The sequence below is a fragment of the Coptis chinensis genome, chromosome 7 (assembly GCF_015680905.1).
Source record: "Coptis chinensis isolate HL-2020 chromosome 7, ASM1568090v1, whole genome shotgun sequence".
Classification (NCBI taxonomy): Eukaryota; Viridiplantae; Streptophyta; class Magnoliopsida; order Ranunculales; family Ranunculaceae; genus Coptis; species Coptis chinensis.
The window spans coordinates 60,591,431-60,663,519 of record NC_141462.1 but is presented as its reverse complement, the minus strand read 5'-3'; the positions used below and the strand labels follow the sequence as shown (position 1 = coordinate 60,663,519).

Below are 72,089 nucleotides of genomic sequence, written 5' to 3'. Positions count from 1 at the left end.
TCTTAAACCATCTCCTAATCCCCGCAAACACGTAATAAAGACATCTAGCTCAATTAGGAATAGGTTAGTGTGATAGTAAGTGGCAGATGTGTTTGATCGACTCCGGCTTCCTTGTGTGTCATTGAGTTTGTAAGGTAAAGTGTGCCCACTGCACAATGAAGTAGCGAAACTTGAGCGGGAAAAATCAGAATGGTTTTTGTCTAGACATTTATGTGAGGACCTACTTAAGGATGTTATTCCGAGTTTTCATAAACGGACCTACTAGTTCATCTCATAGTATTACTCATTGTAAATATGTTTATTCGTAGATGATAGATTATTATGCATATATTAGCTTAGGTTTTGAGTTGATTATTCTGTATTCATTGCTAGTGAGATGTATGAATAATTAAGACATAGATAAGGAAACAATAGTTATTTCTGAGTCGTTGTAGTATATATGAAGTTTGTGAGTACCTTCATTGGAAAACTCTCATGAGGCTATAACTCGTCCACTAGGGAATTCCTAGTGGTTTAAGGCCTTGTTGCATATGGTCAATGCAATCGCTTCTAAACGAGATTAGTTAGAACTCTATTTTTGGTCACTTATGCTAATTTCTCATATTTGCTTGAGGACAAGCAAAATGCTGTTTGGGGGTGGTTTGATAAGAGCTCAAAACTGTAGTTTTAACCCCTTAATAATACTACTTTTAGGCCAATTATGCGAGTAATAAATAAGAGTTAATGTTAATTACGTGTTTTTATGTATTTCAGACATGGAACTCAATTATGTGCAGAAATGTGCCACTTTGGCGATATAAAGGAGCAAAAGGTTGGTTGCTAAGAAGTTCTGTGATAAAGGCCAAGATTCAAGGAGACAAGGCCTTTATGAAGCCCGGTCAAAAGCTAAAAAGTCAACACGGGCGTAAACAATTACAAGACAAGTCGTGAGAACTTCCGAAGACCATATCTTTGGACTCAGGCCTCGAATTTGGGCCTACCTTACGTCAAAACGACTGGCTCGGAAAGAGATTTCCAATGGTCCAAGCCTTAACCCAATCATAGGAGCAAAAGTGGATGAAAAGTCTACTGAAGTCAAAGCCAGCTGAAACAAGCTCTGTGGACTGAAGAAAATGGGCTTTGGGCTCGATTTTCCGGCCCAAAACATGGCTCCTCATCCCATACATGAAATTGTGAATCTGGTCTCTTGCTTTACATAAAACAAGACTTAGCTCTTAAGAAAGATATAGTTAGATAACTTAGAATAGAAAGTAGCCATTAGAATAGCTTGTAGATCTAGTTTTTGAATTGGAATTAGTTAATTAATTAGTTTCATTCCTTGTTTTAGATTAATTATTTGAATCATTATCCTTCATTAGATAAATAAAATAGTTTATTCTTGATCATTTCGATTTTGTCATTTACATTTATTTAGATCTCATTTCAATTCTTAATTGTTATTCATTCCTTAGTTGTTTAATTTCAAATTGAATTCTTGAGTAGTTAAATTAGTAAAGTTCACATCGTTATATTATGTCTAGTTTTAATTCAATTGGAAATAATAGTTTGATGAATTAAGGCTAAACCTCCATTAGAGGGGTTTGATGAAGCCTTGATGAAAACTTAATTTTGTAGTATAAAATTGTTATAAGAATATATTCCACTCTAGAAGGTCGTTAATTCGCCATGAGAATGGGTGGACGACATCACATGCTAGTTATGAATTGGTAGAAATGTCATGTATAATTAGGGATTAGAACGACCAATTCTTACGTTAAGTTGGATTCAAGGGTTTACAACAAATCTATGCTAGTTTATTAAGTTGGATTCAAGGTGGAATCAAATTCCCCTAATTCTTTATCTAAATTCAACTCTTAGCATTTTGTCATTCTGTTATTTGTATCTTGTTATTTGAATTCATATTGTAGTATAAATTCCCTTCATAAATCTCTCATTGAACTTGGAAAAACCATCAATTATAGAAAACTTGAATGCTAAAGGACGAGTGGAACGAATCTTCTATTCCAACTCTATGTCAATAGATTCGAGAGTAGAAAACAAATATCTTTGATAAGTCTAGTATAAGCAATAGTTTATAGTTTTACTTTCATTTAGAGTTCATCGCTTTATTCATTAGTAAAACTATCTTTTTTACAATTATCAAATTTCATAAATGGGCCTATCTTAGAATGAGTGATCTCTTCTTCGGATGAGGGCTGGAAATCTGTGAGGTTGTTGACATTTTCATACTGGTAGGCGGGCCTGTCCAGGATGTCAATGTAGGTTGTGCTAGGACATGCTTCTTGGGTTTTCGAGGCTAAGAAAGTCAGACTGTCTACATGTATGTTATCTTCCCGAGGAATATGTTCCAAGGAGAATGTTTTGAACGAGCTGATGATGTTGTTGATGAGCTGAACGTACTTAGCTAAGTTTGTTCCGTTTGTCACATACTCTTTGGTGATCTACTTGACGATTAGCTGCAAATCACTGTAAGTTTTGAGCTTTTAGACTTATAGTTGTTGTGCCATGCGAAGGCCTGTAATTAATGCTTCATATTCCGCTTCATTGTTTGATGTTGTGAAATCGATCTCGATTGACTTTTGTAGCTGTGTTCCTTCTGGTGAAGTTAACACAGCCCCCAGTCCACTACAGCTGTTATTGCACGCTCCATCTACGTAGAGGTGTCATGTGTCTGGGGTGGTTGGTTGATGAAGTGAAGTGATGGGCTCGGGTTCCCAGTTGACATCTTCGACGGGGAAGTCTGCCAGGAAATCAGCAACGACCTGACCTTTCTGAGACGTTTTAGGAACAAATTCAATGTGGTGTTCTTCGAGTTCTTCAGCCCATTTGGCCATGTGGACTGTTTTGTTGTTAGAACTCAAGACCTGCTTGATAGGTACATCTGTTATGACCTTGATGCTGTGAGCTTGAAAGTAAGGTCGGAACTTTCGAGCGGAGTACAACAGAGACAGCATTGTTTTCTCCATTGCTGAGTAATGCTTTTCTGCATCTGCCAATGTTTTGCTGGTGAAGTAGATTGGCTTCTCGATTCCCTTGCTTTCAAGAAAGAGGACCGAGTTGATGGCAAAGTCGGTAGTTGCAAGATAAAGCCCAAGTGTTTCTCCTTTAGTTGGTTTGGACCGGATGGGCGGAGTTGATAAGTAAGCTTTCAGGTCGATGAAAGCTTTGTGACACTCGTCTGTCCATGTGAATGTTGCGCCTTTCTTAAGTATTTGGAAGAATGGTCTGCATTTGTCAGATGCCCGTGAGATGAATCTGTTGAGGGCTGAAACCATGCCAGACAACTTGTGGATTTGTTACTTTGTAGTTGGTCTGGCATTTCAAGGAGAGCTCGTATTTGTTCTGGATTTGCTTTAATGCGTCTTTATGAAATGAGGTATCCTAGGAATTTTCCTGAGGCTACTCCAAATTCGCACTTAGCTGGGTTGAGCTTCATCTTATTTTGGCACAACCTTTCAAAAGGTTCTTGTAGGTGAGATATGTGATCTCCAGCCTTTTCACTTTTGACTACCATGTCGTCTATGTAGACTTCTATAGTGTCTCCTAGCAAGTCTTTGAACATCTTTGTGACTAGTCTTTGGTAGGTCGCATCGGCGTTCTTCAAGCAGAATGGTAGGACGTTGTAGCAAAACGTTCCTTGTTTGGTTATGAAGAACGTATTTTCCTGATCTTCTTCTACAAGGGGTATTTGATTGTACCCGCTGTATGCGTCCATAAACGATAGAAGTTCATGTCCGCAAGTTTGATCTACCAGAATATCAATCCTTGGTAGGGGGAAGTTATCCTTTGGGCAGTGTTTGTTGACGTTTGTGAAGTCTATGCAGAGTCGTACCTGTCCGTTCTTCTTAGGAACGGCTACGATGTTAGCTAGCCAGGTTAGGTACTCGACTTCTCTGATGAATCCAATATTTTTAAGCTTTTCTATCTCTTCATTTATGGCTTTTTGAAATTTAAGTGCCAATTTGCGAGGTCGTTGTTTGATAGGCTTTACAGTCGGATCTACATTTAATTTGTGGCAAGCGACCTGTGGGTCGATTTCAGACATATCGATATACGACCAAACAAAAACATCTTTATTAAGAGATAGAAATTTGACAAGTTGCTCCTTGAGCTTGGGGTCTAAATCAGACCCTACATAAACAAACTTTGGGTCATCATTTGTGCCCAAATTGACTTTTTCTCCAGGCTCGATTAGTGCTTGCTTCTCTTTGAGCTTGCCTGTAGCTGGTGCTTGTGAGCTGGATGCTTGAGGATCTTGCAGCTTTGGGACGTCTTTGTCTTGGACGACCTGAGTTTTAGCCATGGCTATTGCGCTGACTTGATTGCATCAATGAGCTTCTAGTTGGTTGCTCCTGAGTTCCATGATGCCTCGGGTCTGGGGAATCGCAGCACTTGGTGTAAAGTGGACGGGACTGCATGGATCTTGTGAATCCATCTACGTCCTAGGATGGCAGTGTAAGATGACTTGACATCAATTACGCTGAAACGTGTTTAGGTATTGACCATGTCCTCTTTTCTCCAATGGAACTAGTAATATGACGTCTCCAATAGCATCTGTGCGGTCTTTGTTGAATACATAGAGTGGTGCATTTGATTCTATCATCACTGAGTCTGGCAGGTGCATATCCTTGTAGGTTTGATAGAATAGGATGTCACAGGAGCTGCCGGGATCGATGAGGACCCTTTTGATTGTCCATCTGTTGATTTTGATGTGCACTACCAGGGCATCATTGTGGGGCAGGCACACCTTGTTGAGATCTTCCTCCGTAAATGCTATGGAGGTTGTTGATTGAGAGCTGGTAGGAGTGATGACTTCAGCTTTGTGGGATAGGTGGTAGATTTCTTGCAGCGCTCCTACACGTCTGTGCTTTTCACGGCCTGAGGTGTCGTTGTTGGAGGTGTCTGTAATCATGTTGATTACCTTTTCCTCGTCGTGATCTAAAGAGTGTTGTCTCCTATTGTGCCTCGACGGACCTAGAGATTTAGATCGTTGGGTTGTTCTGTTTCTGCTCCTTCTGTGAGCAAGTCGTTCATGGCTTTGGCTCCTGCTTCTGTGGCGATTAGCATTCAGCTTATGCCTGAGGTCGCTTTCTGGTAGGAACTCTTTCAGTTTTCCCTCTTCGACTAAGTCTTGGAGGTAGTGCTTGAGGCTCCAACACTCATATGTGTTTTGGTGTTGGAGTTTGTGGAAGTGGCAGTATGGACGTCCTTGGATTGCTATGACTTTGTTGATGTTGGGCTTGAAGTATAGTTTTGTATATATCTTCTTCAGGATATGGCTTGGCATCTTGGAGAAGTTGGAGAATTCATTTTTGGTGTATGAGGGCTTTTGGGAGCTGGAGCCCTTGTTATTGTTGTTGTTGTTGTTGTTGTTGTTGTTGCCTGAGTAGTGATTGTTTTCTTTGGGTCCTCGCTTGTCGCTTACTGCGAGGACTTCTTTGCCCTTTCGCTGGGCCATCCATTCTTTGTACTTGATGTACTTGTCGATTCTATGGTATAGGTCGTCTAAGCGTTCTGACTTATTGCGCATCAGAGACCCTACTAGGTCGGAGTCTTCCGAAAGGACGTTGGTGAATGCAGAAGTTGCAAAGCTGTCCTTGAGGCCTAGCTCCATTGATAGGAGTTCCTTCTTGAAACGTCCTAGGAAAGCACAGATTGTCTCACCATGTGCTTGCTTAAGTTGAAACAAGGAGTCTAGGTCGGCTTGTTTCTTCCTGTTGTGGACGAACTCTGCTGCAAATGACTCAGAGAGTTTGTCGAAGTTGTTGATTGAATCTGGGATGAGCATGTAGAACCAGTCTAGTGCTCCGTCCTTCAAGTTGGTTGGAAAGAGTTTGCACTTCAGGTTATCATAGTCTGGAGCACTGTAGAGTGCGAGAATCTGGCTGAAACGAGCTACGTGTTGTCCTAGACACGAGTTACCGTCATACAGCGGAAACTTTGGAGATATGAATTCTGAGGGGGGTTGTTTGTCCCTGATTTCAATGGTGAAAGGTGATGCCTTGTACGACTGGAGCATCTTCTGAGCAATCTGGATTGCGCTCGCTTTGTCGTTTGACTTCTCCAATCTCTGGGCGAAGTCTTCAACGTGAGGGCTGTGACGCCGTTGTTCTCCACTGCGTCTGGAGTGTCGTTGTTAGTGTTGGAGTTTGCTTGGTCGCGCATAGTTTGATTTTCCTGCTAGAGAGCTACAAAAGAATCTTGTAGCGTCTTCATTTGATCTGCTAAGGCTTGTAGTTGTGCTTCCATGGTGGTTTTTCTAACCAGCTTCGTGGGCTTGAGAAAATAGGTTGTGTGTGTTTTCTCAATGGAACGAACCGGCAGACGGCGCCAATGTAAAGATTTGGTATTTTGGGTCTACGACCTGATGATTTGTTTGATAGGGAATGGTTGCACTCTTTCTTGGGACAAGAGTTGCCTACGTATCAAGTTTCTTGGGGTTAAACTTGAATCAAGCCTTACGTAGTTCATCTCTCTCTACTTATATATGTTTGAGCTGACCTTCCTTATTTACTCCAGGCCGTTGTCAAGGGTAGATCCACATTGTGTGCTATCTTGATGATTCGTCATTACTCCTGATGTTACAAAGTAAATATCTCATTGATTGGTGTGTTGACTGAACTCCCGGATTGCACTAGATGATTTGCTTCTATATATGGCTGTAACTGAGAATCGGGACGACCTGAGTTTGGGTCGTTATGACGTGCTGGTAAAGTGGTAGGAGTTGGTAGAGATACGACCTGGTGTGGACACGTGTGTTGTAGTAACATGAAAGCAGAACGGAAGTTACTTACAGCAATCTTGAAAGATTTTCAGCAACTTTATTTAACAGTATCACAAGGTATTTATATGTTAGTTAATATGACTAGATTAATTATTGCATATATACTTTAAGATTATCAGATAAAAAAAAATACACATAGTTTAAAGGCCACTGTAACTTAACATAGTGGATTACTTATCTGGTGCCGACAAGAATCAACAAAGTCAGTCTCCCACCTCTAGGGGATTGCTTCAAGGACTGAGGGACTGTCCTCGAGAGCATAGTAGTAGCCTTTAGTAATAAAGTCAGATTCTATTTCTAATTTATACTCAATTATGACTTATTTTAAGACGCAATTATCAGTTATAATAACCTTCTAGGTGCTGATACAATAACACTAGCTTTCAAATGCTCTGCATTTCTTAAATTGAAAAGAAGACTTGGCGACTTGTTTGGTTTGTTTGGCTTGTAAAGCCAAATAAACACTTTATTTGAGATGACACTGCCTTACTGGTTCAATTTTTTGCACAATTTATATGGCGTGCTAAGAGATTCTGCTTCTTTATACTCTAGTGGACATAAGATACCTTTCTTTAGTTTTTGCTTAGACTAAAGCATTAAGCTGGGTTTGATACTTTTCAGGGCTCCTTTTTACTAGTTTTGAACTAGAGTGGTATCAATTTGTTGACACTTCAAAAAGTTCCCTTTGGACGAATCAATTAAGGAGAGTTTATCCTTTTTGACACTGAACCAATGTAAAGAGTGGCCTGCAACAAAAATTTTACACCACATGACTAAACAGATTCACAGTCAGTATTAGTTTCGAAGGAGAATGTTTTCAATGTTTTTTGTATGAACCTCATCATTTTAACCGAGTTCAAATTAGTAATAATTGGTCAGCAGTCAAGTTAGAAGATTTGGATCAATGAGGAATTAGAAGCATTATTGTGGATGCTTCTTGAACATTAAATGATTGCAATGCAAGCACTTTATTAATAAAAAATAATTCGTGCTTCTTATTCATGAAACACACTCCTTTTAATTATAACGACTGGATTGATCCGAATCTTGTAATGACTTGCGGAATGCACTTGAAGGGATTAAGGTGAGGCCCTGCCACTTTTGTATGTTCTTGACTCGATGTGGCCACTCTAATTTGGCCAAGTGCATTATGATCATCTTGGAAAATTGCAAATAACCAGAAACTTGGGGACTCCTTGTGAGGGGCCAGAAATTCCGTAACATAGAAAACGTTTACCATTCAAGCATTCACACAACTTGGATGTGGACAAAGACTCGCAGAGGCTTGTGCCTTTCTCAAGTGTGAAAATCAATCTATAAGTGCCCTCTCTATCTCATCGTGGCCGTCATTTTCGTGATTTAAGTCTCTAACACTACACAGTGATATTTTGTAGACATGTTTTGCGAAAGATGAAATCTACTCGAAAAATGATAATGATAGTTGGTTGATAGAACTAATACGAATTAATTACAGAAAGTAACAACAGACACATTTCGAAAGTTATTATCAAAAAATAAAAAAAGACAAATTTCAAAACTTGGGGCCATCAGTCCATGTCCATCACACAGTTTTTATTAATAACGGAACGCAATGACTAAAAGAGTTAACTGTATTTACATTTACATGAAAAAGAATCTAACCTTATTGGTGCTTAATTAGTTGTGCTGCAACGTTACAATTAGCAACCAACATAGTAATAGTACATGCAATTGCAAAATGCAACAATTGCAGGGTAAAGGCCCAAAAGTTAGAGGCCATTTTTGGGCATCTACTGATGAGGAATTAAGTTCACAGAAAATGCATCAAATAAATTGAACCATATATCATCATCCTCTTCAGTTTCCTCTCTCTCCAATTGATTCCATTGACCTTGAGAACTTTCACCCACTTCATCATTCCTTGCGAATCGTCCTCTAATACGTGGACGACTGTCAGCTAATGTCTTCCTACATGCATACTGAATTAAAAAAGAACATAAATATATTAATTAAAAGACAAAAAGAGTCTAAAGTGCGGTTGATTGACATTAAACATTAATTAACCTTAATTTTCTTATTGAAGTTCCTCTGGTTTCTTTTGCTCCTATATCTCTCAATTCTTTCTTTTCGCTCTTCAGCGCTGTAACGTCCAATCTTGTTCATAGCCTCAATGGCACAAGCCTCATGCGACAACGGGCTTTCAGAATGCCCACTGTTATGTTGCACCGTATTAATACCCTGATATATCAAATAAAACAAAACTATTTGCATTAAGATACACGTTGCCACATTAAATGTACCCACGACAATTTTTTTTTTTTTTTTTTTTTCTTCTAACTATGAGAAAATTAGTAGCCACGTGTGCAAAAAGTAACTACTATTAGAAATATATAATATAAATAATGGTCAATTGGATTAAAATGAAAAATATTTTTACATTAACTGAATAGGATTAATTAAACAGAAGACATCGAGTTGCATTACAAGTTTGCAACCCTACCTCTATAAAGAACAAGAGAATGCTAAGATAGCACGCACCTATAGCTATCCATATGGCAGCACAATGCACGCACGTCTATAACTGTATTATACAATTTGCACGTGTGTATTGCGCTGCCATATTAGAAAAAAAAAATAAAGTGGCTGCAGGCGTCACATAGTGGTAATTATTATAACAATTATGTTCAAGATTATAAATAAATAAAAGTTATCAGAACAGAGTGGTATGAACAAGGGCAAATTTGTCATTTTGAGTGAGAGCTTGTAGCCTTGAACTAACAATGCATGTTGCTTTTTGTTACCTGCAAATCCCCAGCACTAAAGACTTTCCTCATGGAACCAACAGCATCCAAGTCGAATATCTCTGGACAAGATTCGTCAAGAGAAGTAAAAATGGGGTGGTAATATCCTTCCTTCGTCTGAAGTGAATGACTACTCATACTCCTTTGCACCATACTTGGACGTTGCACATAGTTACAACTCGGTAACGAACTTGGTGAACCATAACTACTACTACTACTATAACCAAACTCCGACTTAAGAACCGGAAACGCAGTGTCAAACTCATTTGTAGGGAGTACAATAGGAGGTGGAACAGAATAAGGAGCAGCATAAAGCGGTGGCGGGGAATTTACGGCTATTTGAGACGTGTCGTACGCGTGGAAATCGGAGCCGGCCGTATTAGAAGCGCAGCTGATGGCAAATAATTCGTTAAATTGGTACATGTTTTTTATTTGAGTGTTTTCTGAACACTGACTATGAGAGTGAACGTTTAGAATGCAGGCTTTTAAGCACGAAAAACAAAGGCTGTGTAGTGACGTGGACAATGACGTCGTATTTTGTTAGAGAAAAAGGGTTGACTCGTTTATCACAACAGAGTTGAAAAGAATATGGAAATATCGACCGAAAGTTTTTTGGTTTGGTGAAGTTGAAATTGTGAGAGAGACCCAGGGTCCTGTTTGAGCAAATTCATAAACCTAAATAAATGGTCCGTGTCCATGTGTCATGCTTTCAGAGATTGGTACAAATCAGCTGCTTTGTCCAAATTTACGTTTTTTAACCTTTTGGCAACTTGCAGGATGTCACCTACTCATCACATAGGGACGTTGCACCTTTTGTGTTGCAACAGATTGCAAACAAACGAAAGCCTCAACAGATTCTTGCTGCTAGTGTTGTTCTTCCAAAGTAATGTGAGTGTTAAGCACTGAAGTTACCTATGAAGGTGGGTTTTCCTTCAAACATGAGTAGTTTCTGATAAAAAAAATTGGCCCGTCCATTTATCACCATCGCAAACGAAATTCGCAGTCAAGAAAAAGAATCCAACTTTTGACCTCCAAGAATATGTTTGTACTAATACATATATTACAACAATAATAATGATTAGTTTGGTCTGGTTAATTTTGATTATTCGGTCAAACAACAAAGCAGTTAAAGGGAAGCACTTTTCCACGTGGTCCTGTGTGTTTCTTCTCTTTGCGGCTATTACTTAAAAATGTCTCAATTAACATCATTAATCCCAACTTGAATTACACTCTATAATACCCAATATTAAAGGTGGAATTCGAGCTAAACAAGCTGAGCTTTACCATGCTCAAGCTCAGCTCGCTAATTACACGAGCTTTAAATTGAGCTCGAGCTCGGCTCATATAGTAAACGAGCGATCTCGAGCCGAGCTTAAACGAGCCAAGCCTAAGCCGAACTCCGAGCCCTCAGTTATTTTACACTATAAATATACTATTTGAACTAAACGAGCCGAGTTTCATCAAGCTCATTTGTTACACGAGCTTTTATTTGAGCTCGAGCTTTCATATAAGAACGAAATGGCCCGAGCTCGAGCCGAGCTTAAACGAGCCGAGCCCAAGCCGAGCTCCGAGCCCTCGGCTCAAATTCCACCCTTACCCACTATATGTCCTACTATGAAGAAAGAGAGGGAGTTAGCTACCTTGGCAAATTGAGAGTTGCGGAGGCTTTTGGCAATATCATAAAGTTTTGATCACACGTTCAATGCTTTGGCATATTTTATTTCCAATCATGTGCAGACCATTGTAATCCCAATCATTTTAAGTTAATAAATGGGTGAATACTTTAGACCTATATTAGTATGGGTAACAAACATAAAGAGAAATAACCATCATAACTCGGTCAATTCTGATTGTGTCACAGTGTTGGTCTAGCTAGGAATGTTTGAATGAATTTATGAATGACATAACTAAGTTCTACACATGCTAGCTAGTAAGCTACGTCACTTAGTTCCAGTAGCGGTGGGGGGCAATATTAATGGTGGCACCATTCAACAATGAAATTATTTAGTATGATAATCTACTTATATAACTTATAAAGTTTAGTTTCTGTCTTTCATGATGATTAGTTTTATATAATGTTCATAACTTTTTTGACTTACGCACTCTTAATATAGGCATTTAGCATGTTGGAACATGCATCTTCTAATTATCAAATCTCATATATGCACCTTCGATAATTAATTTTTACCCAATTTTTTTCATTTTACATAAGTAATTCTGCAATTGTTCTTCGAAATTTTGCACAAAGTAACCACTCCAAACATAGTCTTCGATTAATACTTAAAACGAATGGCGCATAGCTTTTCAATTTGCTAATTAGCTATATTTGAATATCTGATCGGGGTAGAAATATTGGATTTTTTTTTTTTTTGTGAAAATGTTTTATGAAGTGAGAGCACTCGTATCTACAAGAATTAGTCTAATAATCTAAAACGTCTAAAGGCACTTACGATGATGAATCTGTTTATTCGCTAAATTCATATTTACATGTCCCTGAAACCCGTCCACTTTGATTTTTGAGGTTTTATTTGCTTTTGCTTTTTATCAAGCTGCTTTTAAAACTAATTTAAAATGGCGTTGCCATAGCGCCAACACTTCGTAGCTCGATGTACATGAACATTAAAGGCTTTTCGTGCCCTCAGTTGTTTGTGGTAGCTGGTTTCAAACCAAACAGGTGAAACCAATGTGGTTCGGATTAAGAGGCAATTCTTAACCAAATGTTTCGCAAGCTAGAAACCCCTTTTGGCGTATGAAAACAAAAATATGATGATCAGGAAACCTCTTGAAATAACCTCAAAAGCTCAAACATACTTATTTATAGAGTTTTGTAAGTGGGATCGTGGGTCCATAAATATCTTTCCTATCGATTCAAACGGAATCCATATTATCCCCATAAAAGCTACTCGAGTGCAAGACATTATGGTATATATACATATGCACCCTGTACAAAGAAACTAGCAAGTCCACGAAGTTAATCATGAAAGCATCTATAGGATGTTATTGTGGCTATAGTTCGTTTGTTTGATAAGTAGTCCATCCCCAAACGAGAAACCACACATAGATGACCACCCACTTTCGCAATGTTGTAAACTTGTAAATTTGTAATAGTACCACATTGATGTAACACACGCCGATTGATGTGTCAACCCAAACCCAGCAAGAAGGTTCACATACTACCCAGGAACACAATCTATTCTAGTACTCGCCCCACAGGGCCCATTAAGGATCATAAACCATTTCACTTCTCATGCAACGAAATGAATCACCATCATATATTCCCTCTAGAACCAGTTGACTTGTCACTATAGAACCACATTGCAAGAGGGTGGTGTGAATTGATGTTTTGATAAGAATTCTTGAATGGAAAGCACTACAGTTATCCCTTGAGATAAGAAACCCTTTTAAGTTCGGTAAAGCTTCAATTAAGGTATAGTCATACTGAAACGAAAGTTAGTAAAGTGCTGCTCAAACGGCACAATGATCAATCGGAGTCTGACTTACCAATCATGATCATTACATTCCTTTTTATTCAAAAGAGTGAACATACTTATATTGCAACAAAATGATAAAATGGATATGGCTGGAGCACTTTGCCCCTCCTTCCCCCCCAAAAAACATAAAAATAAGTATGTTCACTCTTTTGAATAAAAATGGATATGACTTCAAAATAAAAATGGATATGACTTCAAAATGTTTTAATCTTTTATATCAACATTAACGTTTTTTTTTTGGATGATCAACATTAATGTCAGTAAATACCTTGATCATCGAAGAACTAATGTGCATATGCGTCCTAGTAGTCTTTTTTTTTCTGATAAAATGCGTCCTAGTACTCTATAAGGCGGGTACAATTTCTTTTAATATTAAAAGGTAAACTCGTCAGACAATGAAACTGCTTGTGGCCCAATACACGATATATAGGCTTGTGGTCATGTAAACAAGGTCAACTAGCCAAACAGTGTCACCACTAAGGGTGGGTGATTTAAGTGGGCATCAATATTATATCAGTCAAGAAGCAAGTCATAGATGTGAATTGAAACAAGAAATTCGTAAGGTAGGTTTTAAGGACTTCCTATAACTAGTTATGAAGATTATACATCGAAATCCTTTTAGATTCCCCTTCATTTGGTTAGTCAATGAGGGGTATGTTAAGACGTGATAGGGGTAAAGAGCCTTTTAAAGGCGGTAGTGTGGTACTACTAGTACCTAAAAGAAATGACCAGTACTAGGAGTATAAGCTTTCTACGAAGTTCCTATCTTTTTCATCTAGTGGCCTTTGGTTGATTGGTACATCCACTGATCCACCAAAGTGATGGAAAAAGCACAAAAGGGGCATTGCCGTGCCCTTAAGAAGATAGATCAACAGCATATGGCCCTGCGCTGCCTTGGCTACATTTCTATTGTTTTAGTCGCCTTTCAAATCTTTGTACCTTGGAGTAGGACTCCTAGGCAGCAACTTCGCCGAATCAACATCTCTCGAAGTAAATTAGCGACCAACACCCTAACTGTCTCCTAGCCATTTAAAACCAAGAACAAGCCTTGCCCATATATGTAACCTTATAACCTTGAATTTGCTTTACACGGGCCCAGCGAGCATAGCCTGAGACGACGCCATGCAGATGTTTTATACAATTACAGAAACACCAACACCAAAACCAACGAATGACAAACAAAAGCTAGTCATCATTTAAACCATTTAACTGAAAGAACTTGAGTAAAGGAAATTGACATCTTCAATACGCTCAGACCCAAAGCTCATCTAGCAATCGCGGGGCAACAGGGAAGATAAAATTGTCACCTTAAGTCCTAAACTAATCTGACCACATCAGAACAGAAGTTCATCAATCGAGGGGTATATACGATAGTCACCTAAATTAATCTGACCACACTGATACACACATGCGCACCTTTAGCAAAAAAAAACATGTACTGTGGAAAAACAGAGACTCTTATACATTGACGAAAAAACCAGACGGCCCATAATACAGTAATACACTGTGGAACTGCTAATGACAATTAGACAACACAGAGAGTGCAGTCCATGATTGCATTTCTAATTCTCCAAAATGTAGTTTTCTTAAATATAGCCTCTAAAAATAAAAAAAACAAGTTTTGAAGATTCAACAAGATCTGAAGCTGTTATTATGAACTTACTGAGAAAACCTAAGTATTTATATAAAGTTACTTCTTTACTTCTTCATACTCTGCTTCTGGTGGTTGATCACCACCTTGAGATGGACCTCCTGACCCAGATCCACCTGAAACTCCTGACATGTGCTCCCCAATCATGGATACAGCCTTATTGGCAGCATCAAGTTTTGCCTTAATCTAATCAGCGTTGTCACCCGCCATAGCCTTCCTGAGGTCTGAAACTGCAGTTTCAATTTCAGTTGCAACTTCAGCAGGGATCTTGTCCCTGTACTCATTCAAGCTTTTCTCAATGCTGTAGGTGGTTGTGTCAGCTGTGTTCCTGATGTCAATGAGTGTTTTCCTTTCTTGGTCCTTCTGAGCATGCAACTCAGCTTCCCTTGCCACTTTCTCAATCTCATCCTCAGACAGCCCTCCCGATGACTTGATTGTAATCTGCGGCACCTTTCCTGTAGCTTTGTCCTTGGCAGAAACGGTCACAATACCATCGGCATCAATGTCAAACGTGACCTCAATCTGGGGTATGCCTCTAGGAGCAGGTGGGATACCCATAAGCTCAAACTCCCCAAAGGGCTTATTGTCAGACGCCATTTCCCGCTCACCTTGCAGGACTTTAACACCAACCTGAGTCTGGTTATCAGCTGCTGTGGAGAATACCTGCACAGCTCAAGCATCATATTAAAAGTCGGAAATCATATAGTAAACACCAAAACATGCAAGATAAACGCCAAGTGATCTGCCAAGTGCCAACAGCAAACTACTTCAACCTGAAAATTCTAGTACGCCACACAGAGGTGGTCTCGAATCACAACATTAGGTAATGGAATGTGTCTTCAAGCATACTGACTACACGAGTGTAGAAGACTCCCTGGCTATAATGTAGGTTAAAAGATGCATTTTCACTTGGTGAAGAACAAAACAACAAAGTCAAACCAAGAACTCCCAATCACTAGATGTGCTACTATGCTTATTAAATGAATGGACTACAAGTACAGCCCAAAAGAACATTTTGGGCCCAGAACGTTCTCTCGATCGTCTCTGCTACGAATTCATCCTTCTCTCCAAACTCTCGTCTCTGCTCTCGATATCTCTCAATTAATCGCGGTCTCTCAGGTAACAACTTCGGTTTCTCCGTTTATTTTTTCATATTTTTCAGTATTGATCTCGCACACATGTAACATGACTAACACTGCAAACCAATCAATTTAAGGCTTAGTGTCTTCTTGGGGTGATTTATTTCAATAAGAAGCCAAGCCAAGGAAATAAAACTAAGGAGTGACATATTGGAAGTTAAAGGCAAAAAGGAGAAGCTTAAAATTTGCAAGCCACGTGATAAAGTAAGTTGTCAAACCTTCTAGGTGTATGTATGGAAGAGAAGGTCAAATTAAGTATAGTGAAGATAGAGATAATAGGCAAGGAGAGAGAGAAGTCTGAACTTGCCTATTTGAAAAACTTTGAGTGGGCTAGAGATGCTACAGCTGTACTCCTACATACCCTGATGAAGCTCTGGAATTCATCCCCCATGGTCTCCTCTCTTACATTTTAAACACCACCACTGTCATTAAGAACAACTACTTCAAGGGATGAGTCTTTCTGTCCACTGTTTGGCCATAGTCTTGTGTGCCTTAAGGATACAAAATGAAATTACCTAACTGCTCATTTTTCAATCCCTTTGTCTCGCTTGACTGAAACTTATAGTGGTAGTGGCCATAAAGCCTGTAATATAGTTTACCTCTATTTAGTAGGTCCTAGGTAGATACTTCCTATAAAACTGTCAACTGTAACTCTGTAAGTAGCAGTCTGTTTTCTCTTTCCGAGTGACTGAGGGATACTTGCACTGGCAGAAAAATCATCTGATGGCAGAGGTTAATTGCTTGCCACCCATGACCTGCCTAACATAATCTATCATAATGAGATTATGACAGATCTCTGCCTTAGCGCCTTTAGAAAGTGTTTGAAATTGTCTATTTTTAACATATAACTAAAAAACATGACAACGTACTGGTTTAAGAAGAACCAGGAAGATCTAATGGATCATGGGCTGAGTTTCAGTTGGGCGAGTGTTTATTTGTGAGAAATGGTGACAATGGGTGACGTATGATGGGTTGGGTCTCCGATGTGTAGTCAATTTGGAGGAGAATACTTGAGTTTTCTGTTGAAACGAAGCTTCATCCACTATTTAAATAGACTGCCAACATCCCATGTCTATGCACGCCTCTAGGGCACCTGTTATGAAATGGTTTCGGTGACTCTGTGAGTTTCACCCAAAAACTCTAATAAGGTTTGAAGAAGAAATAAAGTGAACTGACAGTATCCCTTTTTTGAGTGCTTTTATAGAAATAGTGCTAACTATGTATAGAATGCTAAATAGAGTCAACTTTTCATTATTTAATCATATATTATTATATAATTATACAATTATTTGGCTTAAAATTAAAATATGAATAGCCAAATCGGTAAAAAAAAAAATTGAGACCCTTTCGACTTTTTTTACAACAAATTAAATAAAACATTGAAGAAAACAAACACTGCTCACAAAATGTGAAAAATAAACAAAGTCATGAAGATAGACTTTTTATCTCTAAACAAAAGAATAACACCGGCTCATGCAATATACTAGTTTATAAACCCAATTCACAAGGGCTTATGGTTTTTCTTCTTCAATGAATCATGGGCTATATCTTCTCTATCCCCATTAACTTGTCCATTGGCTAGCTGTTGGATTTCAATTTCCAGCTTTATGTTTTTTTTTATTATATAATATATATAAATCATACAAGTATGTTTTTTGCCGAGAAATCGGTGTTCTCGGTCGATATCCCCCGTCATTATTCATATCGCCCACCCCCGATTCGCGAAAATCATAAATAAAACTTAATGCCAAAGCGGTACTTTTCGACTTTTCTTGAAGAAATGCCTCTGCTCAATCAATGCAATATACTAGTATAAACAATTGGGCTTAAATGTTTTGCGGGATAATTCTTTTTACCCATTTTGGCTTTGATTGGTTTTATGCAATTGAATCATATGTCAGTGTCCTTTTAGTAACTAGAAGGGTACAACAGTAATTAATTATTTCTTTCGACTTAAGTTAGTTAGTTTAATAGATTTACGGTTACCTTGTGGAAATCGCTCACGGAGATCAGACCACACTTTGGCAGCAGTGTTGGAATATATGATGCTATTGCAAAGATCTTTTGAAATAGCATTCAACAACCAAGATAGATCATCAACAAACCCGAGTTTGTTTTTCGCTGTAAGTACCATGCACATTGCCCTACTCCAAGTCTGATAATTGTCACCATCAAGGAGCACATTCCCTGGATTATCAGATGGATGGAGAAAAAAAGGATTGTTGTAATTGTCGATGGAGATGGGGCAATCGGAGTTGTTTGAGTTGGATGAAGGGTTGTTCGTATGAGGGTATGTAACGTCCTATATATGCACATACAACTATCTTGTATACTAGGCATCTAGACCACTCTGTCATTATCTGCGAGATGATTGATAGTTGTAGTCTTAATACCATCCCGTGCTAATGTAACTTAGTCTAAAAGACTAAAACCCATCTTGAGAGAAAGGTATAAAGGTAAGGTTGATAGTTGTTTAGTTATCTGATGATTTTAAATGTTGAGTTGTGTTCTATTTTTTATTGTTTATATATTTTTATTCCACTTCTGATTTTTGTGATTGATCTCTGTTTCTGTGTTCTGGAGATATCATCATACCACAAATCATTTGTTCAGGTTGGATATAATGAGGGCCTATTCATATTTTTTAAATGGGGATGGTTATATGAACTCCACCTTATAGCGACTCCAAAGTTACTCCACTCATAAAAATGAACTTACAAAATGAACTAAGGACTAATTTTTTGTGGATGTGTACATCTCATGATGGAGAACACCCCCACCAAAAATCAGCTCAATTGAATATGTCTAACCTTGTCAAAAATTGTATCGAAATTAAAAAAATTTGGACCGTTGGATAATTTCATAACTTTCTAAATGATTTTTGATGAGGTTGTACATCTTCAAATGAGCTGATTTTTTGTGAGGATGATCTCTATTATGTTGAAAACATCTCCACCAAAAATCAGCTTCTAGTTCATTGAGTTAAGTGGTGGAGTTTATTTGGAGTTCGTTTTAGTGGAGTTCATATAACCATCCCCTTTTTAAATATCACAATTACTGTCAATATGATTTGTTCAGTACAAGTGATGGTTGGAGTTGGACCGTTGGACCCTCTCTCGTCATGTGTTATTGTTGTTGTTTTGACTTGTTGTTGTTGTTGTTGTCGTCGTCGTCGTTGCATGCATGAATGTAATAACACTTTTAATATCAATATCAATAATACTTAGCTTTGCTGCATGCGGTTTCCACAAGTTTTAAAGAAGCATATATTGCTGCAATGGAGTTCTGTCCAACGTGTGGGAACATGTTGCAGTTCGATGCACAAAACACGGGCGAGAAAGCCGGGTTATTCTCGCCTAACCCGTCCATACATTTGCGTGATAGAAAATAAAATAAAGCGTAGACAACCCCTTGTAAAGAAAACTATTGAGCCCATCTTCAATAGCAAAGACGAAATGAAGACCGCCAAAAAACTTTAGTAAAGCTGCCCAGATCGCAACTCCATCGAAGCCTACTTTATTGAGTTTCGGACTCGGTCGCAGATGAACCAATGTCACGCTTTTACAGGTGCTGCAATGATTTAATGCAATCGAAAGTGGCGAGAAAGAGTAGTTGTGACTCACAAGGAACCATATTTGTTCCTACCTCTATTGCTGTAATATTGTGCAATGAAGCATTTAGCATTTAGTAGATGGGAGCAGAATGCTTTATACATTTCGTTGATGTAACAAAAAGATATTCATTGTCAAGTGTATGAAATTGTCTGCATCGGATGGCCTGCTTTGAGTGATTTTTAGACGAGGTGATCTCTGCTGTTGCTATTAGACTTCATTGATGTGTTACTGTTATTCGTACTATACTTGCTGCGTTGCTTCTTGAACATATTTAACTAAACTAGTTTTTGAGCCCGTTCAACAAACGGGGATTGTTTTCATGGAATATTTTGTACAAAAAAGTTGTAACTATAGAATATTATAGCGAGTTAAATTTGGTGGCTAAGGCCAAAAAGTATGATCAATGATTTTTTAATAATGGTAGCGTATTTTTTTTTTCTAATCTCATCCATATTTTAAAAAAAAAAGTTTCACCTACCTGCTAATAATTAGTATAATTAGCAATGTTCTAAAAAACACTAAAGTTGTGTTTGTTTAGTAGTAAATGAGGGTGGCAAATAAAATTTTCCCACTAGATGCACTATTTGCCAGTGTTTGGCTGCATTTAAGAGTAGTGACAAACACTATTTGCTATTTGTCGGCAAATGAAATTTTTCCACTTCTGAAAATTTCTCACTAAAAGTGGGAAAATAGAATCCAACTCCCCCCTAAACTCTTTTGCCACCCCTTATTTTCCCACTAGGGCAACAATAATTTGCCACCATCTCCTCTCTCTCTTTCACAGCCGCAACTCGATCTCTCAAGCCCTAGCTCTCAAGAGGTAATCTCTCGCTCTCATCTCCTCTTTCTCTCGCTCTCCTCTTATCTCTCTCTCTTCATCTGCTCTCCTCTCTCACTTGTCTCTTCATCTCTCTATCTCTTCTTCATTAATTTTTCCCACTAGAAATTTTTGCAAACAAACACTGACAAATTGAAATTTTTCCACTACAAATTAGCCGGGCAAAACTCTAGTGGGAAAATGCTAGAAAATATAATGTTTTCCCACTAGAGGTTTGCCACTAAACAAACACACCCTAAGCGGTAGTCGGGCGGTAGGAGAGTGCCTAGCGTCTAGGCCTTCTAGGCAGTGCCTAGACAGACTAGGCGCTAGGCGGTTTTTTTAATGCACACCTATACTATAAAAAATGAAGAAAATCATTTACCATAACTCAAAAAATAAAGACAAACAAAAATACTTATTACAAAAATACTCAATAGTTTAAGAATATTAACTTCATATAAAAACATACCCTTTATTATAGTAGCATATAATTTACATTAGACTTTAGTCTCTTAAACTCATTCAAATCTTAAGCCTACACAGATCTTTAATTTTCGATGTTTAATTAAAAAAAAAAAAAAAAACTAAAACCGTCTAGAGGCTGCCTAGCCCGCCTAAACCCGTCTAATCGGTCCACCAATTTTTTAAACGACTTAGGCCTAGGCGAGTTGGTTGGGCACTGCCTAGGCGGCCGCCTAGACCGATTTTTAGAACAGTGATAATTAGAAAGTGCTCTCTTTCCACTTTTTGATAGATGTATTTATATCAATTTTTTATTTTATTTTAAATGTGGGTCATATACAAATGTGGACTTAAGTCATAAGCTCATTTGCTAATCTTTAATACGAACTAAATTGAAGCATACAGTCCAATTTTATTGCTTAGGCCCATAGTGCACTTTTTTAGGTTATAGTGCATCTTAGGCATATCCCATAATAAAGTCTGTTATTGTTGAGTAAAATTTTATAATGAAAATGTGTCCTCGGTCAGAGTATTATTTATTATGATCTTTTTGTTGATGTATAAACTTGTAGTTACTGAATCGTTAAGTTGTGATGGAATAAAAATCAAGGAATTGGAACGATAAAATTCATATTAACCGAACTATTATTTATCTGCTACCATTTATCAACGTATGTGGAATTTATAGTTAAAATATTACAAACAGGTCTACAACTTTGCCTAATGTTGTTTGAATATGGTTTAACATTGTTTGAACAAAGTGTTAGAGTGTATTTTGTATGTATGAATAGTATATCCAGCCAATAAAATGTATGAACAACATGTCAAAAGCTCAAAGTCTTCTAAATATGTATGTATTTTACGAAAGCCCAAACTTTGGCTCATAGTCCATTAATTCGTTGGAGTTTTGTGATGGTGTAGTTGTCTAAACATCGAGTTGTCTATAAAATCGTTTTGGCCTCATTGTTTATTTTTTAAAAAAACCCAATGCATTTTCTTTGAAAGAAGTAGTGTTACACGGACATACTTTTTAAACATACTATTGTGACTGACTATTTGGATAATGTTGGTTTGCATTGCAATACACACGCACACATATATCTATGTAAATCAATGATTATGACTTTTTACACATCGTAGATTTAAATAGTAGGTCAAAATGTTAAATAAGTTGGTCGGTGTAACATTACTGGTTTGAAAATAAGACACATTATAAACACTTGTCTATGAGCTTTGAAATGGGTTATGTTATGAATAGTGTATCCAGCCAAAAAAATGTATGAATAATGTCAAAAGCCCAAAGTCTTATAAATATGTATATATTTTACAGAAGCCCAAAGTTTGGCCCGTAGTCCATTAATTTGTTGGAGTTTTTAAAAAAAAAAATGCATTTATATAAAGTTTCTGGTTTCTCGTTAATTATTCTTTGAGTTAAGTTAAGTATAGTTGCATCCAGTTTAATTAACTTTTTAGGTTAGTTCAATGTATTTGATCTAGTTTCCAATTTTTTGTTACATGATATTTTTTTGAAAATTATTTTCAACAGTTCTTTGAAAGGGGTAGTGTTACACGGACTTACTTTTTAGACATACAATAAGTTGATGTGCATCTAAGGCCCTACCAAAACTTTCCCATGTATAACATGAAATACATGGCAATTATTCTATTATTGCATCAGATATTCTTCTAGGTAATTAACTATTTTAGTATGTATATAAATTGTTTTTTTTTTGTTTATAATTTTCTTAAGGGTTTATTCGTGAAAACCCTCCATTTTATGACATGCTTTTGTGTTTACCCCCCAAATTTTGAATCATCACAAAAGTCCCCCCACTCCGTCCTGGCACCGTTCAGAAATCATCCATATTTATCCTATTGCCTAAAGTACCCTCAGGAGTAAACACAAACTAAAAGAAATCGGCCCAAGCCCAACTAACTAAACTAAACGACCGGGTGTATAGGATCGCACTCGCCCTCATCTTCTTCCTCAACTACCGAACCAGCAAATCCTAAACACAACAAATCCAACCGAACCAAAGAACCTCGGTCAAGAACGCTTCAATCGCAATTTCTCGTTTGTTTGGCAAGAGCAATCATCACAAGTGGAACAACATACACATGAGTCACCTTTGATCATTTTAGAACTGGACTCTGGTGTATACATACATAAAAAAAAAGACAGCGTATTCTCAAAAGTTATATCATCCCTGAAGCTAAGGAAGTAACCACTCAAGGCTTCATAGCAAGAGCCAACCCAAACCTGGGATTCTTATCCAAGGCCTTCGTGTCTATCTCACTAGAAATTGTCAGGACTGACTTGGGTTTGAGTTCATGCTTGCAGAGGGCCCCAAGCTTCCCATTGCTTGCGTAAGCCTTGCCTTCACCATCGTCGGATCATCAATTGCATATGATCCTCCAACTGTGATAGTGTTCTCATTGGTGGAGAACCTTCTAGCAATCTCTATAACTCCAAAGACTCCTCTTAGGAAGACCCGGATAATGCACATATGAACCTTTCAAGGTATCTCCTTTGTCGGCCCCGAAATGATAAGAGAAACCGGTGTCGAAAAGTAATTTGTTTTTTCTTTATTCATTTACCAAGAACTTAAACATTACTAGGGATGGCATATAAATCAACGGGAACGAGAAAACTTACGTAATCAAAATGAAGCATCGTAATCTGCACTTTTCACACTAATACCAAAGATTGTATTTTGTTAAACTACCCAACTTGGTCTCGTAAGTAGACTCCACTCCAAATGCAAAGTTGGTTGTGCCAAGGGTGACCGAAAAAATCTACAACCGGGACCGGTTCAAATTAGCACCGTAGTCAAAGTTGAATGCATGTTCATGGAAGTATTGCACCTCCAAATTGCAACAGAGAATAAGAAGAAACGCTTATTCCAGTTATAGCGACATTCGAAATACAATAAAAGAGTCTTGCATTTAACATGACAGATATTCTACCTTCTTCTTTGTCATATTGTGGAAACTTGACCAGTAGCAATAGCCTTGGTAGATGGCACAATCTCATGGAAAGTGACGGTTCTAAAATGATCAAAGGTGACTCATTTTGTATGTTGTTCCACTTGTGATGATTGCTCTTGCCAAACAAACGAAAATTGTGATTGAAGCGTTCTTCTTCACCGAGGTTGTTTGGTTCACTTGGATTTGTTGTGTTTAGGATTTGCTGGTTCGGTGGTTGAGAAAGAAGATGAGGGCGAAAAGCGATCTTATACACCGATTAGTTGTTTAGTTTAGTTAGTTGGGCTTGGGCGATTTCTTTTAGTTTGTGTTTACTCCCCGGGGGTACTTTTAGGCAATAGAACAAATATGGATGATTTCTCGAATCCGCCGAGGCGAGGAGGGGGACTTTTGTGATGATTCAAAATTTGGGGGGTAAACACAAAAGCATGTCATAAAATGGGGGGTTTTCACGAATAAACCCTTTTCTTAACCTTAACAGCTTTCAAGAAACGAAGAGTATTCAAGAACTTTATGATGAAGGAAGTTCAAGTGGTCAAAATGTGAATACTAAAAAAAGACAAAGTTTATCATATAATTTTTTGATAGGTAATTGTTTTTTATCATATAATTTTTTTGCTTTATTTATAGTATAATTAATTAGTTTATTCCTTGAGTTTGTATGTTTTTGTTTGATTAGACTTAATAAAATTTTCAACATCGTATAACAGAAAGGCATTCTTAGGTAATTTTGAAATTTTACGATGATCATAAAAAAGATTTTGCTAAAAATAAAATTAATATAACTTTCCAATCCATCTTGATATGGCTATCAATTACTGCTATGATCGCCACTATAATGGAGTGTAAGTACGCTGGACATTATAGCTTGAAGAGCCATCAAGAGAGGGCATAGCTCGAGTAGAGCTAATAGTTATTGAACTGCTTCATTATTAATCCTAGCCGGGTTAGGGCCATACATAGAGAAAGTTCCATTTTAATATAGAGAGTTACCTTCTCACTAAAACTATGAATCACAGGAGGTCATATCCTAGTAGATTTTAAATCGCATTTCCGGGGTGAAGGACTTCGACCTGAGGCTGACTTAAATACCAAGGTTGTGAACTATCTCCCGCCATATCAGAGGTTGAGTTGGAGATTGCATAATATATTCTAAAAAATAAGGTTGGCGGCTAATTTGTTAGCCCTTGTAATTATCTCTAACGTACGTATGCCTAATAGTCTTCTAGCTAGTTTTGTTGCATTCGAACGTATGCCTCATAGTCTTCTAGCTAGTGTTGTTGCGTGTCAATCATTTTTCTGAGATACTCAATTAAACGAAAACAAATAGTCAAAAGGATATTGTGTTAGAATTAAGTTCCTTCTACTGCTACGCCAACCAATAATAATCATAAAATTTTTGGTAGTAAGAACGTAAGATAACCCTCCACTCCCATTAATAGTTTTAGCCAGTAACTCAATTTTGGTTAATATCATTCATTTTTCTTCAATTGATCATATAATCGATTGCCAATCAAGTAGACAAAGAGAAAGTTAAGAATCCGATATGAAATTTACTTTAGATATATATATATATATATATATATATATATATATATATATATATATATATATATATATATATATATATATATACTGCCTTTAATATATATTATATTTTAGATACCTATTTTGATTAACTTCTTGAAGAGGATTAGAGTAGTTCTTGGGTGGTGTTATAATATGTGTGCATGATCTTGATTAGCCGAAGGTTATTTATTTTTGTTTGTTGTTTAACTTAGTTGTCATGCTCTGGGGTAGGTGTGATAGTTGGATTTGGTTACAAATGCATTAGAGAAAAGAGTTGTATATTGACGACATGGCTTTAGGAAATTGGAAGGGATTATTGATCCATTCCCACTTACAGCATGGAAATTATTTAAGTGTTTTGGCAATTGAACCGAAGTAGTTAACATGTATTCTGTTTATTTATTCCTTGTGGCCTTCCTATTTGTAGCGTGTGAGGATTTGTATGTAGTCTATTCACATTCTTAGTGATGCATACACATGTACCATACACACCCGCTGGTGGTCATATCTAGGTCCATACAGTCCTAAAATGTTTGTGTTATAGATTGGGTTGGTGATGGGCTTTCTTTCACCTTGCAATTTCTCTGTGCGTGTGTGTTGTTGCATAAACCTTCCAAACCATGTTTTTAGGTTATTCCCCTTATATCACCTACTTGTCGTTTCTTCCTCTTTCTCCTAATTTATGTTTTGGTTGAATTGTATATTTTACGTTTGATTTGACAGGTTTAATGTGTGGCTGTTACAAACACAGAAATGGATAGCAAAGTCTAAGGTTGAAGCACATATGCTGGCTGCTGAGGTAGCCGTGGATATTGTTAAGAAATACCAACTGTTGTTTTGTTAGTTTTAGAAAGTTGGTCTTAGTTTTTTTGTTTTGAATTATAATATGTCTTGATACTTTTCAAGTTTGTGTGTTTCAGTCAGTTGAATTATTTTCTAGCTTATGGTTATCACAGTGTAATGTTTCTTGTCATTTTTCTCTCTTTGAATATTCATTTCCCTCTATTAGACCTGTTAAACTCAGTGAATAGTTGTTTTGTTTTGATATTGCAAACTTTTAACTGAAACACAAAAACCTCTTCAACTTGCTTCATTGGTTCCAACGATGGCAGCTGCGGAATTTACTATTGGGTCAGTCATTTTCATTATTAGTTTATGAGTCCGAGGGACTATTGCTGTAGAATTTATTAATAGAATTCAAGGTTAAACATGACTCCTAGAGAGTTACAAAATATGAAGTTCTATTCTCGTTTCATTCTCTTCTTTCTTTTTTTTACTTGGCAAGGGCAGGCCCTTTCTTGTTGGGCGCATCCGATTCTAAAGTCCTTTCCTAAACAACTTCTAATGTTTCTAAATGAGATTGAGTTCCACGGATAGAAATATGCTATTTGCTGCTATTCTATCTATTTTTGCATCAAGTTCGAAGAAATTTCAATCTATAATGAAGAAATGATAGTAGCTCGTCGTTTTATAAGCTTTATCATATTTAGTCGGAAGAGTTTAGGTAATACTTTCAAAGTGATTTTCGACGGTAGAATCGAGGTTATTCAGGAAGAATTGCAGCAATCCCCCAATCCTAATGAAGTAGTTTTTCTGGAATCCAATGAACAACAATGATTACTTAGGATCAGCTTGCAAATTTGTGGCACCGTAGAAGAATCATTACACTACCAAAAAAACGACTTTACCCGACAGACTTCAGAAAGATTACCCGACGGTTTATAACCATAGGAAGTTACCAATGCCTTTTATCCGTTGGGTATTAGTTGGCCATCCGTCCCGGAGGTATTACAATTGTTTTGTTCTGTCCGACGGTTGCCCGACAGTTTTTAGCTATCGGCTAGTTCGACTGCCTTTAACCATTGTTTGTTTCCAACGGACACCAAAATATGGCCGTACTTCTTAACCGTCGGCATATCTATTCAACAGGTGGCAAAGATTTCACTTCCCACGCTCTAAAATTTCATGAAAAATTAAACCCCTAAAATTAAAATAATAAAACCGACTCTAACACTGCCGAGTTTTCAGCTTTTCCTTCCTTCTGCAATAGCTGCTGAGTACGTCAGACTATTACCTCTTGAATTTCATTACACCGACGCCCTTGAATTTCATTGCACCGACGCCCTTCTCAACCTGAACAGGTAATTTCAATGTTTGAATATTTAGTTGATTTGTTTGAATCTCAGCCTCATTCTCACTTCATTTTCTAGTTTTTGCATGTTTAATCCTTAAAAAATATTCACTTTCCTTCACTACAAAGCCACCACCTCATCTCTCTGCCACCACGCATCTCCTCCTCCACTGCCACTACTACTCGTTTGAACACCGGCTTTTAAAAGATGAAAACTTTAGTTATTTATTTAAAACTTGTGTTCAATAAGTGAAACATGATTTTTTTTCTAGCTGTTTTATTAAAACTTGTGTTTGATTAATTTCAGCTCTGAGAATATTCATTTCAAGTTGCTTTGAATAAGTAACTGACCCCTTTGTTTGTTTTTTTCTTTTTAATGATAAGGTGCTGTGAAATGGGTCGTTGGAGAAAGTGGTTTTTGTTCAGAGAATGGTTATGAGAGTAATGTTATAGTGACAGAATCTATTTATCATAAAGTTACTAATCCAACACTTTCACCTATTCATCTTCAAGGTTAGTTAGTTATAATACTACGACTTAAAGTTTGTATCTTTGGTATTATATTTTCATTAGAGAAAAAAGAAATGTTGGGGTTGGGGAAGGACTTTTTTTTTTTTTTTTTTTTAGTGTGAATTGGAAGCAGTATTTAAGTAATTGAATGTTTAATTTAGTTCAATATTCATCACAAAGGTCGACATTAATTTGAAAATTAAAAATGCTATAAGAGAAGCTTTTGACTTGGCCAATAGTATTGGAATGGTGTGAAGATACATGGGGTTGTTTGTAAAGTGAACATATTAGTATTACAATTAGTGACATATAGATTAGCCATGTAGGCGTGTCACGGATATTTTGAATATATCCCAACAAAGAAGTTCATAAAAAATTCGGCAAAGATAAGCGATGTAGTATAAAAAAAGAAAATCTCCTGGAAAGACTTAAAGGGTGATCATAGGCATTAATATATGGTTGGTATAATTTTTTCTTTTTGTGGAATTGTCTCTACAAGCGACACAATAACACGACTCTAATATCAATAATGTTCCGGGAATGTACTTAAATGAGTTAGGAGAAGGCTAAGTAGGTATATCCCTGAGAATTGTTATTGCGATGAAATGTTCTCAAAAATATTTTAGCTAAGTTACTATTTAACTTTGACAGACTTGCCGGGTTTTACTTTCGTAGTGTTTACCGAGAAGATCATGCAGTAATCACACACGAAAGTCCTCAGATTCAGCCCTATCCCCGACCGGTAAGTCCCGCTTTTAGTTGATGTCCGGAGACTTAGAAGAGAGACTGCTCATGAATATATGGTTTTGGGTACTGCAGGTCTAATACAATGGGCTTATCTAATCACTCCTGCAATGGGTTCACACTTTGTAATGTACCTAGCCAAGATGCAAGGTCCGCATCAATTCTGTTGGTTTTACATGGATTTGCTAAATAGACATGTTTGTAGTTTATTGTCATTGGAAAACCCCTGTAGTCAATTTCATGCACTTGAAGAATACACGTCCAACCGAGGTTTGCTTCCTCATCTAGTCTAAGGTTGTGGTGATATGATCTAGGTAGTTTTATTACTTTTTGACTTGGACCCTAACCATGTGATTAGAGTCAATGTTGGAGAAATATGATGAACTCTCATTTTTCTAGTGCACCTTTTATCATCACTTCACCTAAAAAAATGCCTTGACATACTTTGATAGCTTGTAGTTCCAAATAAGAAACCGATAATGTCAAAGTCACAACTTAATTTGGTATTGTGACTACAAAAACTGAACTGTTTTCTTTTTTATAGTCTTCTTCCTCTCTTCTTTCTCGATATTCCTACGTCAAGTTCTCTTTATGGTGGTCGATGATGACTTCGTTTCTTCCTCTGCTGGGTGCGGTGCTTTGTGATGCGCCTCTACCTTCCTTGAAGATGTTGAAAGGTGTGGAAATTTCTTTATTTGGGTAGTATCCTATAATATACACTCATGTTGCACCCTCATTTTAAACATAAGTATACCGAGAAGAATCTTATAATTTACACTCCATTGATCTTGTCGGATATATCTTGCATTACTTAAAAACCCGATAAATTTGTATTTTTATCCCGATTGCATATTTTGTGGTTGGACTTTCTTCTAGGTTCCTTTTTTGTGTGCTTCAAAGATGCTTGTGACACCGAATTTAATGCCGGATTAGCCAAGAATTGCTGGTGTGTTCTCTTCTCAGGTTGTTAGTTTGTTATGAATTTATACCCGATGAATTATTTATGGTTACGTGAATTCTTAAGTATTGTATTTTTCATCCTTTAGAATCGAAGAATAGATTCTAATGTCTTTCATGTTTAATTCAGGTTGATTCATATGCATACCTACCTGCTAATTTTGAGCATTATGTTAGGTGTGAAACATCAGCTACTATTGTAGTGTTTGAGCGGAGGTAGGCTTTGATACTCTCATATGTCTGTATGTCTTTTAAACATAGTTTGTGCTCTACTTGCCTCGATTTGATACTATTGGTTTTAGAATGTAGAGAGTAAATTAAGATCGATATGTTGAAGTGGACTGTTGTTCCTTCCATCTGTCAAAACACTTCAAATTTTTGCCTCATCAAAATCAAAAAGATTTTCATTCAAAACACTCACTACACCAGAAATGGCAAAAAACGACGGAAAAAACCGTCTTAAATCGAGATTTACGACGGAAAATAGTGTCCCAGAGTCCGTCGTGTATAGCCCTGTCGTTAATATTAACGACGGGAAATAGAGTGGTAAGTTGAATTAGAATTGCGACGGACTTGAGACAATTTTTGCCGTCGTTAATATTAGGACACTTGAAACCGTCGCAAATTAAATTTTGTGTTGTAGTCGATGTTTTCATAACTAGAACTCGTCCAACCGTCATGAATTTGTGTCCTAACTTTAGGACGTGCATTTCCGTCACCATTTCATTTTAGGGAAATCAATTAACGACCCGGTTCCCCGTCGAGTAATTTTTTTTTGATATACAATTTGTTTTCCCCTTGCTAAATGATATCTGATTTGAGGTTCTCAATTAATAAAATCAATTACACAAGCACCATACTAAAACAACCTATTTCAAAAATTGATATATAATACATTGAAAATTTCCAAAAGTTACAATGTTTTCAAGCTTTTTGATTGCCAACAACTATATATACAACTCATGTATAAACAATCAATGACATAATTTGTTACATATAAATTTGGCCGAGTTGAGATCACAAGATAGGCTTAGGCCACTTCATGTTGACAAAATCAAACAAATGAAGATAAAATCAACCTGGTGATCTGCATCCTTCCAAAGTGTTAGTCTCTCTTTGTTCCAAAGAAGACCGAAATAAGGTATCTGAAATACACAAGACGTAATATGCTATACTACGCATGAAAAATGAGTACTGATGATTTCTTGTGGTCTTTGTGCTCCTGCGAACATGTAGATGAAATCATATTATTAGTTATATAAACTCAAGGCATCAATAGGTGAAACATCTGTGTGCATGAAAAGAATACCAAGTCAAATAGGGCAAAGTACTACCAAAATTATTTCTAATTTTCTACAAAGCGATAAATGCATCTACACTTTAAGGATGTCTAACTTTACAAGGAATCATTAATAACATATGAAAGGAAAGGTCAAAAAAAAAAAAGAGAGAACTATCTCAGTGTGGAGTTATATTATAAGTATCCCTCAAAGAAGGCACCCATGCACCCCCATGTATAATGTATGTACTCGGGCACTCATTTCAGTAATGGATGGAAAATAATACAAGGAAGAAAAAAAAAACCATAAAACAAAGACAATGTGAGTTGCTGAAGTGATTCCTATCAAGATTACCATTTTGTATGCACAATAACCAATTGAGGAAAAAGAAATGTGAGACACCCCCTCTTACCAAGATTCTAAGGAATACATCACCCAGATGCCACCACTACATCATGATAGCAGCACAAGGGGACCTTTATCGATACTTAGTAGAAGAATGCATTCCTAAAGGAACTGCTGTTGGCTACTTACTACCATGGTATACTAAATGGACAAAATCACAATAATGGATAATCTATTTGGTGAATTGCCAATACTCTGAATCTTTCCCCGGAGCAATCACATTCACCCGATTATAAAAATATTATTACAATGCTTTATGGCCTGTAGCCGGGCTTTGTAAGATCCACGGCCACCAAAGATGTTTAAGTTTTATATGGGATTTTCCTACCAATTTATCAGTTGGGACTTTGTAGGGTTTCATTAGGAAAATAATATAGTAAGATGTAAAACTTTTGGAGTGGGTGGTGTGTATTGAGAACCTGGGATAGCTAGAAATTAAAATCTGACATTTTGTGCGTTCCTCTTTCTAGTACTTAGTAGAATCTCTTGCCCCCTTAGCCAAAAAAGATTCAATAGAAAAGTTTTGGTCTGCCATTGGAACAACGCCATGACTAAACAAAGTCGACTATCTACACGTTGATCTCAAAATTACATGTCAACTATTTATAGTACCGCCTACTCAGATCTTAACTCTCATCTCCTACATACTTGCAACTAAATGCGGATTTATAAGGATGAGCAACTACATTAATTCTAAATGAAAAATATCCCACTGAATCATACTTCATGGTGCTCAAATGGTTTTGAGAAGGGAAAAATGAGTTGAGGAGCACGAATATCCTGAGTCATACAAAGACTGGTAAAATAAGCGAGGATTCCAATCCAAAATAAAGGTAGGAAAAACCTTATCCATTTCATCTAAAACATACAAAGAAATTCCCCATACAAACTCAAACAAAATCAAGAAGTAGATGACCAACCCGCCTCTCTGTGTTCAAATATAAGATCCAATCAAATCTCGAAGCACATCCAACATTTCATTGAAGGTAACTTTCCCATTGCAATTCAGATCATAAACCTTGAAAATAACTATAACAAACAATTGTTAGAAAACAATAAAATATCTTCACTTTAAACCAAACCACGAGCACTTAACTTTGAGCACATTACACAAACCGACCGAAGTTTCAACTATCAACTTAACTAATTTATATCAAAGATTGCATCTAACTTACTTTGAGCATAAGTAAAGGCTAGTGGGAGATCAGAACTTCGGCAAGATTCAAGCAGCAAGAAGCTTTTGTATGTCCTTCAAGCGAGACGAAAAGAAATGCATTAGTCATAAAATGAATATGGGTATATAGCATGTGCTATTTTTCTCTTTTATTAATTTTACTACTCAATAATGTAAGAACTTCGAAAACACCCTCGTCCCACAAACATTCCACTTAGATGCAAGCGGTACGGTGAGGTACTAATGAACAACAAATGTTAGAACTTAGATTTGGCCAGCTCTATGGACCTAAGTACGCATAAATGAGTAAACAAGGTTCTACATTTCGGTTATGCAAGGTTTAAGCCTCCTGCTCCTATGTCCTATCTGTCACTCACCGGTGGACGCTCAAAAGTGCAAATATGCTTTTAGGAATATTTTGCCTTTCAGGAATAAATCTTAACAGTTATGTTGAAAGTTACAAAACAAAAAGCGAAAAAAGATAAAAAAAAAAAAAATAAAACACCGATAAAAAAAAAAACCATTAATCATTCAAGTATGTGTTCTTGATTATTGACTTCTTACAGAGTTTTCTTCTACCTCCTCTGAGCTTAGAATCACTAGGATATTAACATGTTGCCGATTAAGATGTCCCAAGAGAGATTGAAGCTTTAATGCTCCACGGAAGCTCGAAATCTGAAGCTTAGTTTGTTTTGGAAAACACGGTCATCAACTCCCTTATCCTTTGTATTGAAATCGATAGTTTAGTAACAAATTCAGTTTTACTAAGAACAACACAGACAAATTCACTTCTCATCTTCTCTATTGTGCGTACTCGTACTTTCGAAGTTACTTCGGTTGGCGAATACAAGTGTTATACTGCTATAGTGTTATATTATAAGTGGTATGTTGTGCGCATAATAGGAGTAAGCGTAAGTGAACAACTTGAAAACATTTAATGTATTATAGTCAATTGAGTCGCTTTAAAAAGAAAGGGGTCTTGCAACAGCTAAAACATGGTTTAGAAAATATTTTTTGCGACAACTTGGTCTTTGCAACCGAAAAGCCGAATGATAAGCGTATTCACAGATTAAATTAAATGCATCATGTTTCTACCACCCTAGCATATACATAGTCTTAAGAATGTCAATCGGTACCTCTTGATTCTTGAAATGCTCTTTAAGAGTAACATGAACGTTACCTCAATTTGGAAAGGAGAGGTCGTGGGAGGGTATCTTTCCACAACCTTACCATTTTTGTCAACCAAGAATTTCTCAAAATTCCATTTGATCAGTCACCCGAAACCCTCCCCGCACTAGACTTTTAGGAACCGATAGACTGGAGCGATGCTTGGTCCGTTCACATCAACCTATAAAATTTAAAGAACACTAAGCAAGTACTGTTCAATGAGTGTTTGCATGGGAATGCGTTAGCAATTGACACACCTTGTCAAAAATAGGGAACTCTGCTTTACATCTTGTACAAGCAAACCGCTTAATCTCTGAATTTGAACCGGGCTCGACCACGGGCTGTTTGCAAGGAAAAGCCAGAATCTCAAGTCCTACATATGTAAAGGTAGATTTTGAGACAAACCAGAAATGCAAAACTAGAGAGAGAGAGAGAGAGAGAGAGAGAGAGAATTTAGAATACGGGTAAAAGAAATTAGGGGTTTGACTTAATTACCTGGCATAAGGAGTCATCTTCATGTGACAACTAAGAGAGTAACTTTTGCTAATATATAGATTCCTCTTTCCTACTTTTATATGTACTATTAAGATAGTTGTTTACCAAAAGCGTGAAGGAGGATTACAGTTTATGTCGGATATTGATAAATTGATCAAGATACACTGTCCAAATCCAAGTCACATTACGATTATGCGTGTGTCCGACACGGCGACCTATATGAAGTGGGATACAGAGACGCAACTAATTAAAAAAAAACACTATTACTTTTCTTTAGTTGAAACTTGAAAGTGTCATATCACGGAGTTGTAACTATGTTAATAGATAATTTTCTTGGTCTTTTAGGGTATAGAAGAGACCCTAATTAATTTAAAATTGTATGCACAATGTGTCCATGTGTCTGACACGAGTGTCCGTATTGATTTTCTTAAGAATATGAAGTGTCCATGGTACTTAGGTCCAAATTGAAGGATTGCAGATAAAGTGAGTATTAAGTAGACCATATTCATTCTCGAGGTAGGCGTCATGGACATGTTGCATTAGCCTACTTAAATTTTCATAAGAACAACTGGAAGGAATATCTATCGATCAAAAAGTTTTTGATTGATGATGTGTTACATTCAATACGAGAAATAAGTCATAAGTCCATAACTTGTTTCCTCCATAACTTCCCGGATTCCTTCCATTTGTTAACAAATTTAATATGATTTATCTAAAATTAGTATCAGAAATTTACACTTAGACATAGGTATCTAAACCATAGAACAAAATGATCTCTCACTTGGAACTTTGGAAACCTCATGAATCAATCCCAAAGGAACTTTGCAAGAATTTGGTATTTCACCACTTTGTAAACTCTTACGATTTCAATTTGTAATGATTCTGATGTTTTTTTTTTTTGAATGGGCTGAATTTGAAGGGCTGAAGAACCAATTTGGCACATAGCGCGAATATCAATGTCGAAAATTTCTAGTTTGTCCAAGGAATTGAGAAAAACATTTGAAAGCCGATGGAAAACTTACTTACTTTTGGCATGATCAACACACCAACAAGGGCATTCTGAAAATTGAAGTTAAATACATCACATGGATATAAGAAGGATGTCTTGTCAATGTAGTGTTACAAACTAACCAAAGGAAGCACTCACCTAGTACTGAGAATGAAGTGATAAAGACTAATATCAATAACTTTGAAGAAGAAAGATACTGTTATTTGGACCATTAATCCTAAGGGGCATTTTCAAGACAGCTTATGAGGCACTAAAGAGAAGAGTGGATAAGTTTGAGCGGAAAACAATCTTGTGGCAAATATCAAATTCCTAAAAGAACTAACTTAGCACTTGGTCATGCTGCTATGGGTAATGGGTAAGTTAGCCACTTAAAATGAATCACAAATACTTCAATCTTGTGGCGAGATAAAATGATGAGACAAGGAATCACAAATACTTCAATCTTGTCGCTACAAGGCATTGTCAAGGCCAATCTAGTATAGTGAGGGGGAGATGGCAACACAACAGAGATTGCTATAGGCAGATGGCCAACCTTGTTGTGGTAGTTACGCTCACTCCTCAAGAACACCATTGGCATCTATATTTTGACTCTAAACACTTAAAAGGTGTATGGAAAGAAGTCCTTAGCTGGTGTGGTACTAATAGAAGTCCCTCGAACTCCGTGAAAGAATGGGCATGGATCGTGAGGAATCTACAACTTGGGGACTTGCTTGACAATGTTAGAAGAGTTTCTTTTGTGATATTCTGTATGAACTTTGGAAAATGAGGAACAACAGACTCTTCTCTAATATTATGCTACTTAAAACAGATAGCATACAGATGTTAATGAAGTCAAATTAAGATTCTATTGGCTCCAATTCAGTTATTGAAGACAACCCGAGTAATAAAGGTATAGATACTAAACTGAACTTCAAGATCACATACAAAGAACCATAAGCATTTTATTTCTCATGGAAGCCTCCTAGACAAGATTTTATGATGCTAAACACATGGAATATCAATGTGTTGTGCTAGAATAATAAGGTACCACACAAAAGCACTTTTCATGGGCATATATCTGTTGTCCTAAGGGAAAACAATTGGTTATGTGGGGCTTTAGGCTATAGTACAATTAACAAATTCAGCAGGCAATGATAAAGATTCAAGTTGGTCAACCAAATCAGTTCCTTATCTAGCAGCTTGGACGATTAATTGAGTTAACACGCCTAGCTAAGTGTAGAACCATTTATGACTTATTCATGTATTCATTGTTTTGCAATCCATATATTTTCTTCTCATAGATGTGCGAATTGAAAATTTTTAAATATTTTACTGACCTTGAGTTTTGTACTTCTCATAGATGTGCGAGAGTTCACTATAATTCGAGGATGTCAACCCACTGACATTCAAAAATGAAATTCTACAAAGAAGAACACTACTTCTCAAAATAAACAACATTAAAGACTTAATTCGGAAGATAAAATACCATTTGGATGCAACATTGACAATCAAAAGAGCTTTCCCTATAAATTTACTTAAAGAAACATCCTTTCCATCAATATCCTGCAACACAAAGTTTTCATTACACCTTTATAATCACTTTACTTAATACCATATTATGAAAAAAGAGGATAAGATATTAACATTACCTTGACAAAGGAAGTCATGGATACTTTTTCTCAGTTGCAACTCTAGCAAAAAAGCAATACCAGTTGTAGTACTAGGAGTTTTTAATACAAAAGAAGGAAACTTTAGAGATTGAAGAGAGAAGCCATTGTGCAGAAAAAGTGGATGTTGAAGACCCAAGTGAAGAAGTTTTGTTGGAAATATTGAAAACCATTGAAGAAGGTGGGTTTTGAGTGATATTGAGTAAAAGGGTTGAAGTTGAGAAGATTCTAGAAAAGCCCTAGTAACTTTAAATTCATGTTCTATGAACCAAAATACAAAACAAGGGAATACAATCAACTTGATACAAAACATCGGGTATACACAAAATATTATGGGTAGCCATTTAATACATAACTAATAAGACTTGTATGACTAGTGAAGCCCCAAAATACTCAAGCTCGACTAAGCACAGCTCCAATATCTATCATATAATACCGGGCTTGTGAGCTTGTCTTGGACCGACTAACTAATTTCTTCCTCAAGTATATAGTCAAATCTATGTGCATCAAGATCTAAGACCAAGGGAGTTAGTTCTTCAAATAGATAGAATAAGGAAATTGATCGATGCTCTTAAATCACTTTTATTTCCAACTCTAGATGCAAACCTAGCACATATTACCATTGAACTATCCCACTTACTAAAGAGGCTTTGTTTTTTCTCAGTTTTATAATGAGCACATAACATTCCAAAACACACTTTTAAAACTGTTCTCATTCTTTAACTCACAATATAGCATGAAGAACCTAGAGTAATCCTACCGAATAACCGGTGCAACATATATTTTTTTCTTTGTTGAGCATTAGCATCATGATAACTGTAACTAGTCGGGGACATATGAAGTATATAGTTCATACCAAGTCACAAAACCACCTCATGAGGTGAGATTACACTAATTTAATCTTCATCCAATATATCACAATCAACATTCCACCCCTTATTTCAGTATCAGTACATCAAAGAATTTCACATTATGCATATTCTTAATTCATGGAAAATTCAACCATTCATTACTTTTACACCCAATATAACGGTCTCAAATCCATACATCACTTCAAATACTCAAAAACATATTAAATAGTAACAAAACTAACATAAAAATCATATCTTTACCTTCTAGCAGGAAGTAGATCAACAATAGGGGAATAAGAATTAAATTTTGCAGATTTCAGAGCCTCAACAATGGCATCTTCAGCAACTTCACTAGTTCTAAACCATGCAAAAACAGAAGGGTCACCATGATCCAATGGAATTAGTTTTTTAGCATTTGATGATGGAATTGGTTTTTTAGCTTCAACAGAGTTTCAAACTTTGCAACCAGGAAAAAAAAACTACTTGTAAGCTTGTTTCATCCATTTTTAATTTTAAGGAAAAATAAAGTTCATTTGAGTAAAGAAGTGGGTAAATGCATATACTTACAAAATCATACACAATTAAATCCACCCAGAAAATAAATAATAATCAACTAAATATTAGAACAAAGAGATTGGTTTCTGCATTTTAAATAATGAAGAAACATAAGAAATTGAGCAAATTATTAAAAAGAAAAACAATTGTGAAACCCCATGCCATATCAGAAATTAGGGGTTCAAAAATTAAGACATTAAACAAAATTGAAACTTGTTGAAAGAGAGAGGGAGAGGGGGTTACCAAAGCTCCAGAGAGATGGCTCTAGTTATTGCCGATCTTGAGACTGAGAGAGAGATAAAGCTATCAAAGCACTCCCACGAAAGCTTCACTCTTGCTGTCTTATTGCATTTTAGTCTTGGGTTTAGTGCAAATATTGGGTGGTCTTGTGAAAAAACAAGGGGGAAACCAACTACGACGGTTTGTGAAAAAGTTAACAGACGCTTTGTCTCATCCTTAATCTGGGACAAAAAGCGAAGTCATTTTGCAAACTCAAGAAACCAATACGACGGGAAAAAAAGATTTAAGACGGTATTGCTTGTTCTTTATTGGAGACGGGGATAATAGTCCTAAGAGTGCGTCCTTTTTCATTGATTCTGGTGTAGTGACTATGATAATACAATAATTCTATGAAGGTTAATGACTTTTGGGTTGAAGAGGCAACTTAGAACAATATATGCATTCCCATAGTTTTCCACTCTTCCAAAGTAGTTGCTAAAAGAAGAGAAAAACTCAATTTATACTACCCCCTGTGGATAATAGCGAGTAGAAATCCATTTAATATATAGCTCCACAAAGGAGGAGAGTAATTCCAATGGAATGAAATTGTTATGGCCTTTTCTTTTAATAAGTTATCAATTAAAGTATGCTTTATTGTGCAATGGAAAAATGGAACAACAAAGGCATAAAATGTAGTCCTTTGAACAAGCCAAGCAGTGATCCACTAATTACATGAAAATAAAGCTTGGGAACTTCTAGTCTTTTCCGGCCTCCTCATCCGAGTATTCGGTTGGTGTGGCACCAATTAGAGTACTTTTGTTACAAGATAAGTTTGGAATTTTCATTTATTTATTAGGTATGTCAATCATCGAGTACTTTTGTCACAAGAATAAGTTCCAAAATTTCGTTATTTATTAGGTATGTCAATCTGCGAAATCTTTTTTTTTTTTTTTTTTTTTTTTTAAACAGTAAGCTGGGGTTAGGCTGACCCCCACCTGCATATATTATCCAAAACGCGTACATATCGGTACCTAATGCATCCTCCTCTACGAGATTACTAAGTTAAGCTACCTATTGGAGGTCCATAATGCATTAGCTCATTACAATGAGAAGGGGCTAGTCCCGCAAGGTAATCTGCAGCCTATTGGTCTCCCTAAAACATGTGAAAACTTACAACGCATGAATTTCAAAGAAGTGTCTAAGATGTGTGCCAAACATTAAAACGCAATACCACGGCCGTTTAGCTATCTTTGTTGCAATCTGAATTGCTGCGAGAGAATCGATTCCACTTCCACTTTTAGGAATCCCATTTCGACAAATGCAGAGACCAACCTCTATGGCTTTCATCTCTTGGTATACAATGGATTCCACGCCTCCACTTCCCGTGCTTGCCAACAACAAGACTCCCTTTCGTCTCGATTACACCCCGTGGCCCATACCCTTTTTCTCGACAAGGACCCATCAGCATTTAGCTTCACACTACCCTGCTCGGGGCCTGCTAATATACACTTTGTTGTTTGGCTCGTTCAAACTCTACACGAAGCCCTATAGCCGGCATAATCTTCGCCAGCTATTGAATCTTCCATAGATGCGATCTTGAGTTGTACATACGCCTTCATACTTCTAAGAGTTCTCTTTAACACCACTGCTGCAGGTTGTGCGTTATTCTTGAACCGTCGGGCATTTCTTTCTTTCCATATCGCGTCTACAGCAGCACAAATGTAGACTTTGGCAATTTCGGTTACTTGGCTTGCTCCTCGGCAGATTCTCAGTATGAACGACCATTCTCTATTTGAATTGCGGTGATTTGAATTAATTCCCAGCACCGACATTATTATTCCCGCAAAGATTACCCGAGAATAGTCACACTCAAAATAGAGATGGTTGGAGAACTCTCTACTTTGATTACAAAGGCAGCAGGACGAATGGTTAAGTATTCTTTTGTACACTAGCCGATCTTGAGTTGACAAGCTGTTGGAGAACAATTGCCAGCAAGTAAAGGAATGTCTTGGAATGACTAACCTTCCCCAAACTAACCTCTGCCATCGGACTTTCCCTCCATGTCTTCTCAAGGCCTCATATGCACTGCTTGACGTGAAATTTCCACTCTGATGTGGTTTCCAAAGGACTCTGTCTTTCTCTAAATGGCTCTCAATTGTCGTAGACCTGATGTCCTCCCTTAGTCGATTACACTGAATATTGTCAACAATTCCATTCCATTCTCCATCTGAGATTAGCTCACTTACCTTTGCGTTGAGAGGGAGCTGGATACTCATGACAGCTTGATTGTTCGCCAGAAGAGGGCTGCTGTTACACCATAAATCATGCCATAAAAGCGTGTCTTCTCCATTAGCTATCGCATAAAGGATATGATCTTTCGCATGTTTTCGGCACTTGAGGATGTTTCTCACTGACCAGGAGCAATCTTTTGGTACTTTCATGGTCCACAAATAGCTGTTCTTAAGCTGATTCTTCCATATCCAATCAACCCACAGAGTTTTTTCTTTGCTCGCTATCTTGAACAGCAGTCCACATTGCGCACCAGTGTTCCATGTCTCCATATTCATAATGCCCAGCCCTCCCTCTTCTTTTGCTTTGCTGATAGTTCCAATACTTGCTTGGTGCACACACCTTTTGATATCAGTCCCACTCCATAGGAACGTAGCACATATCCTTTCCACTTGTTCTAGAACAGTTATTGGTAGGATGAAAGTTCTAGCCCAATAAATATGAAGAGAGCTAAGAATCGATACAATCAGCTGGAGTCTGCCTGCATGCGAGAGCAACCGTGCTTTCCAATCCTTGATTTTCCCAGTTACTTTTTCAACTAGAGGTTGGCAATCTTTGATACCTAAACGGGCTGAAAATAGCGGGAGACCAAGGTATTTTACTGGAGGTTTGATTTGAAGTTCAATGCCCGGATATGAGCCAAGTCAAGAGAATCTTGATGCCCCATAGCCCCATCATTATGGTAGTCTTAAGGAATTGATTTGGAGCCCTGTAGCATCACTAAAGGCAAGCAAACAATCTTTGAGGGCTGCAATAGATGAAACTTCCCCTTACGTAATATCGAACATCATCCATAAAGGTCGGATGGGTGAGAAGACTCCTCTTGCATTTCGAATGAAATTGGATCGACTTATTATCAATACTCTCTCTAATCACACAGCCCAAAATCTCCATGATTAATACAAAGAGATATGCCCGCAAAAAACCCCTCCGGTGAGCCATTTATAAGAATAGAATAGTAAGGTGAGCTTATACACATCTGTATCCATTTCTTCATCTTTGGTGGAACGAGGAATTTATCCAACATGGCTAGGATTGTTGCCCAGCTTACCATATCATACGCCTTTCTAATATCCACCTTGACTGAGCATCTTGGGGTACCATGTCTTCTCTCGTAGCCTCTCAGCACTTCATGAGCTAGAAGGATGTTATCTTGTATCGATCTCTCGGGGATAAAGGCCGATTGATTCTCATGTACTAACTCTGAAATAACCAGTTGCAGCCGAGATGTAATCACTTTGGAAACACACTTGTACAAAGTATTGCAAAGTGCAATAAGCCTATAGTCTTCCACCTTAGATGGATTACTCTTCTTTGGGATTAGGCATAGAAATGTAGCATTTGTTCCCCTCGGCATCTTACATGTTCTGAAGACATTCCTGATAGCATTCAAGACATCCCCCTTGTATATCCCAAAGATTATTTGAAAAAGAAAGGATTGTATCCGTCTGGTCCTGGCACTTTGTTATTCTCCATTGCAAACAACGCTTCCTTGATTTCTGTATCAGTGATATCGGCGTCCAATACCTCTCTCATGGCTGAATCAATCACATTTCTAACTTTCAGCCCCATGAAGAACTCTCCCTCGCTGATTGATGGAGCTGCAGTTCCCACTGTTTGGGTAAAATACTTTACAATGCACTGTGCTACCTCTGTCTGCCCATATACTGTTACCCCATTATCATTGGAGATGGCCCATATTCCTTTCTTAGCCTCTTTTTCCTTCAAACAATTGAAGAAATAACTAGTGCATCTATCCCCATCTGTACTCCATTTCTCCTCTGATTTCTGTTGCATATCTATCTCTTCAGCTCGTGCTAGCTCGATATACTTCTTCAAGGCTGCCCTTTCTCTTTCCCCTTCATTTACATCACTTGAGTTATTCCGAAGTTTACTTTACTTGTCGTCATGTAGCTCCTGCCTTGCTGAGTTTACTCTCTCATGAAGATTAGAAAAATTCTTCCTTGCCCATGGCCTTATTCTTGTCTTTAGCAACTTCAGTTTCTGTACCAATATATACATCGGGTTATTGTAGATATTGGTGCTCCATACTTCCTCTATCATGGCCTTGAACTCTGGCTGGTAAACCCAAAAGTTTCGAAATCTGAATGGAGTTGGAGTTCTGGAATGATCAACCCACGTAAGTAGCATTGGCGAGTGGTCTGAAACTCCTAGAGGAAGGAACTCAGCTACAGAATGAGGATAACGAGTCAGCCACCAATTGTTTACTAAGCATCTGTCAATCCTTGACATGATACTGGCTGAACCCACAGACTTGTTCCACCAAGTGTAGAAAAATCCAATTGAATTGATGTCAGACAGTCCTGTATTCTGAAGACAAGCATTGAATTCAACAGCTTCATTCGGATGCATTGGGTCTCCCCCCACTCTTTCATTAGCCGCCTTGATGTTATTAAAGTCCCCGGCGACACACCACGGCTCTTTGATTGATTTATGAATACCCATCAAGTCCTTCCACAAATCGAGTCTCACTTTAGAATTATTACTAGCATAAATAACTGTGAATAAGAATTCTTCCGCTCTTGGAAGGTATTTGACTCTGCAGTGTATGAATTGCTCAGAGTCAGCTAACTTCTGTACATGAACAACTCGGTGATTCCAACAAACCCATATCATGACTGGACCGACTCTTTTCATAATTGTTTACATGCTCCCCATGAAGGACAACAAACCCTCCTAATGGTATCATACTTTGGTCTTTTGACTTTTGTTTCTAGTAAACCAAAACACCGCGACTTTTATCTATTCTCACCTTATTTATTTCTGCGGCTTTCAACAAATCATTTGCTCCCCTCACATTCCATAATGCTAATAGGTTCAATCATTGATCCTATCGTTTTTTGTTTTTCGACCCCTTAGGCCTGCCCCTACTCTTGCTTCCTTGTTTTTTTTTTCTTTAGACCCTTGATTAATTTTCCCTTTGCTTCTGGTCACCACACCTCCTGGTGTTGTTGGGGGGAAAGGCTCACCAGTCAAAGGAATTAAGTTCTTATCCTTAAAGTATTCAGTTTCCTCTTCAGACGTGTCCTCATCAGACATCTCCCCATTTCTTAGCGCCGCAAAGCTGTTGTGATATTCCTGCTGCTCAGCATCGTATTCCAACAACTGGTTCAGGCTACTATCTATCCCCACATCTTGTACTACCTCCACATAAGGCACTATGGCAGTACCCATATCACTCTGTTCCCTTTCCTTACCTCTGTCCCTCTGGTCGCTGACTATGTCACTCACGACCACTCGATCGAGTTCAAAAAGGAGTTTATTTACGGCGTATGCATCTCCGGGATAACAAGACTCAATTCATATTCCTCCACTAAACCCTCATTCAAGTTGCTGTTTGCCATTCCTATCTCTATTACCCCTTGATTCACCATATCCATCTCTACTTCCTGTGTTGAGTTCCCTGTACTCTGGTCATCACCTTGTTCCTGAGCAACTTCAGTATTCCCACCCTCATCCGACTTCTTCGGTATAAGACATTCAAGATTTTTTCGGTAGGCGTACCTCCAATAACCACCTCTCCATCCACTGTTCTCAAGCAGCTACTTTCAGGTTGACTCGGAGTATTGTCAACCACAACTTCTTTCTCTCTAGTCCCTCGAGCCTCAGTGTTGCTCGTTTTCCTCGTACAGGTTGCAGTAAAGTGCCCGAAAGATTTACAATTCCCACACATCTTAGGTATCCACCCATATTCTACAGATATCCTTCTTATGTCATCTTTACCCATTTCTATGTCAAAGAAAGTTGGGAGCTCTGCAGTGCTCTCTACTTTGACACTAACTCTTGCAAATTTCAATCTTTTCCTGTGCGCAGTAGCGTCATCCATACTATCAGGAACCCCAAGCCGACTTGCCAGGTAGCTCAACCCATCTTCCGTCCATAGCTCCTTTGGGACATTATGCAAATTTACCCATATAGGAATCAATTGCACCGAATTTCTCCTTCTTTCAATGTCTTGGGACCATTTTGATATTACAAAGCATCTACCTGAAATGTAGAATGTTCCGGTTCTAAAACCCTCTTCCTATCCTCACTATTAGAAAACTTGAAATAGAATACTTCTTCATCAGCAACCATCTCAAAGCTTCCTTTTAGTTTCCAACGTTTTCTTAAGTGGTCCCTCACGGTTAGGAAAGGAAGCCGTTTCTCAAGAAAGAATCCTACAACATAATCGTACCATTCAGTGATGCCTTTCATCACTAATTCTAAAGGTATCTGTGTGATACCATCAATGATTTGAACATCCACTTTTTGTAGCGTATTGCTTAAAGTTGGCGTCTTGGCAACTTGAAACAAGGTACTCCAAGGTGTTGGACGTGGTTGTTCTGAACCCAGCGTTCTCTCTTCGCTGTTGTTGTTATTAGTCTCTCTTGTCTCTGAATGGAGGGGTGGGAAATTTTGGTTGTTAACCGACAGGTTCGCCATGTCAAGGATCAGCAAACCAACGCAAGGTGCTTGAAGTTGATTCCTTTTCAGAACTCTCACTGTAATCAGTGAAGGATTTTACCCGAAAAGGAATGAAACTAGAGGCTTTATAGGAGTGCAACACGAGGACTTCCCAGGAGGTCACCCATCCTAGTACTACTCTCGCCCAAGCACGCTTAACTGCGGAGTTCTGATGGGATCCGGTGCATTAGTGCTGGTATGATCGCACCCAAAACAGCAGAAGGATGACAACAAGATCATCAAAAATGATTAGTTAGAAAAAAATGTTTTTGCTGGTCATGGGAAAAAAAATGCGAAATCTTGTTCCTAAACAGATCGTTGGTTCAACGGCCATGCAGCCACTTCTTGACACCCCAGGCGAGGTACCTTGTTATACGCCTTTGTATTACTCTGACAGGGATTTCCTCGTTCCATTATTGTTCCTACTGTCTTATCGTCTTGCTATTGTAATTTTCAATGGAAATCAGGACCAAATTTTGTCAATAAGGGTTTGAAAAGGATTTGGGGAGTATTTTTTTTGATGATATTAGAAACATAAAAAAGAGAAAAGTAGAATCTCCTGTATCAAGCCACAAATTGAGATTCTTGATGCCTTCCTGTAAAAACAAAGTATATACCTTGGGAGACACTCGGAGAAGGGTCTTGCAATATAAAAGCCTTATATGCTACATTGTTTTATTCTCACCCCCCCCTAAGTCCATTTTTTTCACTGTGAAATTACTTGTTGGAATTTCTTTTTCGAAATTTTGACATGCTTGGAGGTCAGTTAAATAAGACTTGTACTAATGGAAATTTAACTTGCAATGTTTCAGTAATTTGCACCAAGTCATATGATAATTCTTTTGCCGCAGGAATGCATGCATGGTTTGCTGCTTTTGTGGATACTTGGTATGCAGTGGTTGTCCCAATAATTGGTGTTCAGGTGCCACAAGCGATAGTTTTGACGTCTCATGTGAATAGGAAATGATTGCTAAAAATCGCACTATGTATCAGAAGAAGCTAACGGATATGTCAAATGATTGTAGGGATTTAGATGGGCCATAGATAATGACAGACAGGGTTCATTTTCTATCAAGGAATTTGATGAGCAGTGTTTAAAGCTTAGAGTATACTTAGTGAACAACATGTCTTATTCTTGTTTTTTTTTATGAACACATTGTTTCTTTATGAATACATTGGCGTTTGTAGCATTTGAGTGGGAACTTGCAAGAATGTAATGTTGGGATACCTGAAACAATTATTATAAAAAATATTTTTTTTAAATAAAGAACTAATACCCGACGGATGAAAATTGTCTAGTAGCAAACTACCCGACGGCTAGAAGGCGGCATATCCGACGGCGATGATGACAGAATTTGAACTAACGAGGGGTTCATAACAAAGAGAACTATCCAACGGTTTTAACAGCGGGAATATCCAACGGTTTTAGCGGCGAGGAATATCCGGCCGGTTTTTACAAAGAGAACTATCCGACGGTTTTGGCGGTAGGCATATCCGGACGGTTATTAACAGCGGGAATGTCCATCGGCAAAGATCTTCAACCCCAACAGCCTGTTTTGACCAATAAAAACCGTCGGAACGCTATGCCGACCGAGCATTTTCCGACGGTCTTGCGGCAGTTTTGGTCTGTCGGGTAATACCTTTCGCGACAGCCATAGTTAGTCGGGTAAAATCGTTCTTTTGGTAGTGTTACCAACGGCACACTGTGCCCCTAAGTGCATTTATGACGACCTTTAGGCTTTGAGTTGCCAGCCAGATTTGTGGACTTATAATGCTATGTTATGAGTTTATGGCCGCTGTGGAAAGGCAACTGGAGCGGAAAGGCTTTTTAAGGAATTGGGATCCAAAGGCTTTTTGCCGAATGCAGTTACATATAATTCCCTGCTCTATGCATTTGCAAGAGAAGGAAATGTTGAGAGGGTGAAAGAGATCGGTGAAGAGATGGTTCAGGCAGGGTTTGGGAGGGATGAGATGACTTCTAACTCTATGATCCATATGTATGGTAAGCAAGGGCAGCATGATCTTGCCTTCCATGTCTACAAAGACATGAAGTCAGGAGGACGTAACCCCAACGCAATTACTTACATTGTATTGATTGATTCACTTGGAAAAGCTAGTAAGATTACTGAGGCCGCAGATGTGATGTCAGGGATGTTGGATGCAGGAATTAAACTCAGTGGTTTGATATGTGGGTACGCCAAGGCTGTGATGCGGGTTGAGGTCAAGGAGACATTCAACTGTATGGTGAGGTTTGGAATTAAACCTGATCATCTGGCATACTCAATCCTGTTGGATATCTTGTTAAGATCTAATGAGACAAAAAAGTCCATGACATATTATACAGAGAGATGCTACGTCGGGGTTTCAAACCAGATAAAGGTCTCATAATTAGAATGTTAAGAACAAAATTCAATGCATAAACCAAGAACATAAATATCTCTAGTAGAAAACAATATGATAGAAAGTTGCTACTTGTAAACATCTTTGTGACTAACTTTTACATCATACTCAATTAAAAAAAAAAAAGGAAACCAAACCAAATTATGTACTAATCCTCATGGGTTTCTTTTTTTTTATTATTATGAATCCGCTCTTTTCCTCTTTTTTGTTTTTGTCCTTATTTTGGTTTTTCTCCATGTTCTTCATTTCTTTAATTTTTTCTTCCAGACAATATATTTTAGGGTCTTTTTGCAATATGTCACACTATATTAGTACGTTTTTGAGTTTCGTCACACGAAGTTCAATTATTTGATTTTAGTCACACTCCGTCAACAAGTCTGTCTCAATCTGTTAGTCAACGTATTTGACTAGGTCAAACTATACGTTGACCATATATAGGGTGCCACTCTTATAGTGACACTCTTATCTCACTCTTCTCTTGAACCGTCCGATCTCGCCCTCAAGATCTGAAGATCTAAACCACTGATAAAACCGATATTTCAATATTTTGCGGTATTTCAAAATAAAAAAATACGAAAATCACAAAAAATCACATCTCTCTCTCTCTCTCTCTCTCTCTCTCTCTCTCTCTCTCTCTCTCTCTCTCTCTCTCTCTCTCTCTCTCTCTCTCTCTCTCTCTCTCTCTCTCTCTCTCTCTCTCGGCTTCTTCTTCTCATCATTTGGCAATTCGGTTTCTTCATTCGGCTTCTTCTTCTCTAACAAGTATCATTTGGCAATTCAACTACCAGTTGCATCAATTCAAATTTAAACTTCTTTTGACTGTCTTTGTGGATATAATTGATAGATATGTAATTACTATAGTGCACTTTTGGTTATGGTGCTTGCCTATTGGAACGTTTTAATTGACACTTGGATTGTCATTATACCATAAAACTTGAATTTTGATTTAATTTAGGTAGCTATGATTATAGTTATGATTGATACCCTCGTTTAAAGACGGCGACAATTTCGGTGAACTCTGTCAGAGTTCGGTGAACTCTATCAGAGTTTTGAACTCTTTCAGAGTTCGGTGAAATCTGTCGTATTCTTCATGCCATATTCTGTCAGAGTTTTGAACTCTGTCAGAGTTCGGTGAACTAGCATATTCGGTGAACTCTGTCGTATTCTTCATGCCGTGATTCTCGTCGTCGGAGTTTTGAACTCGTCATAGTTCGGTGAACTCTGTCGAGTTTTGAACTCTGTCGAGTTCGTGAAATGCATATTTGGTGAACTCTGTCGAGTTTTGAAATCTTCGAGTTCGTGAACTCGTTATTCTTCATGCCGTGATTCTTCCGAGTTTTGAACTCTGTCGAGTTTTGAACTCTTCGAGTTCGGTGAACTCTGTCGTATTCTTCATGCCGTGATACGTCGAGTTTTGAACTCTTTCGAGTTGATTGAAGTAGCATATTTCGATGAACTCTGTCAAAGTTTTGAACTCGTCATTATTCTTCATGCGTGATACGTGCCGAGTTTTGAACTTTGTCGTTATTCTTCATCTTTGTGATACAATCGAGTTCGGTGAACTCTATCGAGTTTTGAACTCTTTTCGAGTTTTGAACTTTGTCGAGTTTTGAACTCTATCGAGTTCGGTGAAGTAGCATATTCGGTGAACTTCTATCGAGTTTTGAACTCTATCAGAGTTTTGAACTCTGTCAGAGTTCGGTGAACTGACAAAGTTCGGTGAACTCTGTCAGAGTTCGGTGAACTAGCATATTCGGTGAACTCTGTCAGAGTTTTGAACTCTGACAGAGTTCGGTGAAGTAGCATATTCGGTTAACTCTGTCAGAGTTTTGAACTCTGTCAGAGTTCGGTGAACTCTATCAGAGTTTTGAACTCTGTTAGAGTTCGGTGAACTCTGTCAGAGTTTTGATGTTTAAGTTATTTACACCGTTTATGTACATTGGGATTTTTGATTTGTTTAAGTTATTTATATTTTTAATTTTTTCGATTTATAGAAATGGAGACGAGAGACATCAATCAATATCGAAGAAGACGTAGTTGGGTCTTAGTCTATTAAAAACCCCGCTCAAGGCACGCAAAAACATTAGCTGCTCCTTATATAGGAATGACTTTTACAAGTGTTGACGAGGCAAAGACTTATTACAAAGTAGTATGGTCAACAAGAGGATTTGAGACTTCGTGTTCGGACGACTTCCAAGCAACAAAATCAGGTGGATTTGGTTAGTGGTTGTTTCTTGGTTTGCTCCGCGTGAAGGGGTTAACAAGAGAGATGAAGTCCGATCAAGAAATATATCAACTATCGGTGTGGTTGCCAAGCTAGAATTAAGTATTAAGAAAAGAATGCATGAAGAGATATATGAGGTCGGCGTTGCTCATAATGAGCATAGTCACGGTCTGGTGACCCCATCGAAGAATTTGCATGAAAACTAACAAACATATGCAGGCGCGGCGAAGTGCTTGACCGAGATATTTAGTGATAACGGTTTATCTGTTGGGAAAGTGGCATCTGTTTTCCATGGAGAGGAAGTTGGGTTTACACGAAAGATTGTTGGAAACCATTATTATGGTTTGACCAAAAGATGCCTAAAGAAGGTGATGCAACCTGCCGTCTTTAATATATTTTATCTTGAGAAGAGTCTTGAGGATCCCCGGTTCTACTACGCTATTGATTTAGATGAAAATGGGACTGCGGTGAACTTTTTCTGGGTTCATGGGAGGTCTCGATGCCAGTATGACTATTTCGGGGATGTTGTGTCTTTTGATACCACATAACGTACCAATACATATTCCATGCCTTTTGCCCCTTTTACTGGAGTCAAGCATCATTATCAGTCGATTCAATTTGGTTGCGCATTATTGCTTGATGAGACAGAAGATACATTCATATGGCTATTTAACGGCTGGCTTGCGACCATGGGTGGTCGTCATAACTGCAATCATCACTGACCAGGATAGAGTGATGACTGCAGCCATTGCCAAAGTGTTTCCTAATACTCGTCATCGTTACTGTCTTTGTCATATTATGCAGAAATTCCAAGAGAAGATGTCATTTACCAAATTTGAGACATTGGTAACCGAGTTGAAGAACACTATTTCTTTTTCGTGATAGGATTGTTGATTTTGAGAGAAGATGGTGTACAATCATTGAGAAGTATGAGTTGTCCGAAAATCCTTGGTTGACAGAGATATAATCAATCGCGGAGAAATGGGTTCCTTGTTATCTCGATTATTCACCTTTTTTGGTATGCACCGACGGGTCGGAGTGAATCGATGAATGCTCATTATGACCAGTTTGTCAATTTTTGTAAAATGCCACATGTGGATTTTCCATGGCACCTAAAGTTGTATATTGACTACGCTTTTATGCAGTTTGTACATGGTAATGAGAAGTCTTTGGCTTTGCTTGCTAGGAAAGAAAGAGATTCTGATTACCGCACCGAAAATTTAGTTTTATAGTTCACGGATTGTGCCTAACGATGCTTTCCTCCTTATGCATGCCACGAAGGTCTATACGATCTCAATATTCAATAAATTTAAAGAGCAACTAAAAAGGCAAAGATGGAGTACAAAATTGATGGGGAACATATTGACGGTATGGAACCGAAGCTACATGGTGAAATGGAGAGACCGGCTGAAGAATTCTGTTTGGAGAGTGAGTTTCGATAGAGGAACCTTAGAGGAGATCATGAATGCAAGTACTTTCAGTTTATGGGTTTGCTTTGTGGTCATATCTTAAAGGTTTTTATGCGCCACGAGATTGAAGAGATTCCAAACCATTTTAGATTGACGCGGGGATGCAAAAGGCTAACACTTATAGGCGGAGTTTGATAATTTGGATTTGTGGTCGGAATGTCTCAAATGAACCTTTGAGAGTGGCTCATTCTATCAAGGTTGCTTCTCAAGTGGCTTACGATGTGTCGCATACTTTTGAGGGTTATTCATATTTTATTAAAAAAAAGATTGGTGAAATGGCTATTGAAATTTCAAAGTTTAATGAGACTTCCTACAAAGGAGAGGCCTTGAAGTTCGCAGAGCCTCGATTCTGAGCCTTCCGATACCTTCCGGTTAATACATCACGGGTTTTTTATTTGAATGTTTAATTTGATATAAATTTAGTGTTTAATTGTGTTTAATTTGATATAAATATTTATTTTAATTCGGTCTTTATTTCAGCTATTGATTTTGAATCCCAACATTTCTCAAACAAAAGGGAGGGGAAGAAGAAAGCGGATAGATGGAAATCCCCAAAGAGATAGCCCTAAACAATTCGGGAAGAAAGTGTCACAGATGTGGACAGATTGCTAACCATGACTCGAGAAATTGTCCGGAGAAAAATAATACGTAATCTGTCGATTGTAAATATAGCTTTATTCAAAACTCTTTGATTCTAAATGTTCACTAGTTCTAATGATATTTTATCTACGCGTCATGGACTTCATTGATGTCTGGACTTGTTAAGAGTGGTTTAGATATGGCAGCCTTGTTAGAGTTTTATCAAGTGTTGTTAAGTTGAACTGTGTCGAGGGTTGTGTTCTATTGCATCATTATGTCCATTGGATAGTATCTAATGTTGTCTGCTAGGCTCTAGATAGGAAACATCATAATGATAGACCGGTGCTTTTTTTGATAACTTCTTTCTCCCTTTTTATTTTCAAAGTTCAATATTGCTGGTTTAGGTTACATTTAGGGAGTTTAATTAGACTGAGTTCTAATCTCATTGATGTTGTAGAAAAGAGAAGTATGGCTCAAGGAGAAATGGAGAATCTGGAGGCAAAGCTTTGCTTTAGGTAAAAATACTGCCTACTCATCTTTTCGTTTGCAGCCTCTCGACTTTGCATCAGTCGATCTTCAATCTTTTCATCATTCTCTGCGGTTATGTTTTAAACCTCTGATTTCCACAAGATGCCACAAGATCAACGCCACCTTGACTATGCACCATTCGAAGAAAGTGCGTCAAAATTGAGTTATTAGCTACAACGGGAGAAATTGTCGTGGAAAGAGCGAGAGAAGAAGCAGAAGTGTTGAAAGAAGGTGGAGAAGTTGAAGAGAGCTGAAACTTGGAGTGAAAGGCTTGAACAAGCCAAAGCTAGGTCTTGGCAGGCTATACTTGTTGCTAATTCATTACGATGTGCTTAAATGTTGTGATCTGAGAACAATAATATTTGGGATTGCATAAAGCATTTTGATGTGCTTATTATAAATGTTCTTTGTTACACAAAGCCTGGCCACTTGCAATTTTGTTCAGTAAGTTGATATGATGTATTGATGCAGATACTATACCACCATTATAATGCCAACGTTTGTCAACAACAAATTTACCTCAACTCATATGATCATCAATCAACATCAACACAAACAAACCAAACGGATAAATTGCCAAAACACGAAACTTCTATTTTTTTGCCTCTTGACCGGTGTGGCCAAGGGCAAAAAACAAACACGCCATTTTTTATGCAAGTTCAAATCCAAAACGATATGGCCGCAAAGTTTGGACTTTATGGCCATATCGTTTGGATTTGAACTTGGATAAAAAATATCGTTTGGATTTGAACTTAGTCCCCAAATATACCGTTTGGACTTAGTCCCAAACGGTGTGGCCACACCGTTTGGTACTAAAACAAACGGTATGGCGATGCCGCTTTGGGACTAAGTCCAAACAGACACACCATTTTTTGCAAGTTCAAAGTCCAAACGATATGGCCACACCGTTTGGACTTAGTCCCAACGGTGTGGCCATGCGTTTGGAACTAAGTCCAAACGGTGTGGCCATATCCTTTTGATTTGAACTTGGATAAAAAAAAAATGGTGTGTCTGTTTGGACTTTGTCCCCACGGCATAATAGCACACCGTTTGGCCTTAGTACCAAACGGTGTGGCCATGCCGCTTGGGGAATAAGGCCAAACGGTGTGGCCATGCCGTTTGGGACAAATTCCAAACGCATTAATAATCGCTTTTTTATCCAAGTTCAAATCCAAAGGATATGGCCACACCGTTAGGACTTAGTTCCAACGGCATGGCCACACCATTTGGGACTAAGTCCAAACGGTATGGCCATATCGTTTGGACTTTGAACTTTGAAAAAAAAAATGGCGTGTCTGTTTGGACTTTGTCCCAAACGGCATGGCCACACCGCTTGGTACTAAGGCCAAACGGTGTGGCCATGCCGTTTGGGGACTAAGTCCAAACGATGTGGCCATGCCGTTTGGGGACAAAGTCCAAACAGACACACCATTTTTTTATCCAAGTTCAAATCCAAAGGATATGGCCACACCGTTAGGACTTAGTTCCAAACGGCATGGCCACCGTTTAAGGACTAAGTCCAACGGGTATGGCCATATCGTTTGAACTTTGAACTTGAAAAAAAAATGGCGTGTCTGTTTGGACTTTGTCCCAACGGCATGGCCACACCGTTTGGACTTAGTCCCAAACGGCATGGCCACACCGTTTGGTACTAAGGCCAAACGGTGTGGCCATGCCGTTTGGGGACTAAGTCCAAACGATGTGGCCCCGGCCGTTTGGGACAAAGTCCAAACGGACACACCATTTTTTTTATCCAAGTTCAAATCCAAAGGATATGGCCACACCGTTTGGACTTAGTTCCAAACGGCATGACTACACCGTTTGGGACTAAGTCCAAACGGTATGGCCATATCGTTTGGACTTTGAACTTGCAAAAAAATGGCGTGTCTGTTTGGACTTTGTCCCAAACGGCATGGCCATGCCGTTTGGGACTAAGTCCAAACGGTGTGGCCATGCCGTTTGGGACAAAGTCCAAACAGACACGCCATTTTTTTTGCAAGTTCAAATCCAAACGATATGGAAGTCCAAACGGTGTGACCACACCGTTCAAGAGGCAAAAAAACAGATCTTTTGTGTTTTGGCAAAAACATTGCGTACTGCATTAGATTTTTGTGTTTTGGCAAACAACATTGGGATTTTTGTTGATAATATTGGGATTTTTGTGTTCTGCATTAGATTATTAATAGAGATACTTCGCTGTGACAAATTAAAATGCGCAAGTTGTCGGAGAGCACAAGAAGAGCTATTGAATGGATGTAAACTGAGATCTAAGCAAAGCACATACGCGTAGCCCTGGTAAGTAGTATAACTGTTTACTCCACTGACATCAGACGTCCTTTTAAAATCAATGCCTGCTAATAGCAGAAACATAACCAAAGGCCATTCTTTGGTATGTCGTTTTACTAGATCTTTCACCAAAACGCCCTAGGATCTTAGGTGAACATGAAAAGAATGACAAGTCCAAAGCAAGATCACTATCATTTCATATTTCAACAATGTGACACCATGTGAAATACATTGTCTGAATTACTGAACATAAAGCTTCACCATGTGAAATACATTGTCTGAATTATTGAACATAAAGCTAAGTTGCTACATATCAACAACTTGCACTTACAAAAGAGTCCTAACATAACATTTTTTTACTACAAAGAGATTTTCAATCTAACTTTCTGACTTTAGTTGTATATCTAACTCTTTGTTCTTTATCTCCTTCCTGCAAAACAAAAAAATTGAATAAACAGATCAGTCAAGCAAAGTTAAATCAAACTGCTTTATTAAGGTCTGACAGAAAAACTAACCTCTCCATTTGCTTCCTCATGTTCACCATCTTCCGCCACCACCATTTGCCTAATTACCCCCCAATAAAAACACATGAATCAGTATAAATACTACCACATATGTCAAATCCAACACCAAATCTAGAAACATCATTGATTGGAAAACTCTTGAACTTAAGTCATGATCAACTCTCAAAAGAACAAAGAAAGACAAATGCCAATAAACACTCCCCGCATCATCTCAACTAACACAAACTGAAAAGTAAAGGAAAACCCGCATCATCTCAAATGCCAATAAACACTCCCCGCATCATCTCAACTAACATAAACTGAAAAGTAAAGCAAAACCCGCATCATCTCAAATGCCAATAAACACTCCCCGCATCATCTCAACTAACACAAACTGAAAAGTAAAGCAAAACCCGCATCATCTCAAATGCCAATAAACACTCCCCGCATTATCTCAACTAACACAAACAAACCATTTCCATTTCCAACACTTTCGTCCCAACACAAGATAAAAAGGAGGTAAACTAACCAAACTAACCACTAAACCCTAAACTAACCAAACTCAACATACCTAAATCCTATGCTCCTTCACGATATCGTCCGGATAATGAACTTGCACCGGGTCAAATTGTATGCCTCCATGAACTCGTTACGTGCATCGTCTGGAATCGCGATCCCACCCAATTCGGGCCTTGATTGAGCAAGCGAGAAATTTCATCGGCGACGGGTCTTTGTCAAAATTAAAACGAAAAACTACATTAGTATATACATTTACATTTATAAAATACCAAAACAAAACAAAACAAAATTAACGTTGTAAGATATTAACTCACCATATTATGATATGGAAGACTCTCGTAGGGAGTAGTAACTAAGATGATCGGGGTTTATCATTCGAATATGACTATTGTTTTCGTACCAACTCATGTATCTACTAACACACTCCCATGGATAAGGCGGAATGGGTCCTCGTTGTTCAAGTTGAATCAAGTGATTACGCCAATTACTCCGATGGAAGACGCGATATTAAATTTCACATCATACCCGTCCGAAAAGTAGTTCGCGTCGAGGTCTTTGGTTTTGGGGATCCGAGGGTATAAACTGCATATGACCCAATCGACGGCGACAACCCTCGCAAACATTGTAATTCTTTCGACATTATCAAGAAAGCATATAAATCCCTCGAAAAATGCTATTTCATCCACCGGCCGTGTAGCTCGGACTTCAACATAGGGATACCATTTAACTTTGTCAAATAGCATATGATCGAGGAAATTAATCATTAACCACATACTAATAATATAAATTAATAAATAAAACTATTTACATACAAAAATGCTTACATCGGTACAAGTCATATTATCAATGGTGGCTCGGGTATGCTTCAATCACAGTTGTTGTGCTAGCATAAAAGATCGAAAGTAACCGAATACCTATGAACATGGGACATGCTCAAATGATAGTCCTCATTTGGGTATGGCCTCAACAACTGGAAGTACTCATAAATCCATGCCTACATTAATATAGACACCGAGTTAATATTGTAATAGATAGATAAAATTGACATTGAAAAGAAAAACAAAAAACTAATACATGTAGGAGAGTGAAATAGCACGAAACACCCTTCACCTTGGCACTTGTGGCGTCCCAAGACCCCTCACAAAGTAAGCCCGGTAAAGGCTGCACCCCACGCCAGTAGTCTCGATCTCGGCAAATTTTGAAAGCGATCTCCGGATAACAAACGGGACCTGCAATTCAGGGCGATGTCGGTGAAGGCGGTACATCCAAAGAAAAATAACAGATAAGCTCTCACAAACAAACTGCACCTCTTTTTGGGTTGGCGCTTCTTCTTCACAACAACCCCATTTTCATCACGTAAATCTTCATTTGTTACCTTCCCAACAAACTGCTTCATCAAGAAATCCATCCTAACTTTGGAAGTGAACTTATTGGATTTCATCTCCGCATCTATCTTACCCATGGGTATGCCAAGATTTTTGTGGAGGAGTCTTTTTGTCTGTTCCAAGGTCAAATCAGTGTCCCCAGTCACTGCTTTGCCTCTGATCGGAACTCCTAAGAGTTGGGAAACATCGTCCAACGTGATTGTCATCTCGCCCCATGGCATATAAAACGTGTTGGTCTCGGATGCCACCTCTCCACAAACGCGAGACCAACCACGGGATCCTCGATGCTGTATACACCTAAGACCGAGCACATAAGCCGATCCTTTGAAGCTCCACGTGAAAAGTAGAACAGTCTGAACACTCTCCGATGATATCCCATTGTACCAACTTGTTTAGGTGCCCATGGCACTTCAACACCCTCGCTCTCGCCTAAAACAACAAAAACTTAGTATTAATGTATGCACAAGTTTCGTAATACAAAATTTAAATACTAATAAACACTATATGATAATATTACCTGCCCCTCCCAAACATCGCGAGCCACGTGCACTGCATAGTCATACAACAGATGTGACACACAAGGGCCACCTCCATAAACACCTCTCTTGAACTCCAAGTCATTGTTAGACTTTCTCACAATATTCACTGGAGGTACAGGTACATGGACTTCCTCGTCATCCTCGTCATCCTCCTCCTCCTCCACATCCTCTTCCTCCTTGTCAGTCTCCTCTTCTACATCATCAACACCCTCTTCTTCACTATCAGCATAACTTAGAACTACACTCTTCCCACGATCCATATTTACGTCATCGTCATCTACATCTACATCTAAATCTAAATCTAAATCTACATATACATCTACATCTACATCTACATTACTCAAAACTGTCCCCTTTCTTCTCTTTTGATTTCCTAACTCTACACCACTTACAACATTACTGGGATCATCCGCTTTCGATCCCCTCTGACTGATGCCCGATGCGTGGTTGTTCTCCTTCCTCTCTTTTTCTCAGGCTCCTCATCGCGACCCGAACTACTACTCCCCCCACCTAACAACTTCTTAGCACCCGTGAAAACACTTTTTGCTGCATTCTTCACATTCACATTCTTTGTTCAAGGAATTGCTACAAAATAAATAGGAGTTAAAAATAAGACATTCAACTAATTCAAATTGTTGCAATACCAACGTGAAAAACAAAAACGAACGAAATAAAGGCGGTGTGCATGCCAATCTATATCTAAGGTGTGCATGCTAACTAGGCAAACTATACTCCTCTATTAAATCCCCTCCACACACTAACAAAAACCCAATCTAATTCAAGCATCAAAATCGACTAGGAAAACTTTGCGAACGACTCATGTAAAACTTTAAAGCCGCCATGGAGATAATGAACATTGAAAAAAAAGCACATTTGTAAAAGCGAAAATAGTCGTCGGGCATAAGAAAAAAAGACAATATAAAATTTGAAGCTCGATGGGGAAAATGAAAGGGCCATAATCTCACGAGTGGAGGAACGAAGAAAGACCAACATCAAAGGGGAACAACTGTCGATACTCGATCTTAAGTCTCTAACTCAAAAACTAAATTGATTTATCAGTATACATTATGTTTATTTTTATTATTTTTTTGGGTAAATTTTATTAGTATACATGAGTATGTACTTGTTTTGTTATTGATGTTGTTCCAAAGGATGTGTAAGCTAATAAATCAAAGGAACACTTATATGAAGCTCAACAAAGATAGAGTTGCTCATGACTTTTGGCGAGGATGATCTACACATCGTGGTCTCGTGGAGATCGTCAAGTAGCAAAAAACTTATTACTTACCTTGTTTTGACCTGATAGGTGTCGATTTATTAACATGAATTCTATAAGAATTATCTGTACTTATATTATATATTTTTCTTGTAATAAAAGAACAGATTGGATGACATGGATTCTATAATAAAATATATCATCTTGGCATCGTCCATATTCCAATCATTAACGACTTTCATAGAGTTCAACCACCAGTAACATAACTAGTTCAGAACTTCAGATAAGTGAGAGCAAAACTAAGAGTCAATTGAAGCTCCGCATATCATTATTTATTATATTTTTTCTTAATAATCAGAAATTAGATGTTACTTGGGTTGTGACAAACCGGCCTCCGTCCACATTACATCCTTTCTTGTGAAGTGTGGATTTGAACACTACTAACAAAGTTCCCCGGGAAAGTGCAACATGAAAGCCCTATAACTTAATGGAGACTATGGGCACCTCAGAAGGGATTATGGGGATAGATGTGGATCTTACGGAACGTATCTATATATATCCGCTATACTTGCGAAAATATAAATTTTGTTATACTTTCGAAATCTTGTGAAACTTGTGTTAGATGGATGACCACTAGCTAGGTTCACCTTTATTTTGGTTTTCATGCATTCTTAACTTCATTTTAAGAATGGGTGATATCAACAGGGAAAGTACAAAATGGGTGTCTAGAATTCAAAGGAATTGAATCAAACATAACATTATATATATATATATATATATATATATATATATATATATATATATATATATATATATATAAATATAAAATAAAAAAAAAAAAAAATAGAAAGATAGAACAATTACGAAAACAGAGCTATATATTTATTTTGAATCAAACAAAAGCGATACTCGGTCGATATGGCCTCAAATAAAAATCTAGTGATATCAACAGAGAGACAATAAGTTCATAACTTCATTGCTTGATTTAATGATTTATTTATTTTGAACTTGGATAAACATAACATTGATGTCTCGTCTCCATTTCTATAAATCGAAAAATTAAAAATATAAATAACTTAAACAGTCAAAAATCCCAATGTACATAAACAAAGTAAATAACTTAAACATCAAAACTCGTGAGTTCACGAATATGCTACTTCACCGAACTCGATAGAGTTCACCTCGACAATATGTGTTTGTCACGAAAATATGACAGTTCAAAACTCTGAAAGAGTTCAAAACTCGAAAGAGTTCAAAACTCGATAGAGTTCACCTAATTTATCGAACTCGTCGAGTTCACGAACTCGATAGAATTCAAAACTCGACGAGTTCATCAATATCTGCGACTTCACCGAAGTTTTCAATGTTACAAAAGAAATTTTGTCAATAGTGTTAAACTCTTAATGGATCATCGATGAGTAAAACCTCTAGCGGATCATGCGGTAGTAGTAAGTCACTACCTTCTATATTTCTAGCCTAGCGGTGTCGTTGAAAATTGGCGTGGGATTGATAATTTTATTCACAACCAATAGAAATGGCATTTAGAGATTGGCTATAAACACCCACGGTATAGAAGAACATATTGGAGTTTTAAACAAGCAAATTGAGGGAGATGACATTACTTGTTACGCTATAAACACCTCTAAGTTGTCGAATGGCTTCAACTTCAACTAGAAGTTGAGAATTTGCATAGGAAATCGAAGCAACTTCCACGGTTAGATGCCACAACTTATTCATACCGCTTCTATTCCTTCCGGTTCTTGGAAAATGACTGAGATCATTCCTCCAGAACTTTGTAAGCTAGGCATTACATGCCCATAATAATTCCTAGTAAGTATGGGAGAAGGAAGGACTGAAAAGTTGATCTTTCCATCACTAACTCCTGCTTACTTGAAGGTTAATGGGATGATAAAAGTGATGTTAAGGGTCAAGAAGAAATTGAAGATCTTTGTCGTAGTTTTCAAACTATTTAGTAGAAATGATAGTGGAAGAAGGAAAGTTATGGGATATGATGGATGTAGAAGAGCTTCTATATTGTTGGAAACATTTGAAGTGTCCCGTTTTTATTATTTTGGTTTGTAGATTTTATGGGGAGCTTTGTAAGGATTTGTTTTCAGGGCAAGATGATGACCATGTGTAAGAGTTAATAATGGTCTTGTATGATTATTTGATTCTTTTGTTGAGAACTTGAATTTAGAATGACCTTTCATTTTGATTGTTATGATTGTCACATAAACTTTTCAATGAAATCCTTCAGTATAAGTTTTGTAAGTTTAAGTTGATTCTTCTTGTAGTACATGGTACTATGGTAGTGGTGGGAGCGAACCAAATTAATGACACGAATAGACCGGCAATCTCCGCCGTTATGCAATATCCCGAAGCTTCATCCACGTTTTACTTAGTAACTAGTTTTGTAAGGACTGATAACTATCGAGAATATAATAATCAGTTTATAAGTAACTTTTCCCTGTACCAGCATAGATCACTTGATCGAGACATCCTATGGGTTTGGAACAAAGTCAAAATGCAGACCTGCATTTCAGCTTTTTCACTATCCCATCATAGTATCTTTGTTTTAGAAGCGTTGGCGTTCTGAAGGAGTTGTATTCCTTATTGTTCTGAGCATGAAGTAGTAGGATTATTACCTCGACCATGTGATAAACGTTAAAATGACTAAAGTTTACCTACGAAATGAACGATGAAACTCAAAACGTAAGTAAACTAAAACTATTTTATGAGTTTATATTTTATCAAAGATTCTACTCTCATATCCTATGAGATATAGTGGAGTAGAGTGATTCGTTCCACTCCTAGTCCTTCCGCATGTTGTGTTCTCTACGTATAAGTACTCTTAACTAAAAAGTTTAATGAGAGATTTACGAAATGGAAACTAGACTACGATGCAACTACCCACAAGATGCAACTAGTCGACTATCAGAACAACTATGGGAATGCTACGTTGATTCTATGATAAGGAGTTAGAGGGGATTGATTCCACCTTAACTCGACTTAATCCTACTAATCGACGAATCGTCAGTAATCCGAATTGAATCGCCCATCGCAGAACAATATGGTTACTCCTAATCCCTAATTACACATGGTATTTCTACCAATTCATAACTAGTATGTGAACGATTAAACCCATTCTCATGGTGAACTAATCGTTTCTAGATTGGAAAGGAAATTACGGCGACTAATTTCACGATAATCGAATCAAGCTTTCATCAAGGCTTCTCAACCCCCTCAATGGAGGTTTAGCCGAGAATCATCACGCTATCATTCCCAATGGAATTCAAACAAGACATGATAGAAAGATTGAAACTTTGCTTGTTTAAACCTAATTCAAAACTACTAATGCAATAATTGAATTAAACTAATAATGACAATTACTTAAATCTATGAATTGAAACTAAACAATTAATGAAAATGAAACTAACTTATGGAGAACACTATTTTATTAATCTAATGAATAATAAAACAATGATCCAAATACTAAATTAATAATCTAACTAATCTAAGTCTAGCTATCTACATAATAAGCGAATTTAGATCTACACAATTGTAATGACAAGAATCGAAATTGACAAACTAGCTATTTTATTAATCAAACTAATTAAGAATAATGATTCTAAGAGTTTAATCTAAAACAAGAATTGAATTTAAACTAAACTTAATTTTATTACATGAAAACTAGATCTAGAATTATATATATTTTTTAGGTCTAACTAGCTACCATTAACAAAGAGTGAAGCTTTGGTTTTTATACTTTCAGATCCAAAAATCGTGCATGGGCTTGGAGCCATGTTTTGGGCCAGAGAATCAGGCCCAAAACCCAATTCTTTCAGTCCAAAAAGGCCTTTTCAGCTGCAGTTGGCTTCAACAGACTTTCCGTCCACTTCTGCTCCTCTGATTGGATCAAGTCTTATATCATTGGAAAGATCTTTCCGAGCCGGTCGTTTTGACATAAGGTAGGCCCCATTCTGAGGTTTGAGTCCAAAGATACGGCCTTCGGAAGTTCTAATCGACTTGTGTCTTTAGTTTACGCCAGCGTCGACTTTTCAGCTTTTGACCGGGCTTTAGAAAGGCTTTGTCTTCTTGAATCTTGGCCTTTAATCATGGAACTCCTTAGTAACCGACTTTTGCTCCTTTATCTCGCTAAAATGGTACATTTCTGCACATCATGGACTTTGAAGCCTGAAATGTATAAAAACACGTAATCAGTGTTAACTCTTAATTATTACTCACATAATTGGTCTAATAGTATGACTGTTACAAGGTTAAAACTACAGTTTTGGGCTCTTATCAAACCACCCCCAAACAGCATTTTGCTTGTCCTCAAGCAAAGATGAGAAATTAGAATAAGTGACCAAAAATGGAGTTCTAACTACTCTCGTTTCGCTGAGTGCGATTGCATTGACCATATGCAACAAGGCCTTAAACCACTAGGAATTCCCTAGTGGACGAGTTATAGCCTTGTGAGAGTTTTCCAGTGAAGGTACTCACAAACTTCATCTATACTACAACGACTAAGAAATAAAACTATTGTTTCCTTATTCATGCTCTAAATTAACTATACCTCTCACTAGCAATGCATATAGAGTAATCAAGTTGAAACCTAAGCTAATATATGCATAATAATCAATCATCTACAATAAACATATATACAATGAGTAATACTATGAAATGCCTAGCGGGTTAAGTTTCTGAAACTTCGGGATAAGCGTCCCTTAAGTAGGTTCTCACAATAATAGTCAAGATACAACACTCTAATTTTTCCACTCAAGTTCTGCTACTCCAGTGTGCAGTGGGCACACTTTACCTTACAATCTCAATGACAACAAGGAAGCCGGAGTCAATCAAATACATCTGCCACTTTACTATCACACTAACCTATTCCTAATTGAGCTAGAGGTCTTTATTAGGTGTTCATGGGATTAGGAGATGGTTTAAGAAGGAAAGAAATGGATATTCAAAAAGGACAAGTCTGAGATAATAGAGTCTTCATATTATGTAACTTAGAGAAAATCTTGTTATTTTCTTTTGCTTCTATACTTTGTTTCCATCCTTAGCCATATTTTTTTCTTTTTCTTTTCTTTGGCTTTTGACTCCCTTTTATTCTATTTTTGGAGTTTTTATTTTATTTCTATTTTTATTTTTATTTTCTTTAGATGGAAACTTCTTTTCTTTATTTTTAAAGCAATTAACTAACTTTTGTATACACGGGTTTTCTCTTCTTCTTTCTTCCTCATTCTATTCTCGGACTTATCTAAATTGGGTAGGTTGAATTTTTATTTTGTTTTGTTTTGTAACAGGGTAAAGGATTTGTGGTTTATGAAAGGCTAAAGAAAGGTTCAAAGGGGACTAATTAGAAAAATAATTCATAGGTTTGAATTTTTGGCTATATCGATCCAAAGAGAGCCTAAATTCTCGCTTAGGATACTGTTTAGTGATCAAGCAAGTGGAAGTGTGATTTCTCTTTCCGGATTTTACTTCTCCCTTGTGTCATTTCTCAAATGTTTCGCTCATATAAGACTTTAGGCTATATTCTCACAGGATTTGTAGAATAAGTACTCTAGCCTAGATTTCAAAACTTCTCGCTAACAATCATCGATACTAATGTAATATATTTATAGATAGATGCAAAGATTATTACCTATATATTAACCTAAGTTTCTAAAAATTATTCTAATACAAAATCTACATGAGACTTCTAGATTATTAAGAGCATAGAGAAGGAAAACAATACCAATATTCCTAAGTGTATAGCATGAACTTATTTATTTATATTTTTGAATTTTTGAAATTTTGACTAGAAAACAAATGCATATTATACATATCTATATCCTAACAGATGCCTTAATTACACGTGTTTCTATGCCCCCAAACAAGAAGCATGCTTTGTCCTCAAAGTATTTTAAATAAAGAGGGTAGGAAAAATACCATTGAAACGCGTGAAATTCAGGAACATCTGCAAAACAAAGTTAGAACGTACTAATATAGGAAATAAAAACTGACGCAACTCTATACGAGTTCTACCCATTATGGGGTTAACAAGAATGAAATTGCTTGGGACATAAGCAGACACTAACTAGAATTAAAACTGACCTTATCTCCCGCATTACTCATCATCTTCCTCATCCTCTTCTTCTATAAAGAAGTGAGGTTCCTTCGCGTCCTGCCATGCCATGATAATTTGCCAGGCTTCCCGCCATTTATCATCTATTATTGCTAACTTATTAAGAGCCACTTGGTCTGACGGGGTGTAGGGTGCAACCTGATGAGGTTGTATCCTCCACCCTTGCCAAGTCATTGCACGGAAAGATCGAATAATACTATTTGTGGGTCTTACAGTGTCCACCGTAATCCAATCAGTGAAACGTGTACAAAAAATAGGAAAGAAACATAGCATAATACGGAAATTAGAACAGCATAAGAAGGAACTTATGCCTCATGCTATGGGATCGAGCTAAACTAGACATCAAGGTTCGGGGAAGGTCATGACACATACGTCCCGTGGCTAAAGCAAGGAAGACGCTGCAAGTGGCATCATTCACAGAAGAAAAACGCCATTCCCCTAAAATGTTTAGCATGATCCAAAACATAACAGTTCTTCCTATGTTCATGGACAGCTACCAAAGGCGACGTTATATTCCCTTGGTCCTCGATATCGAAAATGCCTGCGCCATACGACTCATGCAAAACTCATAAGTGTAGACATACATATTATCTACCTAATAACACCATGGGTCTTGTATTTCAGCGGGCATAGCAAGTCCAAGCACAAATGCTAGCAAGAACTTGGTAATTTCCATTGGTTCATTATCGATGTTGATGGAGAACACTTGTTCTCCATCCGGTCTCTCAAAGAAAATGCAGTTATCATAAAAATAAGATGCTAGTGTTGGAGAATAAAGTGCATCGTCTTACCATAAGCGGTTCCCACCCTATTATGTGATCGCCACAAAACCAAGCACCGTAAGTAGTGCTTTGGAACAAATCTTCAAAGACTGCTCGGTATCAATGTAGGAGATGTCATCTCAAAATTATGCTCTGAAATAGCTGCGAATGATCCGAACACCCCCCAGAAAAAACTGGAATTTTTCCCGGTCCACGGAAGTCGTATGCGAGGCTTACTTGAAGCGCCAGGCCTCTCGAGTTTTAAATTCCAGTGTTTGAGTCGGGGTCGCTCTCACCTTTAGCAGCCTTGCCTCGACAAAAATTCTGAAAAAAAAAAAGCGCGAAAAATCCTGCAGCCTTGCCCGAGGTCTTGAATATCGGAAATTGAGACGAAACGTGGGAATCGTGGGAGTGAAAGGTGAGTGATGGAGGTTAGGTATAGTGTGAGTTGTGAGTGTAAAATGAATGAAGTTTATATAGGTTTAAAGTTGCTAAAACGGATCGGGAAGTTGCCAAAAAGTTTTTACGGTAGTTTCCGAAAATCCTAAACTTTCCAAACCCAAAAACGGGAACAACTCATTTCCTTGATTCTAAAACAAACCTAGTATCTTTTAGGTTGAATTTAGGATAGAATCTACCTATTTAATCGAGATTTCATATACTTATTCATAGATTTGCCTAAACGGCCATATTTTCACCTTGACTCCGCAATAAATTCTAAAACAAGGGTCATATAAAAATCATGCTGGAATAGATAACACCACCCCCAAGCAATTTGGGAAGGTGGGATCAATATTAAACAACCACGCACAATGAAAATAACCTCATTATATTAAAATTTTCATTTGAAGTACATTTCACTACAAAATTCAAATTACGGAATTAAACTTACATTAAAATAAATAACAATAATGAAACTACAAATAAACATCAAACGATACTATCCCTAACCACTTCGCATCGGGTGGCGGAGGGCACGCCTTCGGAGATGGCTCCCCGAGCTCCCGATGGCGGCACCATTCGTCTTTCGGCGATGACGCTCGTGCCTCGATGGTGTGTCCTCGGAAGGAGAATCCCCGTGTGAGGTGGGAATCGTGCAAGCATGTCGGCCCGAACGGGCGGAGAGCTTCTTCTAGCTCGGCCCTCATCTGTTCCCACCGCCGTCCTCCGCTGGGATCGGATCTCGGTTATGATGGATAGTAGCCTGTCGAGTCCGAGGGTCTTCGCAGATAGTGTTGAGTGAACGATGCCACGATGAATTACGCCATGCGTTGTGCATCTGACCAACACCTCTCCAGGGCATCCGCATCAAAACAAGTCAAGTCCTCCTCATCCTCCTCGGCATTCTCATTTCCCCCATCCTCCTCGGCATTCTCATTTCCACCATCCTCCTCGTCCTCTACCCTATCCTCAGGCAACCTCCAAACTCATTGGACACAATCCTTATAGATGCGAGGATTTCGGTGTAGGGTGATGTAAGACCTATCAAATGCCGGAGCTGCTCTTAACTTAAGCATGATCTTGGTTATCAACACAGGGAGAGGTGCAACAGCCTTCCCTACTCCCCTAATCATGCTAAGCAAAAACTCCGAGATACATAACTCGTGACTTACGCTCCCGAGTATCCATAAAATGTGGAGGCGATTCAGGCCCATGTGTCGCTTTTACCTTCTCCTTGCCTAGATGTTCCGACCAATCCAATCGAAATGCAGCCAATTTTTGGTTCTCGAGGGATGCTCAGTGAACACAATGCGATCTCGCATTGTAGTTCCCTTCGATAACTGTCACGTGCATCAACGGCTCTACCCCATTATATTGGGACTCCTGTAACATGACATCGAGATGGATTCTAGGCGGAATGCCTAAAATCTCGACCGACAACCCCGTAGTTACTTCCTTCCTCCTCTTCGCCACCATAACAAAAATTCTAGTCCCCTCCAACTCCCTCGTGTTATAGAACCGTCGGACTAAGTCGTCGTGGTAAAAGGCTTCGGTCGAGTACCACAAGCTATTCCAGTCTCTATCGATCATTTCGCCACCGTGAAAGCGGCACGGCGTGGTCTCGATAAAAGCTTGTCTCGCAAAATTCGGCGTTGTTGAGCCATTTTAGTGTTTGGAATGTAGTAGGGGTTTAAATGGGATGTGGTGTTGGAATTTGAATCGACCGACCGGAAGCAAACAAACGGTGGTGGTGGCGTGGTGGTGGCCGACAGCTTGAATTTGTAAATTTTCGTGGTTTTTTGGTGATGTAAGTTGGTGGATTTGGTGGTTGTTTGGTTTTAGAGGAGATTTGAATTGGATTTTTGATGGTTGGCGTGGGTTAATTTGGTTTCTTTTATTTTTATTTTTTAGGTTTGGAGCTTTGGTGGTCGCAATGGTGATTTGGAAAGATGAACGCTGAATCGTTTGGGGAAAGGTAAGTATGTGGAGTGCTGCTTTGCCGTCTTGCTGGTTGGGCCCAAGCCCAATTCGAAATTTTTGAATTTTTCGATTTTTCGCGAAACTTCAAATCAAAATTGTCGCTTCGTTACCGGTTCGATTTTTGCGAATGATATATGAAAATGATCAGGAGAGAATTTCCAATCCAATGATCCATAAAACACTCTATTCCGACCGTGTATGAAATATAAGATAGTGGAAAACGCCTCGAAGTGCGCGCATGACGTACGTTATGCGAACGACTGAACTCTAAATTCATGATTATGTCAACCCGGATCGAAATACAATTAAACGGCCTAAGCAACTCTAATGGGACATAAAACATTCTAGGACGAAAACATTTAACACACCCACCCCCAAACAAATTTTTTACAACAAAGCTTAGAAAATTTGTTTTTTAGCAGTGGGTCTTTTAAAGTTAGATTCCCGAGACTTCCTAGATTACTATGTTTATTCTTTAATATATATATATTTTTACTTTTATAATGAAAAACAATAAACAAGAAAGACATAATTCACCCCATAGAGAAACATGACTCAAAAATCCGAGAAAACATGCAAGAGTGGAAAACGTGAATTATGTTAAACGTGGACTTAGGATCCGGTACTTACAGCCACATACTCCGTAGGGAGGGCCCGGTTACCTTAATGGTGCACTCACCAATATATGGAAATGAAAGGAAATGCACCAAACACAAAAGTTGAGTCGTTTATAGTCAGATACTCGAGACTTTATCTAAACATATGTATGAACATGCAGTTTATCATATATCAACAACCAAAATAGTTGTGGATCATTCCATAAATAAATATCACAGAAAACATATCCAAACACAATCAAGCACCAAGATTTCCTATGACGCAACCTAGTGAAATGAAAGGGAAGTCGGATAACCCTATTACGTAACCTAGCATGCACCTTCTTTTTCATTTTTGAACGAGAGGGTGTTCTAGTAAATAAGTGTGGAAAAGTGAATGGTTGTGGAGAATATGGTGGATATGGATAAGTTGTAGAAGGAAAGCATGTAAACAATGAGGATGTGGGTTTAGCACAAAACTCATTCATGGTGTGTGTAGGGACTGTTTCAAGTCTAAAAATGAAGGTGTCAAATGCTTTGTTCTTCTGAAGTATTTGTTTACTAGGTGGATTTAAAAAATTATGAAGCCTGAGAAGAAACAAAAGGATCGAAAGTGCAAACTCGAGATTCCTTTGAAAGGGTGGAAGGAGGGAGTCGAGGTGGATGTTGTGCAAAGTAGTTCTTGATAGGGTGAATCATCACCGCTCTAAGAAACTCATCAATTCCTCATCTAGATTGGTCATATCCACGTTACTATAATAGTCCTCTACATCTTTGAGAAAGTCATCTATCTTATCCTCATCCGTAATATGTGTATCGACTAGTGTAGGGATGAAAATGTTGGAGTCTGAACTTCCAAAGGAAAGAAATTTGGGCATATGATTATCAGGGAACATGTTGTTGAAATAATCTCGAGCAAAGCTCTCGATCATGCTAACCTCTCCTTGCCCAGACGAATCGGGTAACTGTGTCTTTGTTTTAAAAACATTGACTTCAACAGCAAGATGGCCAAAAGACATGGACATTGAACCATCGTGGCAATTAATGAGCGCATTGGCAGTTGCCAGGAAAGGATGCCCTAAGATGATCGGGACAGAGTCGTTAATGACTTCTGTATCGAGGATGACAAAATCAGCCGGATAGTAGAAATCCTGAATTTTTACCATAACATTTTCGACCACACCCTTAGGATACTTAATAGACCGATCAGCTAATTGCAACGTTATTTTAGTGGGTTGCATCTCGTCTAGACCTATTTGTCTATACAAATAAAGCGGGAGTAAGTTAACACTAGCCCCCGTCTAATAACGGGTCGTCGTGATAGGAATCTCTAAGGTGCATTGACAAGATGGGATCTACCGGGGTCCTTGTACTTAACAATTCCATTATGTTCGGATAGAGTTGGGAATTGCTCTGTTAAAAAGGCGTCTTTTGGTATATTTGTCTTACGCCTAGTAGTACACAACTCCTTAAGAAACTTAGCATGGTGTGGTAGCTTTTTAATAGCTTCGAGGAAGGGAAGGTTTATAGTTAGATTCTTGAAAACGTCCCTAATCTCCTCATAATTAGTATCCCTAGTTAACACGGCTAATTTTTGTGGAAACGGTGGTTTCTGTCTATATTTAGCAATGGTATCACCTGGATGTTTAACCGTGGCTTTCTGTTTCTTAGGTTGTGTTGTAACTGGTACCTCTACAGTGGTAGGCTCTTTAGTTTCTATTTCAGTATCTAGTAAAATAGCAAGTGTAGGGGCTACTGGTGGGGTAACTATAGGCATAGTTACTTTGTTATCAACCACTCTGCCAGAACGGAGAGTGGTGATGGCCTTTAGCTCACCTACATTTTCATATTCATTACTATTATTATCGATTACCTCAAAGGCTATGTTTGTTGTTTTAGGATTAGGTATTTTGTGACCTGGAAACACACCTTTGGGTTAGGATTTATCTTGGGCCAACTGTTGGCTTAAATTATTAACGGATTGTAGAAGCTATTAGTTAGATTGAGCCATGGTTTGGAAAAGTTTTTGGCTCACTTGTATGAAGGTGTCAAGACGATCCGGTTGTGTGGGTGTAGTAGTCACGGGTGGTGTGGACCGAACTATCTCGCGTGAATTATTTATGGGCAGATTTTGATAGTTATTATTTACCGAAACGATACCTCTATTAGCGTTATAATTATTATAACTACCTTGACATTGTACTTGACCTTGTCGAGGTTGCACTTGGTTGTTATAATTATTAAAATTACCCTGACCCTATCCTTGTCGTGGTGGAGCTTGGATAAAACTGTGCGTTGGCCTAACATATTGATTATTGTACCCTGGAGGTGTGACGTGTTGGTTATTTCTCCAACCGAAGTTGGGATTTTGTCTCCAAGGGGCGTTAGGTTCACTATTAATGGAACAAGCCTGTTCATAGGCTATAGGACAGTGGAAGTCGGGATGCTCAAGGCTCCAAATGTAAACTACATGGATTTGAATTTACATTCATGACAGGGATAGGCTTTTGTTGAACAGAAATGGCATCTACCTTTTTAGCGAGTGATTCGATTAGAGTTCTAAGCTCGGGATCGTGTTTAATTCCAAACATACCGGCGGCTTTAACTGTATTAGAAGAACTAGCGAGCGTGGATATCGTCACTACCCCCCCAATGTTATTTAAGCTTTAGTTTGATCCTCTAAAAATTTATAAGCCTCCGGTTCTCCTTTTACTTAAGAAACTACCCCCATTCATTATGTCAAGGACTTTTTTATGGTGGTGTAGAAGTCCTTTGAAAAGGCACGAACTAACGTGTCTTTCGCTAAGTTATGATGTGGACACTCTATAAGGAGATCGGTGAAATGATTCCAAGCCTCAAAAATGATTCATGATGATTTTGTCGAAAGAAATGAATCTTGGAAAGCATCTCATCCGTCTTTAGGGGTGGGTAAAATGTTCCATAAACAAATTGAACAAGTTTAGCCCACAAGTCCACGAATTTGGCGTTTAGGCGATTAACCAAGACGTCGCCTTTATCGGCTAAGGTAAAAGGGAATACCCTTAGTTTAATTTGTTCCGCACCAACCGTAGGATGGTGGAATGTTGTTAGGACTTGTTCAATCCTACGCGTAATGCCGATAAGGTTTTTCATGGTCTAATCCATGAAAAGCGGGTAACAAATTAAAATATTTGGGGATTCGGAAATCCCCAATCGGTCCGCTAGAACAATGCAAGATTTTGGGCTATCGCCAAGGCTTTATAAAAGTCCGAGGGAGTCTCCTTCGCCGGGCATTATGTCGTGGTGTGTGTGAAAAGGTAGCTAGAGGTGTAGTAGGTGATATACTAGATAGAA

At 37.9% G+C, this 72,089-nt stretch overlaps 2 protein-coding genes, 2 long non-coding RNA genes, 1 other non-coding gene and 1 pseudogene across 8 annotated transcripts; 1 reads left to right on the top strand and 5 right to left on the bottom strand.

Annotated features, from left to right (window-relative positions):
• Positions 1–8,339: 8,339 nt before the first annotated feature.
• LOC147488234 (uncharacterized) lies at positions 8,340–10,030 on the bottom strand. Of its 2 annotated transcripts, none has more exons than XM_086571614.1 (3): positions 9,565–10,030; positions 8,828–9,001; positions 8,340–8,742 (listed from the first exon to the last, which is right to left on the bottom strand). In XM_086571614.1, exons 1-3 carry the CDS (start codon positions 9,985–9,987, stop codon positions 8,554–8,556), a joined length of 786 nt encoding a protein of 261 aa, XP_086427740.1. In that variant the 5' UTR covers positions 9,988–10,030; the 3' UTR covers positions 8,340–8,553. The 2 variants fall into 2 exon arrangements, with proteins under 2 accessions (XP_086427740.1, XP_086427741.1); XM_086571615.1 differs by having other exon boundaries at positions 8,569–8,731.
• A 4,466-nt stretch (positions 10,031–14,496) lies between these two features.
• On the bottom strand, positions 14,497–17,087 carry LOC147488233 (heat shock 70 kDa protein, mitochondrial pseudogene; annotated as a pseudogene). The gene is made up of 2 exons (XR_015202295.1): positions 16,153–17,087; positions 14,497–15,369 (listed from the first exon to the last, which is right to left on the bottom strand). The product of XR_015202295.1 is annotated as a heat shock 70 kDa protein, mitochondrial pseudogene (transcript).
• Positions 15,378–19,082, top strand: LOC147488232 (uncharacterized). Of its 2 annotated transcripts, none has more exons than XR_015202297.1 (2): positions 15,378–15,825; positions 17,859–19,082. It is a non-coding gene; the product is annotated as an uncharacterized LOC147488232 (long non-coding RNA). The 2 variants fall into 2 exon arrangements; XR_015202296.1 differs by having other exon boundaries at positions 17,820–19,082.
• A 14,918-nt stretch (positions 19,083–34,000) lies between these two features.
• On the bottom strand, positions 34,001–36,714 carry LOC147488231 (uncharacterized). The gene is made up of 3 exons (XR_015201494.1): positions 36,633–36,714; positions 36,484–36,545; positions 34,001–34,036 (listed from the first exon to the last, which is right to left on the bottom strand). It is a non-coding gene; the product is annotated as an uncharacterized LOC147488231 (long non-coding RNA).
• A 3,250-nt stretch (positions 36,715–39,964) lies between these two features.
• Positions 39,965–40,999, bottom strand: LOC147488230 (uncharacterized). The gene has a single exon (XM_086574314.1). The coding sequence runs from the start codon at positions 40,997–40,999 to the stop codon at positions 39,965–39,967; it is 1,035 nt and encodes a 344-aa protein (XP_086430440.1).
• Positions 41,000–45,285: 4,286 nt separating this feature from the next.
• LOC147488229 (5S ribosomal RNA) lies at positions 45,286–45,404 on the bottom strand. The gene has a single exon (XR_015203416.1). It is a non-coding gene; the product is annotated as a 5S ribosomal RNA (ribosomal RNA).
• Positions 45,405–72,089: the final 26,685 nt, after the last annotated feature.

Coding starts and splice junctions, on each gene's coding strand:
- LOC147488234 (XM_086571614.1), bottom strand. CDS start 9,987: ATGTACCAATTTAACGAATTATTTGCCATCAGCTGCGCTTCTAATACG. Junction 9,002..9,564: donor TTAGTGCTGGGGATTTGCAG/GTAACAAAAAGC, acceptor TTGATATATCAG/GGTATTAATACGGTGCAACA. Junction 8,743..8,827: donor ACTTCAATAAGAAAATTAAG/GTTAATTAATGT, acceptor TTTTTAATTCAG/TATGCATGTAGGAAGACATT.
- LOC147488230 (XM_086574314.1), bottom strand. CDS start 40,999: ATGGAGACATGGAACACTGGTGCGCAATGTGGACTGCTGTTCAAGATA.